Consider the following 72089-nt stretch of genomic DNA (forward strand, 5'->3'; position numbering starts at 1 on the left):
TCATCGTTTAATGGGCAAAGGGGATCGTAAGTCACCCTATGACCCCCTTTGACCCATATGAATGATTCAAATATGTCCTTAGGGGTCCTAGCACCCCTAGGGACATATGTCGTCATTTAATGGGTCAAAGGGGGTCATAGGGTGACCTATAACCCCCTTTGACACATATTACCCATTCAAATATGTCTCTAGGGGTCCTAGGACCCCTAGAGACATATGTCGTCGTTTAATGGGTCAAAGGGTGTCATAGGTCACCCTATGACCCCCTTTGACCCATATGATTTGAATATGTCCTTAGGGGTCCTAGGAGCCCTAGGGACATATGTCATCATTTAATGGGTCAAAGGGGGTCATAGGGTGACCTATGACCACCTTTGACCCATATTACCCATTCAAATATGTCCCTAGGGGTCCTAAGACCCTTAGAGACATATGTCGTCGTTTAATGTGTCAAAGGGGGTCATAGGTCACTCTATGACCCCGTTTGACCCATATGAATGATTCGAATATGTCCCTAGGGGTACATATTCGAATCGTTCATATGGGTCAAAGGGGGTCATAAGGTGACCTATGACCCCCTTTGACCCATATGAACAATTTGAATATTTCCCTAGGGGTCCTAAGACCCCTAGGGACATATGTCGTCGTTTAATGGGTCAAAGGGGGTCATAGGTGACCTATGACCCCCTTTGACATATATGAATGATTCGAATATGTCCCTAGGGGTCCTAAGGACATATGTCATCATTTAATAGGTCAAAGGGGGTCATAGGTCACCCTGTGACCCCCTTTGACCTATATTACCCATTCAAATATGTCCCGGGGTCCCCTAGGGACATATGTCATCATTTAATGGGTCTAAGGGGGTCATAGGTCACCCTATGACCCCCTTTGACCCATATTACCTATTCAAATATGTCCCTAGGGGTCCTAGGACCCCTAGAGGCATATGTCATCGTTTAATGGGTCAAAGGGTGTCATTGGTCACCCTATGACCCCCTTTGACCCATATGAATGATTCGAATATGTCCCTAGGGGTCCTAGGACCCCTAGGGTCATATGTCATCGTTTAATGGGTCAAAGGGTTTCATAGGGTCACCTATGACCGCCTTTGACCCATATTACCCATTCAAATAGATCCCTAGAGATTTTAGGACCCCTAGAGACATATGTCGTTGTTTAATGGGTCAAAGGGGGTCATAGGTCACTTATGACCCCCTTTGACCCATATGAACGATTCGAATATGTCCCTAGGGGTCTAGGACCCCTAGAGACATATGTCATCATTTAATGGGTCAAAGTGGGTCATAGGTCACCCTATGACCCCCTTGGACCCATATAACCCATTCGAATTATGTCCCTAGGGGTCCTAGGATCCCTAGGGACATATATCATCATTTAATAGGTGAAATAGGGTCATAGATCACCCTATGACTCTATTTGACCCATATTACCCATTTGAATATGTCCCTAGGGGTCCTAAGATCCCTAGGGACATATGTTTGAATACATCCCAAGGGGTCCTAGGACCCTTAGGGACATATGTCATCATTTAATGGGTCAAAGACCCTTTGACCCATATTAACGATTTGAATATGTCCCTAGAGGTCAAAGGGGGTCATGGGTCAAAGGGGGTCATAGGTCACCCTATGGCCCCCTTTGACCCATATGAACGATTCGAATATGTCCTTAGGGGTCCTAGGGCCCCTAGGAACATATGTCATTGTTTAATGGGTCAAAGGGGGTCATAGGGTGACCCATATTACCCATTCGAATATGTCCCTAGGGGTTCTAGGACCCCTAGAGATATATGTCATCGTTTAATGGGTCAAAGAGGGTCATAGGTCACCCTATGACCCGCTTTGACCCATATTACCCAATCGAATATGTCCCTAGGGGTCTTAGAACCCTTAGGGACACATGTCGTCATTTAATGGGTCAAAGGGACCTATGACCCTTTTTGACCCATATTACCCACTCGAATATGTCCCGAGGGGTCTTAGAACCCCTAGAGACATATGTCGTCGTTTAATGGGTCAAAGGGGGTCATAGGTCACCTTACGACCCCCTTTGACCCATATGAACGATTCAAATATGTCCCTTTGGGTCCTAGGACCCGTAGGGACATATGTTGTCATTTAATGGGTCAAATTTGACCCATATTAATCATTGTAATATGTCCCTATGGGTCGTAGGACCCCTAGGGACATATGTCATCATTTAATGGGTCAAAGGGGGTGTCAATGGTTGACCTATGACCCCCTTTGACTCATGTATATTAATAACATACATATTAATATAATAATATATATATATAGATATATTACGTTATTATATATATTAATAACATATATATATATATATATATATATAACCTACATATTAATATAATAATATATAATACATATTATATTTAATGAAAATATTACGTTATTATATATATATATTAATAACATACATATTAATATAATAATATATATAATACATGTTATATATTTATATTTAATATTATTACATTATTATATATATATATATATATATATTATATTATTATACATATTAATATAATAATATATAATACATATTATATTTAATGAAAATATTACATTATTATATATATATATATAAATTACGTTATTATATTTAGTAAAAATAATAATAATATAAATTATATTTATAGATTATACTAATATTAACATAATATATTATTATGTATTACTAGATTATATCTTATATCTTTACATTACATTATTTTATATATATAAATATATTAAAATACATCTTTACATAGTAATATAAGTGAAATAATTTATAAATCATAAGCTATAACGTTTAAACCCAATTTTTTCTCCAAAGTGGGTTGGGATTTGAAATTTTCCACCCGAAGCATATCAGATATCTGATTTTAAATACCAAGCCTACCCGGTCAACCCAAAAGATGTGTTTGAAGAGGGTTTTAGTGATACTTAGACTTCGGGTAGTCGTCTGACAATGTTATTTTGATCGAAATTGAATGAAACGAAATTTTTTTTTTAATATTGCTCTCTAGATTCCATCAATATAATTTCTGTCAAATTCTTAGTTCGATAAGTATTTATTAGTTAATTATTAATGAAGATTATTGTAAAGTGTTGATTGACATATTGATTGAAAAATAGCTATAACTTTCAAACGGTATAACATTTTTTAAATCTAAAAGTTGCGTCACGTTCTATACTTTGCCTAGTATAAGAAAAAAAATAAAAAATTTAAATTTGGTAAAATTTTCTATTAGTTAGGGTGGTCAGACACGGGACTTTTTTTTCTAAAAAAGTTGGTAGAAAATTCATATTTAATTATTTATTTGGAATAAAAATACCGAAAAATATGCATCACATCCAGGTATGAGTCTAATTTTCATATCTAAAATTATATTAAAAAAATATTATGATTTGATTTTGATTAAGGTGGTCAGACATACACCTACTTTTTATTTTCGCCCTGAAATTTTCTTAGTACTGCATTAAAATTCAAACTTTGGACCAATTAATTATTTTTTTCTCCTGATAAGGCCTAGTAGTTTAGAAACTAAATTCAATTTCCTACAGATTATTTTCTTACAACTTTTTGATATAAAGTCCATAACCATTTCAAAATTATGTGTCAAGTTGACATAAACCTGATTTGCTGATTTTTCACTGCTACTTAAGGCCATAGTTTGGTACACCATGATCCTGCACATACACAAAAGTTTCCTTGCATCATATTTGAAATCTTTGAATATGTTCTTTCTTACTAAATTATGTCATCAATTTACTTATTTTTTAAATTGCTTGGCGTTACACTACAATATATTTTGGTATGCTTGCAGATAAGTTGCAATTTCAAAATTCTTTACAAATTAGTAGATTTCTTTTATAGTAGAATGACTTTTACATGAAATGATATTTACCTACAGGGATGATGTGTACCCCAAGTTTAGGACAAAAAAGTCCAAATTGATGCGACGGAGGGAATGAAATGTCGCCAACAGAGAGTAGATTATTTCTACTGCAACTACTAAAATTATAATTCTAAATCATATTAAGCAAAGGATGCCACATAAAAATAGCATGCACACAAACATGTGAATCATTCTAGTGATCCCATCTATTCAGATATGTAGATACATGGACTTTTACTTAATTTTCCTAATTTGTTAACTTAATAACCAAAAGGACTTCTGTCAAAATTGGCGAGAGCCAATCATAAAATAGAAATAAAAATATAAAATTATTTTTTAATAGGATTATTTGCAAGGAACATAGCTTATAAATTTTTGGCACATTTTTCGAGCATAGATTAATTAGAGATAAGCAGGCAAAAACTATAGTCTCGCCTAGTTATAGATGAGACTAATAATAACGAAGGAGTAACTAATAGGGACTTTAACTCTTGGAAAGCAAGGACATCCACATGGGACAAACGTGAATATTATACCATTAATGAAATTCACATTTTATAATAAATAGAAGTTGAGAAGAGATTATAAGGCTCAAAAAGAGGAGTAAAGTGATTAAAGGGATCAGAGTAATTAGGTAATATTGAAAAAGGACTAAGGATAGGAGATAAGTAATACATACTAATTTTAAGTATCATATCATGATAAGAGGCTTATATTATTGATACTTGTCATCTAATATATGAGATAATTTTTCTATTCAATTATATGAATATAAAGTTCAAGAGCTTATGCACTTTGGAATGAATACAATGTCTCTATATTATCATTTGTAAGTTATCTCTAAAGTATTAAGAGTATAAATAAGACCTGTTCAATCTTCGAATAGATATTTTGAAGCAATGAAAGAAAAACACAGAAAGGGGTCATCCATCTAATATAGCTATTTTTTTAAAAATAAGAATAAGAAAGAAACATTCTAAAAGCTTCAAAATAGATATAATTTTCTCATCAAAATTTATACCTTACATTTGTGAACATCATTTGAAACCCATTCTACCTTTTTATTATAACCACTTAACCATTTTCATTTAATATGGCTTGTGCATCATTACTTTCTATCTCTATATATTTGAAGGAAGTTCTACCTAAAGAATATATTTGGCAATGGTCTAATTAGAACATTTTCCCCATATTTATGTTACATTATTTCTCAATTTTTAAAAGGAAATCCAAGCCACACCCCATTTCATTTAAATTCCAAAAAAAATCAATCTTGAAATTGATCTTTCTACTTAAATTTTATATCAAGATAAATTAAAGGGAATTTTTAGGAGCTTCATACATACCTTTATGTCTAACCATAGTTTCTTGTCATTTTAGGCTTTAGCCAGATCCATTAGACACTCCCTTGGTTTGATTACCACTTTAAATCTCAAGGATATTGATTGTTCACCTCTATAATCCTTTGTGAATACATAGATCCCTCTACACCATATATTAGTGGTATCCAAAGATCCTCAAATATTGTTCTTTTCTGATTTTTCTTATATTCCATGAAATCTACTCTTCTAGTTGACTTGAGGTAGCTCTTTCATTTTTTCTATTGTTCCATAATTTTCCTTCTTTTATTTTCATTTCACTAAAGATATGTTCTCTCTTATTAGAACATTTGATTCTTAATTTCTTGGGTGAGAAAACTTTTATTAATAAAAGTGTTTCATGTATTTTCTTGCCCTAGCTTGCAAATCCTTCAACAAAAACTCCTTATCAACTTCACATACCTATCTTCTAGGATAGGGTTGGCTTCGTCTCTAGTTCTATTAGTAAAGCTCTCCTAATATGTCTCGAGTTCCTACTAACATAACCTCCTATCATATATCTCGCTCACTTCCTCATTTTTTGAAATTCTAAAAAAATGCATTATAGTTCTTTATCAAAGAATGGTTGAACAAAATGACTTGGATAGAATATTTTTTTCATAATAATAATTTTATCAAAATTTTAATATTTGATTTCTTGTGCTATGCATTCCGTATAAAATTCCATAGCCCACAATAGTTAAAAGATATATTAATATTCTAAAATGTAAAAATAATGTACTTTTCTCTCTTTATCACCAAATTTTCTTAAAGATAAATATATGTAGTGCACAAATTCACCATGAATTATATGTGTTTCTTCTTGGTTTGATTCTCTATTGCTATGCATAATGTTTATTGATTGTGGTCATGTTATTCACATTATACAACTATTCCTCTTGAAGTACATGATATGAGCATAAGGCATATATAAAATTTTGAAATAAAATAAAACATTTGAAGGACACAAAACATTGTAAAATATAGAAGATACTAGATTGTGTTCTTATAATTCAATTTGATAATTGACACCATACTAAGTTATATTGTGATATTACTATAAGGATTCAACTGTGTAGTTTTTTCAATTGAATTGATTGGTTCGGGTTTCATAAGATGTGTTTCACATAACTCCATCTCTTGAGAATGATTTGAACACTTAGCACTCATTTCATCTAAGTGATGCTCATAGAGGTGAAGCACTAAGACTTCTTGGGAGGTCATCCATGCTAGCACTAGTCCAACTTGAACGAGTTTAATTACATAGTTTCCTCCTAGTTAAACCCACTCTTCTTGCAAAACACTCGCCAATTGTTGCGAAACATTTATTGAAAAGTCCCGTAGGCTCATCAATTGATAATTCAATTGTGTAGATTTTTGAGTCAAAGTTACTAAACTCTATTTTTTTTAGTTGGACTAATCAAACCACACAATTGAATCCTAATAGCAATATCACAATCTAACTTATTGTAGAAAATATTTCTTACTTATTAATAAAAAATTATATCTACATTGAAAGTTTCCAACTCATTCCTATTATAAATGTCTACATAGACGTATAAGAGTAATGCATAATCATTTTTTCTTTCATTTTAAAATGACATGGCATTGAATTATTAAACAAGATAACAAAAGATAACATTGTTAATAAAAGTTTAAATAAAATAACATTGTGAATAGCTAAAAATCTTAAAGAACAATCGATTTTAATTGTCTTAATTTTTTAATATGGCCAAACATTGAGAAGGGATGAAATTAAGTTTACTTTAGACTTATAACTTACTAATTCAAACCAATTCATTACAAAAAAAACATATTATAATGTACATAATAGAAGCATGGCATTTACATCCTCATTTCCTATGCGTGGCAACTATCCTAAACCTCTACTGGCTTCTTCCTTCTTGTTTTCTCCTAAGTGGGAATAACAAATTGAGACATATCTTTCTTTCTTTTTTATAAAAAGTGGCTAGCAAGAAAACTGAGTCATCGCCAAGAAACGAGAAAATGAGAGGAAAGACAAGAATATAGGAAAGCACAGAGACAAGTAAACCCTAATCAGCCAGCCACACTAAGAAAACAGTTAACTATTTTGTTTTGAGAATTGCAACTAAACTATTTTGTTTTGAGAATTGCAACTATTTTGTTTTGAGAATTACAACTATTTTGAGAATTACAAAACGGTCAAAAATTCTTTTCATATTGACTTTCTAGAAGAACTTAGTAAAAAAGGGTCATGAATGGGGAGAAAAAATAGAACTATTATAAGTCTAAAATGTATTCCCCGGTGAATCAATTCCAATATTTCGTATCAATTCCAATATTTCTTTGACAGATTGATCATGACACAGAAAAGGCAGGTAGAAGTAAACTGACAAGAGAGAGAAATGTTAAGTCATCTAATGTCCCACACTGAAGGTAATCCTATCGGAGAATCATGATCAATCAATTTGCCAAGTTCTGAATGATTAAGGGGATAATGTATCGGTAGAAACTCCATCACAGCCCCAATTAGCAAGAAAGTCTGCCACACAAAATGTGAGATATGTGGACATCCGAGAAAGAATCCAATTATTTCCAAATCGGATCCAAAATATATTTAAAGCTCTAATTACGTATACTTCTGTTAATACATGCATTGATAATAACCCAAAAAAAATCGCCTACAATGTGAATCTTACGGTATCCCCTTATCTGACCAAGACTAAACCATGTCATAGGACAGTAGCTTCAGCAATCTTATTTTATCTTCCCCATCTGGTGCCAATTCCAAGTCCTTCAATGCTAAATGACGAACTACACTGCTCTGTTATTGAATAGGCGGCCCTATTTCTTCCTCGCCGACTATAAGCCCCTCTGTTTCTTCTGGATCATTATTTCCACACCCATTTGCTCTTTTGTCCCCTTTACTCCAAAGCAGTTCCTGAATCACCTCTTTCATCGAAGGTCTCTTCCCCCCTTCAACACTAAGGCATTCCTTCGCCAGCGCCGCCACTCTACTCATCGACTCCATGTTTTTACCTTCCTTCACATCAAGACAAGGATCTATGATTTCCCCCACACCCATCGTATCTACAGTGGAGATGAAATATATGGCCAGGTTACCGTTGTTATCCATCCTTTCATACGACACTGGTCTGAGCCCTGTCAAAAGCTCTGCAAGTACACATCACTTTTCTCTGTAAGTTGAACTGTCTGAAAGTATTCGGGATCCAAATAACCCAGAGCTCTCTGCACAACTATAGTAATGTGAGTTTGCCCCATCGGCACCAGTCGAGACACCCCAAAGTCTGCAACTTTTGGATTGTAATCACTACCCAGCAGAATGTTGGAAGATTTCACATCTCTGTGAACAATGGGTGTCGAGGCAGCAGAATGCAGATATGACAAAGCTTCTGCGGTTTCAGTAGCTATGTGCAGGCACTGCTCCCATGGAATTTGCTGCTGGTTCTTCTTGTTGCCGTGCAGATGATCGAACGGTGATCCATTCAAGATGTACTCATAAACCAACAGAGGGACCGAGGTTTCCAAACAGCACCCCAGTAACTTCACCACGTTTCTGTGATTGATTTGGCTCAAAATGCAAACCTCGTTGATAAACTGATTGATTTGTTTAGAATCAACTTGCTTTGACCTCTTGATAGCCACAACAAGTCCATTGGTGAGCGTGCCTTTGTAAACAGTGCCGTACCCACCAGCTCCTAGGATCAAATTCTGCGAGAAGTTATTTGTGGCTTTCTCCATCTCCTTCAAAGAGAAGAGCTTCACCCTTTCTACCCCTCCTTATGAAGAAATTAGTTTTTCCAATTGATCCCCTCCATTCCTTTTGAATTTCTCTTCCTTGACGCGCTTGGATTTTCTTAGCTTTAAAATCCACAAGAGACTGCCGCCGCCAAGTAACAGAATTGTAGAAACGGAAACCCCTGCATTCCTCAAACGAAAAACTCAGAAATTGCAAACCAGACAAGGCAATATCATATACCTATTGAATGCCCAGAAATAGATACCTGCAATTATTGACCAAGTTTTGGAGCAAGTGAAACCTGTGCATTTTTTGGTTTCTGGAGCAGGGGATTGAAAAAAATTAGAGTAGAATCTCAAATAAAAGAACATGCTGAAAACATAAAAGAACAATTTTTACCTGTACATCCAGAGCCGTTGGTGTAACCATCTCCGTCATAGCCAGGCGTGCAGCTGCAAATATAATCCGAACGTCTATTTTCACAATCCGCGTTTGGAGAACACTGGTATGAACTCTTGCTTTGAGCCGAGAAGCAGGTGTCATTTGGAATAGCCCAGCCTACACTCAAAGAAAAATCCACAGCTGTGAACGATGTTGAATTGGAAGTCGAGTCCCAGCTATGTTTATAGACTATAGCAGAAGCCGAATCGCTACAATTGTCCGATCCATAGTACGAATAGAATTGTGCAGTGAGGCTAATTCTTGTGCAACCTCCTGGAACCCGTTTTTGGCAATACACATTCACTTTGAAGGGCATTTATTTCCCATGGCGACTTGGAGTAGTATAACCACAGATAGATGTGCTGGAATTTTCCAAATAAGGTGTTTACTAGGATGTATTGCCCCTATGAATCTAAAATTGGCCATTTGTGTTACAGCCAACAGTGAAGAACCTATTAAGCTGAGAAATCCTGAAAGGCCCATCGTCATGAAGCTTGAAAGTTGTGGCTTTTGTAACATTAGCCTTAGTGATGCAGGGGCACCTCCCGAAATTCGGAAAGGAACAAAAACGGACTCGAGTAGTTGAAGAACAGTTGTAACCATTTCAGGTTGTCTTTAAAAGAAAGACATTATTGTAATAGCAGGGAGAGATCGACAGAGTGGAATAAGGAACAGGTTGTGAGAGGAAATTGGGCTCTCTGGTTTTAACCAGAAAGCCATTGATGTTTTGTTGACTTTGACATTAAATGAAATGTATTTTTATTAAGTTTTTATGTTTCCTTCTGTCTACTTTTGATCTCTGTTAGGAAGGTTATAACAGTGAACATGAATTGGTTTCTCTCTATTGTTATTTGCACGAAATGTAAATGATTTGTTTTATGTGATGACAGTCCGAAAGAATGGTAATGAAAATGATTTTATATAAAAAGATAATTAGATAAACAGATTTGAAGATTACTCGATGCCCTCTCCTCATCAGCTTGTTCTTGCATGGAGAAAGATACGTGCTAGCGGCGTCAACTAGTATGTGGTTGGAAGAGACATGTTTGATTCTAACTTCCCCAGAAAGGGTTTGAAAGTATGGGATTCAAGGGTCAGAACTTGATTTTCATTTGCAAACAATTTCGAAACCAGACAAACCACAAATTTTTTTGTGCAATCAGAAAGGGTAAGGAAATGCCAGATCTCCTCATGTTTGTGGCCATGTGCATTTTTCCGCTTTGATTGATAAAAGATGAGATGAAGCATAGACCAAAATCAGCCATGAACATATGATTGCAGGGGTCGAAATGAACATCTACGTTAGGGAATCAGCCACGCCTAAATATTGTAATAAGCTATATTGATCTCCGCGTTCTGCATATATTTCTTTTGTGGATTCGAAGAATTGTTGGCACTATGAATACACAAAATTTAAATTGAAAAGTCGCCTTATTAATTATTACAGAAGAGCTAGTGTCATTCAATAAGTTTCAGTCAACACCATCGCTAGAATCCACAATTTCTTCAAACCTGATTAAGGCAATGCTGTCCACATAAATTTGAGCATGTTCGGCAATCAAAAAACCAAAGAATGCATGTAAAAGTAAAAGTGGGAGGAGTCGGCGATGAAGAGAGCAAGACTCGATAAATAAGTGACTTTTACAGAGGAAGGTAGTCTAAAATATTTGCGTAGGAAGAAAGCCAGAATGATGCGAGTGTTTACATCTAGTCTTCTCCCCTTCCCTTTCTTTTTGCATGAAACATTCAGCCAATGTCAATATCAGCACTTTCATGTATTGTGTAAAGGTGAACATGTTTAACAAGGCAAACGTATTATAGTAGACATTAAAACCAGACTGAGTGGGTTTCAAGAGTCTCGGTCAATGTCTCCTTGACTCACTATCTTCCTCTCTATCTTTCTCTGTCTTCCTCACGTCTATATTTCTAGATGTCTTCCTTTCTTTCCCACTCTTTGTGGATATCTTGGTAGGCATTGTATAACTAGAAATTGTACCTTAGTGTGCAATTGGTATGTTGTAAAGGTTGATTTGATATCTTGGTAGGCATTGTATAACTAGAAATTGTACCTTAGTGTGCAATTGGTATGTCGTAAAGGTTGATTAAATATTTGCCTTATTGTCTATCTTTTGATAGTATCATTTTAAAAATTCTAATATTTTAGTCTCTCAATTGGTACTACGAAATCCACTTGACTTCCTAAACCGAGACAACCTTACAGATATAAACTTCTTTGTATCCTATAACTATATAAATCTTAATTGTAGAGATTCAGAAGTTGTGTTGCTTGAATACTTCTGGATAAAATCAATAACTTTCCCCATTCTAATGACTTTTCATTAAGATCAACATCTTCTTCCTATGGTTCTCCCTTCACAATCTTAGAATTTATAGAGATGGAATTGGGATCTCTATAAAATTGTTAGTGTGACAATACTATGTTATTGGATTTATTTGTGAGAAGTCCTCAACAACTTTTAATAATGGTCACCGTCCTTGGGGGTAGACAAAGAACTGGGAAGCACACTTTGTAGGCTATGAGTCTCTGGATGGAAAGAGGGATTCATGTTATTGATTTCCCTTGTTTGACATCATATCTTTCATGAAAATTGTACAACAAATAGTAAAACAAGGAGATGGAAGAGAATACTACAAAGCATGAGGGGATTTGTACACAAGTCCCACTATTTAGGAAATTGCATAACCATGAATTGGAGGAAGGTCAAATCATTATTGAATACAATAGAAAGAAACCAATCATTGAAAAAAGGTGCATAACAAGAACACTCAATTCAGTTATAGAGGAATTTGGGGGAATTGGAAAGAGTATTAGGGACACTCCTATAGCACTAAATGTATGTAAACCCAAGGCTCTAGATCTCACCATGGTAGATTTACTAAGAATCCCAGAGGTGTCTATGTATAGCTAGCCCCGAGAAATCTATGAGAAGATTTCACATGATGCTAAGGAGAGCATAATATTGAATATATTATCTGCTATTGTATATTTATCATGAAGATGAACTAGAGAAAGTTGCATATATAAGTCTATAAAAATAGTTCTTCGGTATGTCTATGTGAGAAAAAGGTCAGAACTGAAACTATGTCACAAGCACCAAGCATGGAATCCAACACATCAAGATTCTAACGACATCTTACAAATGTAATCATATCCTTAATTCAAGTTCCTTTCTCAACCAAGAAGATCTACCATGCATGGATAGTGCTCTAACACAGGTATAATGCAATAATCTCGTTTCATCCTATTAGTGTAACACCTTCCTTTCACTGCCATGTCTGCACAACTACAACCAAATAGAACATTGTCAAATGTGGTAATGTTTGCCTTATATACTAATTCAACCATGATCAAAAGTCCTGATTGCCTCATCAGCTCACCCTCTTATACTATAGCTAGAAATAGTTACAATGTACACTACCAAACCTTTATAAGCCAATGTACTAAATAAGTGAAGTACAATCTTTAAGCTCCCAAATTTGGCATACATGTCTAGGGTATGTGCAGGATTATGGTGTGCCAAAAAGTGGCGATGTGAAAAAAATAGAGTTTGAACACGTCTAAAAGCGCTTCAAAATCTGCTCTGACTTTTTTCCACCTATCCAGGTACCAAACCTGGAAGGAAAGGCCGAGCTTTATCGGATATCCGATCTAATATCGAATATCCAATAATCATATAACATTATTATTATATTGTAATAATATAAAAATATTATATTATAATAGTATAATATATTATTTAATATTATATAATATAATATTATTATAATTATTATTATTATACTATAATATTATTATTATTATATTATAATCGTATAATATTATACTATAATAATATTATTATATTATAATAATATTATATTATAATGTATTATATTATAATAATATAATATAATATTTAATATTATAATATATAGTAATGTAATAAAATATATATAATATAATATAATAATAAAAAAGTATAATATATTATAAACTATAATAATAAATTATAATATAATACATTATAATAATATAATATAATAATAATATTATAATATTATAATATAATATAATAATAATATTATAATATTATAATATAATATAATATTTTATATTATAATATATATTAATGAAATATAATATAAATAAAATATAATATAAAAATATATAAAATATAATATAATATAATATAATATAATATAAAATATAATGTAATATCTTATATATAAAATATAAGATATATGTTATTTCAAAGCTATATGTTATATGTTATATATGTTATATCTTATATATAAAATATAAGATATATGAGGGATTGGATATCCGATATCTGTAACATTGCATATTAAAAAAAGACCAGACCCGCAGGCCCATATTTCTCACATTTTGGGGGCCAATATTAGCGCGCGACTGGATATCAAATATAAGATCAGATATCAGATATTAAGGTTTTTTTTTTCTTTTTTTAACTAATTTTAAATCTAAATTCGTAGATTTTAGCATAATTTTGTTTGTTTTATTTGAATCTAGGATTTTTTTGAAAAGAAAAAGGTTAAAATTAAGGTTTTTTTTAAATATATATTACGTTTTGCAATTCAATAGGAATGGCTGATCAGAATGATGACACTGAGGCAGGGAATAATATTCCTTGTAACCCCCCTCCAAATGATCCAGTACCCCCACAAAACCCTCCTCGAATCAAGGATTTGATAAATGAAAATCCTACCGAGTTGAGAGGTTTGCATAGAACATGTAATAATGTACTTGCATTGGTTCCTATGTTATCCACGTTAAACACCATAGTGGATAACATTGAAACCCTTACAAACCAACAAAATGCCACTCTTCATTGGCGTGATCAAATGCATGAGATGTTTGATGATGGTTTGAATTATGATGAGGTTGTGGGCCTCAACATAAGCAAAGACAATTTGGCCATCCTTTTTGTGAACTCGAAAATGGGTTTACCAGTTGACCCAAAAAAATCTAAACTATCGATTAAATGGTGCACAAATGACGCCATATGTGCAAACTTTTGGGATCATTGGTGGATGGTCTTTGATATCCCTCCACATGGCAATTTAGACATACTATTTTATTTCCTTGGAAAATTATATGCAGAATTTGTGTTAAAACTTAAAGTGAACTATTGGAGCATGAAGCCCAACATGGGCTTAGGACTAGGAGCTCCTTAGGATAGACCCTCTTCCCAGTGAAAGAAAGTTGGAACTTTTGTCCCCCCCACTGATATCTCCCCTCCTCCTTGAGTGCAGCATCCAGATATTATGATAGAGGCTAGCTCTCAGACCATCAGAGCCATTCATAAGTTGAGTAGCCTAATGATATCTCAAGCTAGGTCAATCTTGCCTCCTCGTTTTGATGATGTTGGGGCTAGTTCATCATCGGCTAGCTCATCACACGTTTGTGTGCCTCACACTTGCATTACATGCAAGAATATTTGCCTAGGTCCCATAGGTGATCTTCCTGAGTATCATTTTGTATTAGATGAGGATACACCAGACACACACACAGAGCCTACAGACCCTGATGCGAGAGAGGAGCAGAATGCAGATGCATGGACTCCTTCGGTGTTGGTACATGTATATATATTTTTTTTTATGACATATGTGATTTAAAGTTAATTTTTATAATAGATTAATTTTAATTTTTAAGCCATATTGACTTTTATATGTATGTGATCTTCATTCACGTTTAGTTGATGACCGAGGAGGAGCTCAGACAGATTGATGATGCCATGCTCTCGGCCATTGCATTTGGCCTTGAGACATCTACAGTACATTATGTTGTGTTTGCATTTTTTTTTCTATTTGATATTGTAGCATATATGGTTGCTAATCTTTCTTTTATCTTGCAAGTAGCACCTGTCCCGGAGGGACAAAGTGCAGGGGGTGAGCCAGCACGCATTGACAAAGGAAAGGTAATTAGGCGCTTTCTATTTGATTAAATATCAATGCATTCTTGTAAAAATTTTGTGGTAATCCTATTTAATTACATTCTTTATTGTATATAGGGCGTCGCTACTAGTGATGAGCCTGTACAGATTACGCGTCGCAGACCATCAAGGATTTCCACTCGCACTTAGAGCCCCATTGTATGTATAAGTATCATTTATTTTTTATTATCCTTATCTTCATAAATAAATTCAAAACTGATTTTCGTGATATTAACAACTAATATTTTGTATCTCATAGGAGACTCCTAGTGCACATGAGGTCCGACGGGAGAGTTATGTAGATTTGATGACGCGGCCACTCACTCCTGAGGAGGAGCCTACAATAGTAAGTTGTAGTTTGAATTCATGATTAAATATGTTATAATTTTAGCATGCTATGAATTATAATGTTATAGTTTAAATTGTAGATTCATCTGACAAAGGTATTTGAACATATACAGCCCACAATCAGAGAGGTACCAGCATTGTCGAGGGCATACGAGAGGACTCCTAACCGGCGCAGGAGGTCAACGAGAGAGGTATTTATTATGAAATTTTGATAGTATTAATCTCCATTACAAAAAAGATCATTATGCATTTGAGTAATTCAATGTTAGATACATAGAATCATATAAATTTAGTAGTCTAACTTTGGGTTTTCCTTTCTTGTTTATGTAGGAGGCATCCGATCCACCTAGTGCAGTGAAGAGGCTGCATTTTGATCATCCACCAACACCCTAGGATAGTATAGTTTTCGTAGGATGCATCATGAGACATTTTGAGATGGCATATGCCACATTGTATACAGAAACATTGATATTATACACATTCTGATGGCATGATCAACCACATTTTGTATATGGATCTATGTATTTTGATATATATTTTAGTACTTTGTCTATGGATACATGATCTTTGATATATATTTGTGTAAAATTTTGTCTATGGATACATGTATTTTGATATATATTTTTTTCATTTATGTGCACAATGATATACATATTAATTTAGTATCTAGTATTGTTCAATTTATTATGGATCATGTGTATTGTTCATGTTTATGGAATATCATTAATTTTGATTATGTTTGTTAAATAATTTTTGAATAACATTTTAACAACCTTTATTATCAAATTTGGATGAAATGTATAATTTGAAGTGTTATCATGACATAAACACACTTGTTAATCTCCTACACAAGGTTCAGATAACCCCAAATCTGATTTTAAACTCCACCTTCAACCTTGAAACTAAATCTTGGCTTCAAATCTAATCTCAACACAGTTAAGGACTCCACTCCTCAACCATGGATTCTATCCCCAACCACCAAGTCATTCATAGATTCATAATCTTTGATAACTAGCACTTCACTTTGTTACTATCCTCATACTACAACTTTTCAATTTCAACAGAACTTCAAAGTATCTCAACTTAAGAGACTTGATTGGACAGTTCATCGATAGCCCTCATGAGCTCTGAGTTATTTTAGGCCTCAACATCATCGTCCTATAGCATTCAATGGTTCATTGATAGCCCTCATGAGCTCTGAGTTATGACCCTCGAAATATTGTCCTCAAAATGCACTTAGAGCACCTTGGAGACTCCTCAGTATGGGGTGGTCGTGGACGATGGATGGTCTTTGTTGCTAGAACAAGGGTGTCACTAAGGCTCACCTGCCCACATGGAGCTAATTGCACTAACAATTCGATGCCAAGATCAGTAGTTTCAAAGTTACGCTGTGGTGCACCTATGAACTGAGGCACACTATGAGTTTTGGCATCGAGTGAGATCGTTGTGCTGAATCCAAATGGAATGTGATCTCTCAAAAATCAAATAGGTTATTTTAGGCCTCAGTATCACTATCCTGTAGCATATGACAGTTCGATAGACCTCACAAGCTTCAAGTTATGACCCTCAAAAGATCGACCTCAAAATCCACTTAGAGCACCTTGGAGACTCCTCGGTACGGGGTGGCCACAAATGATGGATGGTCTCCATGGCTAGAACAAGGGTGTGACTACAGTTCACCCGCCCATCCAGAGTTAATGGCGCTAACAATTCAATGCCAAGATCATCGGTTTCAAAGTTACGTTGTGGTGCACCTATGAACTGAGGCACACTGCGAGTTTTGGCATCGAGCGAGATCATTGTGTCGAATCCAAACGAAATGTGATCTCTCAAAAATCAGATAGGTTATTTTAAGCCTAAGTATCACTGTCCTGTAGCATTTGACAGTTCATCGATAGCCCTCACGAGCTTCGAGTTATGACCCTCAAAAGATCGACCTCAAAATGCACTTAGAGCACCTTGGAGACTCCTCAGTATGGAGTGGCCACAAATGATGGATGGTCTCCATGGCCAAAAAAAGGGTGTGACTATGGTTCATCCGCCCATCTGGAGCTAATGGTGCTGACGATTTGATGCCAAGATCAGTGGTTTCAAAGTTATGCTATGGTGCACCTATTAACTGAGGCACACTGTGAGTTTTGGCATCGAGCGATATCGCTGTGCCAAATCCAAATGAAATGTGATCTCTCAAAAATGAGATAGGTTATTTTAGGCCTTAGTATCACCATCTTGTAGCATTTGACAGTTCATCGATAGCCCTCACGAGCTTCGAGTTATGACCCTCGAAAGATTGACCTTGAAATGCACTTAGAGCACCTTGGAGACTCCTTGGTATGGGGTGGCTGCGAATGATGGATGTTCTTTGTGGCCGGAACAAGGGTGTGACTAGGGTTTGCCTGCCCATCTGGAGCTAATGGTATTAATGATTTGATGCCAAGATCACCAGTTTCAAAGTTACGCTGTGGTGCACCTATGGACCAAGGCACACTGCAAGTTTTGGCATCGAGCAAGATCGCTATGCCGAATCCAAACAGAATGTGATCTCTCGAAAATGAGATATGTTATTTTAGGCCTCAATATCACTATCCTATAGCATTTGACAGTTCATTGATAGCCATCACGAGCTTCGAGTTATGACCCTCAAAAGATCAACCTCGAAATGCACTTAGAGCACCTTGGAGACTCCTTAGTACGAGGTGGCCATAAATGATGGATGCTCTCCGTAGCCAGAACAAGGGTGTGACTACAGTTCACTTTCCCATCTGGAGCTAATGGTACTGACGATTCGATGCCAAGATTAGCGATTTCAAAGTTATGTTGTGGTGCACCTATGAACTGAGCCACACTGCGAGTTTTGGCATCGAGCGAGATCGCTGTACCGAATCCAAACAAAATGTGATCTCTCAAAAATGAGATAGGTTATTTTAGGCCTTAGTATCATTGTCCTATAGAATTTTATAGTTCATCGATAGCCCTCATGAGCTTCAAGTTATGACCCTCGAAAGATCGACCTCGAAATGCACTTAGAGCACCTTGGAGACTCCTCGGTATGGGGTGGCCACAAATGATGGATGGTCTCCATGGCTGAAACAAGGGTGTGACTACGATTTACCCGCCCATCTAGAGCTAATGGCGCTGACGATTCGATGCCAAGATCAACGGTTTCAAAGTTACGTTGTGGTGCACCTATGAACTGAGGCACACTGCAAGTTTTGGCATCGAGCGAGATCGTTGTGCCGAATCCAAACAGAATGTGATCTCTTGAAAATGAGATAGGTTATTTTAGGCCTTAGTATCACTGTTCTGTAGCATTTGACAGTTCATCGATAGCCCTCATGAGCTTCAAGTTATGACCCTTGAAAGATCGACCTTGAAATGCACTTAGAGCACCTTGGAGACTCCTCGTTACGGGGTGGCCGCAAATGATGGATGGTCTCTTTGGTCAAAACAAGGGTGTGACTATAGTTCACCCGCCCATCCAGAGCTAACAATTCGATGCCAAGATCAGTGGTTTCAAAGTTACGCTGTGGTGCACCTATGAACTGAGACACACTGTGAGTTTTGGCTTCAAGCGAGATCGTTGTGCCAAATCCAAACGGAATGTGATATCTCAAAAATGAGATAGGTTATTTTAGGCCTCGGTATCACTGTCCTGTAGTATTTTACAGTCATCAATAGCTCTCACGAGCTTCAAGTTATGACCCTCGAAAGATCGACCTCAAAATGCACTTAGAGAACCTTGGAGACTCCTCGATACGGGGTGGCCACAAATGATGGATGGTCTCTGTGCCTAGAACAAGGGTGTGACTATGGTTCACCCACCCATCTAGAGCTAATGGTGCTAATGATTCAATGCCAAGATTAGCGGTTTTAAAGTTACGATGTGGTGCACCTATGAACTTAGGTACACTACGAGTTTTGGCATCGAGCGAGATTGCAGTGCCAAATCCAAATGGAATGTGATCTCTCAAAAATGAGATAGGTTATTTTAGGCCTCAGTATCACTGTCCTATAGCATTTGACAGTTAATCGATAGCCCTCACGAGCTTTGAGTTATGACCCTTGAAAGATCAACCTCGAAATGCACTTAGAGCACCTTGGAGACTCCTCGGTATGGGATGGCCGCAAATGATGGATGGTCTTCATGGCTAAAACAAGGGTGTGACTACAGTTCGCCCGCCCATCTGGAGCTAATGGCACTGACGATTCGATGCCAAGATCAGCGGTTTCAAAGTTACGCTGTGGTGCACCTATGAACTGAGGCACACTGCGAGTTTTGGCATTGAGTGAGATCGCTGTGTCGAATCCATACAAAATTTGATCTCTCAAAAATGAGATAGGTTATTTTAGGCCTTAGTATCACTATCATATAGCATTTGACAGTTCATCGATAGCCCTCACGAGCTTTGAGTTATGACCCTCGAAAGATCGACCTCGAAATGCACTTAGAGCACCTTGGAGACTCCTCAGTATGGGGTGGCCACAAATGATGGATGGTCTCCGTGGTTGGAACAAGGGTGTGACTATGGTTCACCCGCCCATCCAAAGCTAATGGCGTTGACGATTCGATGCCAAGATCTGCGGTTTCAAAGTTATGTTGTGGTGCACCTATGAACTGAGGCACACTGCGAGTTTTGGCATCGAGCGAGATCATTGTGCCGAATCCAAACAGAATGTGATCTCTCAAAAATGAGACAGGTTATTTTAGGCCTCAGTATCACTATCCTATAGCATTTGATAGTTCATCGATAGCCCTCACAAGCTTCAAGTTATGACCCTCGAAAGAGCGACCTCGAAATGCACTTAGAGCACCTTGGAGACTCCTCGGTATGGGGTGGTCACAAATGATGGATGGTCTCTATGGCTGAAACAAGGGTGTGACTATGGCTCACCCACCCATCCAAAGCTAATGGCGCTGATGATTCGATGCCAAGATTAGTGGTTTCAAAGTTACGATGTGGTGCACCTATGAACTAAGGTACACTGCGAGCTTTGGCATCTAGTGAGATCGCTATGCCAAATCCAAATGGAATGTGATCTCTCAAAAATGAGATAGGTTATTTTAGGCCTCAGTATCACTGTCTTGTAGCATTTTACAGTTCATCAATAGCCCTCACGAGCTTCGAGTTATGATCCTCAAAAGATCGACCTCGAAATGCACTTAGAGCACCTTAGAGACTCCTCGATACAGGGTGGCCACAAATGATGGATGGTCTCCATGGCCAGAACAAGGGTGTGACTATAGTTCAACCACCCATCCGGAGCTAATGGAACTGATGATTCGATGCCAAGATCAACAATTTTAAAGTTACACTATCGTGCACCTATGAACTGAGGCACACTGCAAGTTTTGGCATCGAGCGAGATCGCTATGCCGAATCCAAACAGAATGTGATCTCTCAAAAATGAGATAGGTTATTTTAGGCCTCAGCATCACCGTCCTATAGCATTTGATAGTTTATCGATAGCCCTCACGAGTTCTGAGTTATGACCCTTAGAAGATTGACCTCAAAATGCACTTAGAGAACCTTGGGGACTCCTTGGTACGGGGTGGCCACGGATGATAGAGGGTCTCCGTGGCTAGAACAAGGGTGTCACTAGGGTTCACCCACCCACCCGGAGCTAATGGCACTGATTATTCAAATAGTTCTAGCCGTTAGGAGTTAGATTTTGAAAAGTTGTCAAGAAAATTGCAAAAGTTGCTAAGCAACTTTTTGCAATTTTTGCGCTAAGACAAGTTTTATTGCAAATTTGATTGCAAATAGACTCTACAAACTCCTAGGGACCCTAATAATTTTCTAAACATCTAAACTTACCTAAAAAATATGGAATTTACCAAAAATCCACTTTATTGGACCAATTGATGGCCAAGGCTTATAATTGCACCATGGGATATTGTGTCCATTACAAATGTGGATGGTCACAGGGAGATCATTAGATCTATCCCTATACCTTATTACATCAAGAAAAGAAAAATGATTAGGTTCTTTGCACTAGTGTTCCCTGTATTTGATAAAATTTAAACTATGGAGTTTCCTTCCAAAATGCTCATGTAATCATTACATTCAAGATATGAATTTTCTAAAGCAATAAGCTAAATTTTAAGTGACTTCTTAAATGTTTCAACTTATGAAATGACTTGAGATTATTATGAGACCTTATTAGGACCCATCTAATGACTCACTTACCCTATGGAAACCTAGACATTACTAAAGTTCAAATCTCATGGTTCTTTACAACTTTTCAATATGAAAGTCTTTCAAAATATTATACAATATTATGACTCGTTATGCTTTAAAATGCCATGATTGGTTGCAAAATGGAAGAAATCAAGTATTCTAATTGTTCATCTATACTTTCTAGATTTTTCTTATTTGATTAGTTTGATGAAAATAGTTTTAATAATCATAATGTCAGCTTTATGTCAAATAAGAAAAAAACCAAATTTGTAATAAGATATCCATAAGCAATTATCTTTCATATAGTTATAAATGCTCTTAAAATTGTCCTCATAGCCTTGTATCACATGCAAATATGATTTGCAAGAACTTGTTCAATATCTTCCTCTTATAATTCCTTACAAAGAACCTACCAAAATACAAATTAGAATGTGCAACTAATTTAACCTGTCTTTTTTATTATTACTAAAACCATATACAAAAAAAGTTCACATTTTACATCATAATACATCATAAATCTTAGAAATTCTCCCCAATACCCCCCCTTCCCCCCCCCCCCCCCCCCCCCCTTCAACTCTTCATGATATACCTACATTCTAATATCATAAAAAAATTAGTAACTTATTGTATTAAACAAGATAATCATCAGTTCATTGAATCATTATGAAGAAAACAACATAAGAAGTAAATATACCTAGTCGAGTGTTCCAATAGAGTCCTCTCTTTGTTTTATGGTCTCCAACAGGGCTTCATGATCAACATTAGCAATAGTAAAAAGTTATTTTACTTTTGGTCTTCCTTGATGCTTCAACAACTTTACATTTGTTGCTATAATAAGATGCGAATATATGAGAATTATTTTGTGCTTCTGATAGTCTTCGAATGCAAGAATTTTGTTCCTTCTACGCATGTATGTCCGCAGCCATGTTCCAGCGACAACCACTGAACCAGTAGGATATGTGAATCCATAATCATCTGTGATTGGTTGTGCAAGTTTTTGTTTACCTCTTACACAATGTGCTAACCAATAATCATATTTCTCATCATTCCCTTGTGGTCCAACCAATGCAAAGACATGTCCTGGCTGAAGTAGATCTGATAGATGGTTATGCTCAAGTGAACTTTCCATATTATCATTTCTGATAGAGGGTATGATAGACAATGGAGTAAGATAATGTGGAGCCTATGTGTCCACCCACTCACTTGACTCACAGTGATCCCAATCACACTGAAAACAACTAGGACAAAAGCAAGCTAGCTGTCGTGTCCAAATGGTCCATGTACTAGAATCAGAGCTCTGGAATGAATGCATTTTTTATGAGTCTCTCACTGTAGCACAATCTAATCTATCAGCTATGGACCCTTCCTCAACCAACCAAAAGAACCTGCATACCACTGAATCAAGAGTACCCCCCCATGATAATGCTAAACTACACCAATCAACAATGCTATGAGCATCAAGAAGCTCTACTGTTGAAATCTTCAGTTGCTCCTTGACTAGAGCTCTCTTCACACATGCCCCCACTCCATCATGTTCCCCTTTTCTATGGCTGGACTAAAAAAAACTCCAACTCTACATGCATCCTACACAACCAATAAAACATGCGAGCATTGTTGAATTGACCTTTACAGTTATTTGACCAAATGATATGTCTATCCATAGCTATTGCATGCTCATGTAAGAAATCAAAATAATTCTCGAAACAATGTTGCACAAACTCATGAGAGTGAGATCTATCATCACTCATATAAAAATGATACTCTCTAATAATCTTTTGATTATCTTCCGCACTATCAAGGGCATGTCTATATGTTATGTGAACAAAAATAGCAATCTGAATAGAGTTGTAATACTGAGATTGTGTCTCATTTTGAGGTTGCAATGTGTAGTCCTCAGAAAAATCAACAATTGATATAATAGTGCCAATGGGAAAAGTCTCCTTGCACATTCTAAATTGTTCATCCAACCACTGAGACCTGTGACTATGTCTTGCATACTTGTAAAAAAGATTTTCCTTGAAATTTGAAATAAAACTAGCCACACTGATATCTTTTCCAACCAATTCACATCTAGAGCTCTCACCTCCACTCTTCAATGTGTATTTCACCATTTCATATACCTTTTTTTTCACTATTGTCTTTCCAAGATCTTGTTCGCACCCCTCATGGAAACATGTGTCAAACTTGGATAAGCAACCACATTCTGAACACTTTAGAATTGTTCATATGGGTCAAAGGAGGTCATAGGTTGACCTATCACCCCCTTTGACCCATTACATGATTACATATGTCCCTATGACCCCTAGGGACATATGAGAATCACTCTTATATATATATATATATATATATATATATATATATATATATATATATGTTATTAATATATATTATTATATTAATATGTATGTTATTAAGATATATGTATATTATTAATATATATGAGTCAAAAGGTGTTATAAGATAACCTATGACCCTTTTCAACACATTTCACTACAACATATTTCTCTAGGGGTCCCAAGACTCCTAGGGACATATTATAATCATTTATATGGGTTGAAAGGGATCATAGTATAACCTATGACCCCTTTCGACACATTTTATTACAACATGTCTCTAGGAGTTGTAGGACCCCTAGGTACATACTATAATTATTTATATGGATCGAGATGGGCCAACAAAATATGTCTCTAGGGGTCGTAGGATCCCTAGGGACATATTATAATTGTTTATATGGGTCTAAAGGTACCATAGGATAACTTATGACCCCTTTCAACATGTTTCATTACAATATGTCTCTAGGGGTCGTAGGACCCATAGGGACATATTATAATCATTTATATGGGTCGAAAGGAGTCATAAGATAACCTTATGAACCCTTTCAACATTTTTCATTACAACGTATGTCCCTAGGGGCCCTAGGAATCTAAGGAAGATATTATAATCATTTATATGAGTCGAAAGGGGTCATAGATTCTTGACACATTTCATTACAAGATATGTCGCTAGGGGTTCCAAGACCCCTAGGGACATATTATAATAATTTATATGGGTCAAAAGAGGTCATACAATAACCTATGACCCATTTTGACATATTTTATGACAACATATGTCTCTAGGGGTCCCAAAACCTTAAGAACATATTATAATCATTTATATGAGTTGAAAGGGGTCATAGGATAATCTATGACCCCTTTCAACACATCTCATGACAACATATGTCTATAGGGGTCCTAAGACCCCTAGGGACATATTAGATCATTTATATGGGCCGAAAGGGGCCATAGATGACCTATGACCCCCTTTGATACATTTCATTACAACATATGTCTCTAGGGGTCCTAGGACCCCTAAGGACATATTATAATCATTTATATGGGTCAAAAGGGGTCATGGAATAACCTATGACCCCTTTCGACACATTTAATGGCAACATATGTCTCTATGGGTCCTAGGAACATATTATAATCATTTATATAGTTGGAAAGGGGTCATAGGATAACCTATGACCCCTTTTGACACATCTCATGACAACATATGTCGCTAGGGGTCCCAAGACCCCTAGGGACATATTAGAATTGTTTATATAGTTTGAAAGGGATCATAGTATAACCTATGACTTGTATCGACACATTTCATTACAACGTTTGTCTCTAGGGGTCTTAGGACCCCTAAGGACATATTATAATCATTTATATGGGTTGAAAGGAGTCATAGGATAAATTTATGACCCCTTTCGACATATTTCATGACAACATATGTCCCTTGGGGTCCCAGGTCCCCTAGGGACATATTATAATCATTTATATGGGTTCAAAGGGGTCATAGGTTATCCTATGACCCCTTTCAACACAATTCATGACAAAATATGTCTCTAGGGGTCCCAGGACTCCTAGGGACATATTAGAATCATTTATATGGGTTAAAAGGGGTCATAGGTTATCCTATGACCCCTTTCAACATATTTCATTACAATATATGTCTCTAGGGATCATAGGACCCCTAGGGACATATTATAATCATTTATATGGGTTGAAAGGGGTCATAGGAAAACCTATGACCCCTTTCAACACATTTCATTACAACATATGTCTCTAAGGGTCCCAGGACCCCTAGGGACATATTATAATTATTTATATGGCTCAAAAGGGGTCATAGAATGACCCCTTTCAACATATTTAATGACAACATATGTTTGTAGGGGTCCCAGGACCCTAAGAACATATTATAACCATTATATGGGTCAAAAGGGGTCATATGATAACATATGACCCCTTTCAACACATCTGATGACAACATATGTCTCTAGGTATTAGAATCATTTATATGGGTCAAATGGGCTCATAGAATGACCTATGACACCTTTTGACACATTTAATTACAACATATGTCTCTAGGGATCCTAGGAACCCTAGGGACATATTATAATCATTTATATGGTTCTAAAGGGGTAGGACCACATATGTTCCTAGGGGTCTTAGGACCCTTAGGGACATACATTATGTGTTTGAATGAGTCAAATGAGATTATAAAGTTCCCTATGACCCCTTCTGACTCATTAAATAAGAAAGTGCATTCCTAGGGGCCCTAGGAACATATATTATGTGTACAAATGAGTTGAAAGGGGTAATAGAGTATCTTATGACCCCTAAGCACACTTAATGTCATCGGATGGGTCAAAAGGGGTTATAGGATATTCTAAGGCCATCTTGAGACATTAGATCACATCATTTATGTGGTTAGGGGTCCTAGTAACCATAAGCACACATATTGTGATTGAATGGGTTAAAGAGTGTCAAAAGGTACCCTACAACCCCTTTTGATCCTTTGGAACCATTATATGTATGGTTGAGGGACCTAAAGCCTTTAAAAAACATATTAAGTATCCTAAAAAGGGGTCATACTATTATAAAAAGCATTTTTAAAAAAAAAAATTAAAAAAAAATTAAATTAAAAATTTAAAAAGGTATTAGATTTGAGAATGGGTATTTGATTTGGGAACAGATACCTAATTTGGGAATGGGTACTCGATTAGGCTTGGTTTTGCTTTGGATGCCAACCCTCCATGGTCAGTGCCAAAAACATCCCAAAAACATGTTTTTGGTGTGTTGTTGTGTATTTCTAACTTCAACGATGTAGCTGACAACTTTTTTTCATCCAAATTTGATGAAACGAAAAGGGTTTCTTGAGAATTTTCTCAGCTTTCCATCGATATAATGTCTATCAAATTATGAGTTAAGTAAGTAATTATTACTTATTTTCTAATGGAGTTAGCTACAAAGTGCTAATTGACATACTGATTGAAAAATAGCTATAACTTTCAAACTGTATAAGATTTGTGAAATCCAAAAGATACGTTACATTCTATGCTTCAACTAGTATAAGAAAAATAAATGAATTATTAAATTTTGAATTTTTTTGAACTAGTTAGGTGGTCAGACATAGGATTTTTTTAATTCTGAGAACAGTATAGTAGAAAATTCATAATTTATTATTTATTTGGAATATAAATTCCCAAAAATATGTGTCACATCTAGCATGAGTCTAGTTTTTATATCTATAATTATATTAAAAAATATTATCATTTGATATTGATTAAGCTGGTTAAACATACACCTAATTTTTATTTTCACCCTGAATTTTTGTAGTACTGCATTAAAATCCAAACTTTTGACCAATCAAATAATTTTTTTCTCTAGATAAGGCCTAGTAGTTTAAAAACTAGATTCAATTTCTTACAAATTATTTTCTTACAACTTTTTGATAGAAATTATAGAACTATTTTAAAATTATGTGTCAAGTTGACATAACCCTGATTTGTTTGTTTTTCACTGCCAGTTAAGGCCACAGTTTGGTTGACCATGATCCTGCACATACCCTATTGATATCCTTATGAAAAGGGGTTTTCAATTATCTAATAGATGTTATTTGTGTAAGAAAGCTAAGGAGAATATTACCCATTTGTTCTTTCATTGTAATTATGCTTCTAATGTTTGGGGGATTATATTACAGAAGTTGGAGGTGACTTGGGTGTTTAATAAGGGATTCAAGCAATTTGTGAAGAATTGGCAAGGTCCTTTTTCCCACCCCCTCCTTGTTAGTATGTGGAAGGTTCCACCCCCCCCCATGTCTACTGGGGTATTTGGAAGGAGAAAAATAATAGGGCATTCATGAATGAAGAAAGAAGTGAGGAGGTTGTTGTGGACAAGATTTGCAAACTTTTGGTCAAGAATATGAAGTGCAACAGGTGGAGAAAGCTAACGTTCTCCCCTAATCAGATGGATATCAAAATCGCAAAGTGTTGGAGTTTGGAGGAGGGGATAATGGAGATTGATAATTCCAATCTATTAGCAAGGAAAAGTACATGATGGAAACCCCTGCCAGAGAATTGGGTTAAGCTCAACTTTAATGATGCTGCTAGAAAGGAGGGTTCAATGAGAGGAGGCATAGTTAGAGACAGCGAGGGCAGGATGCTATTGGCTTATAATGGATAGCTAGGGAAAGTGTCCAACAATATAGCGGAAGTAATGGCTCTTTATTGGGGTCCAAAATTGGTGATTAGTGTGGGATGGGAAAATGTGGTGATTGAAGATGACTCAAAAATCATTATAGAGATTTTTAAAGGCATCATGAAGGAAGGGTGGGCTATTAAATATGTTGTAGAAGACATTAGACACTTATTAGTTATTTTAAACATATTTGAATTAAATCATATTTTTCAAGAGGGAAATGGGGTAGCTGATGGAATGGCAGCTTTAGGTCTAAATGTGAAGGGACTAAGATGTTGGAGCAAATTTAATGCCTTGCCAAATTTGGTAAGATATTTAGTGAATAAAGAGATCAAGCATGATGAAATCTAGCTAGAGGATCATTTTAAATTTTAGTGACTTGTTGCTAAGTAGGTAGATTGGACAGAGTCATGATGGATAGATGGCAAGGAGTGGCAAAAAAGGTACTTGTGATAATAAATTTGCATGGCCCAAAAAAGAAAGAATTTTGAAGTTTGAGATGAAAGGTTTCTTAATGATTTTTCTATGTGTGTCCTTGTGTGCTAGAATAAGTAAAAGTTCAAACTTTAAATGGTTTGAGAGTATTGGGAATGATGGAAAAGATTAGAGAAGAGATAGAGATGGTCAACACGTGACATTTATGTCTAGATGGGACGCTACTATTATTCACAATAAAGGCATTTATGTCCACTTAAGGGCTATTATTTTTATGCCTAAGTGTGACTTCATTCTTAGTAATTGCCTCTTGGTTTGGGAGAAGAAGAGAGTTTTAGGGAAAATTGTAGAGATGGGAGGAGATATTTTGCAAATTGAGCCTTCCATGATAGAGGAGAATGCTAGGAAGTTGTTGGTATGGTACATGCTAAAGGAAGGTGGTTTCATCCCATATATGGAGGCATTGAATGGGTATGATGAAAATTATTCCCTGTAGTTTGTCAATTCCTAGGAGGACCAAAGAGTCATGATTAATGGTATCTAATTTCATATCTCTGAGGAAATCATCTCTCTGGCAACAAGTCTTTCTATGAGGGGAAGGAAATGGAAAAAAGTGACCAAGGTGGCTGACGAAGCAAGTCTGCAGTGCTTCTTCTTGGAAGAGGAGGAACCTATTTGACACAAAGGAGGATTTATGGGGGAGAAGCTCCCCAAGCCATGGAATGATGTTTGTCTGATGTTGATGAAGTACCTAACTCTGGAAGGGAGGTATGGTGTCTATTATTACTATCATTTACCTCTCCTAAACCATTTTCACCACCATGACTTTATTTCCATTCCATTCTTTCTGTTACATGATTTAGTGGATACAATTACTGATGTTAAAGAAAAAATGACGAAGGGTGTTAATTATACCATTCTGGATCAAGGGTTGATGTTCTAGCTATATCAATTTCACCTTGCTTTGGTCCCCCTAGGATCGTTGAGATTGATATTCCTACTTATCCCAAACACCGGCCCCAACAAGTCCCCCTTACGATCATGGGTCCCAGAGCCCCTACCCCAAAACCTTTGCCTAGTGGGTCCCCTATTGAGTTGAAACCCACCCCCTTGGGTAAAAAAGGGAAGTTGGATAAAGGGAAAGAGAAGGAACTGGAGGATTTAGAGGACGAGGGGAGAAGTGGTAGGAGGAGGTCAAGGAGGATAGCGAAATCCAATGCTAAAAGGAAGTTGAGATCAGGGGCCTCATAGGAGGAGGAGTCAAATTCAGAGGACATGGGTCATCCTAAATGAAGGATGAAAGAGAAGGCTTCAAATTTTGGTGACAGGAACATGGAGGAGGAGGAAGTGGAGGTTTATGATTCCTCATGGTCTGGCTTGAGAGGTAGGATTAAGGAGAAGAAGGAGATGGCACATGTTTCAGCCACCATTGGGTTGAGATGTGTGGACTTATCTAGGGACCAGTTCCTTGAAACTGTGGATAGAGTGCCCTCCCCTATTACAATATCCTCTCCTATTAGGGTTTCTTCCAAAGATAATGCTAACCCCTAGATTGTGCAAGATGTCACTAAGGAGCAGGTGGATGGTTACCATTGTGACAAGTAGGAGGTCACCATGGAGGTCTCAAAGATGGCTAGCAATGAAATGTGGGGAAGAATACATGCTCTAGAGGAAATAATACATCTCTTGACTAAATTTACTATCAAGGTGACACATGCAACTTCTACCATGCTTCACTTGCTTAAATAGCAAGACGGTGATTTTCCAAAGGAGGACTCCAAGATGTTGTTTGACTTCCCTATGGAAGATTATGCTAATATCTTCCTAGGGAGGAATGATGCCAAGAAGCCTTAGGGCTCTCTCCTTTTGGTTTTTTATGTTGTTTTTCTACTGGTTGTTGAACTTGGCTAGGTTTTAAGGTAGTAGTGCCTTTGTTTTTATGTTTTCTTAGCTTATTTAGTTCTAGTATAGGTAGTAGTTATGTTATGCATGTTGAAACTCTTTTAGTAATGTTTCCAAACAATGTTTTTGTGTTACAAGTGGTAGGGGTACTATTGGATGGTGGTAATCTACTAGTGGTTCACCTGTTTGACTATTTAATGGGCCAAACCCTTAGTTTTTGGCTGCTTTTAATTCAAAAAAAATATCACAATTTAATTTGTTATGGAAAAATATCTCCTACTTATTAATTTAAAGTCTATTAGCTTAAATTTATGAATAAAATCATTTAAAAAAATTTAAAACTAAACTAATTTAAAATCTACCAACTTAAATATATATAAAAAAATCATTAAAAAAAATCTCCTAAAAAAACTTATTATGAAAAATTAATATGATAAATATAAACATATATATCACTAGTACATTTGACCTTATTTTTTGACCAAAATTTTTGGACATCGATTAAAATGTTTTAGATTGGTTGGAATATGGAAGGAAAAATATCTTTTTAAAAAAAATCCATAGCCATGTTGGTCAAAATTTTGACCAACACGAGCTTAACATGTTAAAATGAAAAAGGGTTTCCTATTTCATTTTTATGTTTCACAGAGCACGCATGGGAGTTGCACAAGCATTCAATTTGGTTTTAATCCAGAGTCTGAGAGGTTTTTCATTATTATTCAAAGTCTTTGTTAAGCTTCTTCTTAGTAGAAATGAGATTCCATTCTCAAATAGTTTCATTTAATCAAAAAGTCCTAAGGGTTGTGGCTTAACCTGATTCTGTTGGGTAAGGTATAATATTGTACTCTTGCATCTTCTTTAGATGCAAGTGCTAGTGATTAATATTTTTAAATTGGTGAATGTGATCGACTGTTACTTGCAACATGATCAACTAAACACTTTAACAACATCAAGGTAGGAGAAGAGGTGGCAATCAAGGAAGAGGCCTCGATCTTGGGATTATTTCAGACTTTTTTTGCATACAGACATCTTGGGCCCTCTATTCCTATAGGATGATCAAAATCACCAGCTATTTTGCAGAGGGCATCTAGGTTCTCGTCAGCACAAATGGCATTAACAATTGGCTTCTTTACATGTTCTCTCCACATGCAAGGGAGCTATGTGCTAAGTTTCCCTTAAATCATTGCCTTTTTAAAATTTTGGTAGCTGCTTGACATATTACGAAGGTCACAGGTTGAGTGTTTTCAAAAAAACTATACTTGTGGAAGCTAAGGATACTATAGAGTGAGTAGCCTAGAAGATTAAGGGCATCCTTAGCATCTTGTATGCATTCTCTAGGTGTTTTAATATTATGGTTTGCAATCTGACTACCTCTCTCTATCTCTAGGGTTTATGGATTCCCCAACTTATCCAGCTTCTTTTGTACTTATCATATTTTTCTACCATTGTTGTTGTTAATTTAATGCAAGATTCACATAAAAGATAGCCCACATTGCCCTAGAAAAAAAAATTCTCCAAATTTAATCCTCTTCAGCAACTATGTACAAGGAACTTCAGGTTTCCCAATCTCACAATGTTTCAAAAGAATTTGTATCAATGATCATAAACATCAATATGAATATCTTAGACTTTCAGTAAGTTACCTGAGACATACCTCACTCAAACATGATGCAGTAGGAAACAACAACGAACTTTAAATCCCATCAAATAGAATATTAAGTTCAAAGAAAATTATTACTTTTTGAAATCATTAAGTAAGAATTTCTACAAAAAAAATTATTGTCTGAATTTTATGCATAAGGAGTTTGATAAAGAGAGTTAATTTTTTTCTACCAATATCTTTAGACACTACTACTATTCAAACTTGTAGAATCCAACCAACAATTAAAAATAAATAAAAATTGAATAAATAATACTTCGTTTTTAATAGCAAAGCAATACTTTTTTATTAATCAGCAGAGCTAAAATAATTTTTTATTGCTATGTGGAATTTTATGAGGTTACATGTATTTTAGGAATAGGTCGCGAACACTCATTTACTTATGGCTTCACTCATGACTATTATAAGAAATTTGATTTTGCTATTCACTAGTCTTGAATTTCCTTTCTGGTCATTGTCTTCCAAGTTTTCCAATCTCCCTTTTTGCATACTGTGCATTACCCATTGTTCACTCTTCCATTATGATTTCACATTATTTGGTGTTTGGTTGTCTTTAGTATCAACTTTACCATCTCTAAACTCTTTTTTAGTTGTGACTTATATTATTTTTCCTGTCCATGTTCCACATGTCTGTCATTGTGTGTTTTGAGCCAAGAATCTAGGGATTAGAACAAGCAACTGCTTGCAAACATTCCTTTCTATCCACAATTAACATTTGGATATGATTTTTTGGATTGTGAACAACTTTGCCAATAAAAATATCCTTTAAGGTGGATGTGTCAGCTTTTTGAATCAATTTACTTGTCTCTTCATTTTTTGGAGATTTGTTAAACTGTAGGATAGGTGAGGGTTTGGACTTGTATACATAGTCATGTTGATCCAATTACAAGTTCAATGTTTTCTATTTGCCAAACTTGTATCTACGCACTAGCTTCTACTTGTTTAGTTTTGTAGTCTCTTTCTTAACACATTTCTTATATAGTCTTTGTTCAAATCATATATGAAACCAACATTTGTGGTCTAGAAGAGCTTATCTTTTACTTTGCATGCAAAGCAATATTTTAGAACTTCTATAGCATGGCCATTGAGAATAAGGACATCAAAGTAGATTTTGACATTTTCCTATCAGTTTTGGAATTCTGGGAATGTGAGAATGTTTACTACAACAATATTAGGGATCGCAAATTCTAGGTCTGGGAATTCCTTTGTCACCTCCTCTCTACATTTACTATGATAGAAAATTGCATATACATAGCATCTTCTACCTTTGTTTCTCAAAATAGCATGGTATTGATACAAATTTTAAATTTATGCTAGCTTTCTAATCCTCTACAAGATATATATTGTGTTCTTTATCATCATGCAAACCATTAAGAGCTCATATGCTCTTCCATCTTGTTCTCACGTGGAAAAAATCCTTTGACTTGCAAGTCTGATAGCCTTATATCTGTCACAAATGTGTTGTACCATTATTTCTTGCACTTCTAGGTGTCAAAAGGGAATTTTGCTATATATATGTACGTCTGCAACCTTCAGAAGTAATTTGAAATGGTTCTCATCTCTAGGCTACTATTTACTTGAAATCTTCACTTTGGTGTAATCTACATATTTTTTAATGTTTCTAGATGATGCATCTTGAAATGCTAGGGTTGTTAAGTTCTATTTGTAGTATTCATGTTTAGATTCTTAGGTTGCTTTACATGGTGTTCTCTATCATCAATGAACCATCAAGAATTCATATGGTCTACCATCATACTTTCACATAGAAAAATTCTTTGATTTGTGAGGTCTACAGCCTTATATCTATCACAAATTTGTTGTACCATTATTTCTCACACTTCTGGGTGTCAAAAGGGAATTTTGCTAGATACTTGTACATGTGCAACATCCATAAGTAGTTTGAAATGTTTCTCATCTCTAGGCTTTTATATACTTCAAATCTTCACTTGGTGTGATATGTATATTTTTCTTATTGGCTTCAAATGATCGTTGTCTTGTAATTCTAGAGCTACAATCTTTTATTTGTAGTATAATTGTTTAAATTTCTCAGGTTATTTTACTAGACAACCACACAATCTTGAGTGATTAGTGGTTTCCAATTTGTCAGAAATTGATGATCATAATATTCTTCTTTACATCCTCAGTTTGCTACAGTCGCATGATCTTGAGTGATCATTGGCTTCTATTTCATCAGATTCCATGGAGCACAGGAGCTGTAGAAGCGAAGGAGCTGGAACACCTTATACCCTTCAAGCAGCTTATATCTGTTGATAAAATCTTTTAGTATCTTGTTCAAGGCATGCCCAATATACAAATCTTCATTGGCATAAGGGGGACCATCGTGAAGAATAAAAATATCCCCTATGTTCTTTTTTTCAACTTTATTTAGTATATGTTTCTCATCCCACAACTTCTCTATTTTGGTTCACGTGCTATTGAATTGGCTCTCAGGGTGAAGCTTGTCTGAGGTAAGTCAACCGTATGCTTCCATGAATACTTTTCAACTTATTCTAGTTAGGAAGAACTGGGTAGAAGTAATTTTAGAATCAATGCATCTCCAACATCATTTGCAGTATTTATAGAGGGCTTTTTGAATATATTGAGTGTTTTTTCCCTATAAAATTCCTTAACCTCCTCCAAGGAGAGCTTTGTCTCTCTTTTTTCTAGCTTAATTGCAATGACACTTCGATCTGTTGTAGATAGATTCTGGAATCCTTGGGAATAGTATTGATCTGATTCATCACATCTCTTCAAAGAATCTTGCAAAGTAATGAAATGATGCTCAAAATTTCAAACTATTTCTTTCTCCAAGTTAGCACCATGAGTAAATGGATCAGGTGAAGCAACAAAGCTAGGAACTTGTCCCAATTTGACTCTGATGGTGACATTCTTTAAGATGTTCTTACAAATGACATTTGTCCAAAGCCTATGTAGGGTTACTGAGTCCTAATCTAAAATCAAATGACATTTTTTTTGTAATATTTCCATTCAACTCCAAATAAATTTCCTTGGGTAAAAATCCTATTGATTGTACCATTTCTTTACCCTCTGGAATCTTCATATTTTGTGACCTATTTCAACTTTTTCAGCAATGACATTATGCATTTTGAAGTAGTATTTTTAGGTGAAATCAAGTTGTTGATAATATGATACTAAATATACTATTTGTTGTCTCTAGAATGGATTCCATTTTCTTTTCTTCCTATGATGAAAATGATGGCTTGGACTTAAGTACAGGTTATTGTTTTCCACTTCCTAAGAACAAACAATCTTATCCATATAATTATATACTTATAGTATAGGAATATGTTTGAGACCCTTCATTTAGAACTTATTAATGGAAGTAGGCAAGTTATTGATGGAATCGAAAATAGTAGAATATCTAAAACTTACAACAAAACTATAAACAAAAGACCAAGTTGGCACATAACACCCCCTCCACTAAAAGCAAATCAATTTCATATAGTTTTGTTGATTTTTAAAGCTTTTCACTCTTCAGCTAACATTGTTCACCATCATTCATGGCAACAAACACTTGCATGACAACAAAGTCAAGTCATCCTAGTTTTATCATGACAATGTTTGGCATTGTGTAAATCTAAAGTTATTCTCTTTTTAATGATTTGGGAATGGGAAAGGGTGGCTAGGTTGGGAGTGGTTGTCAGCCTTGGTACCTTCAAAGGCTTGCCTTGACATAATTATATGTATACCCTCTTCTTGATAAATTATTATGCTCATGTGCACCAACTATTTTAGTTTTTATAGGGTATTTCTTTTGATTTGGCTGGCATTGTGTTTTAGAATTTTGTAGATGTCAAGGGTAGTAGCAATCATATGGATTCATATGATACTAATACATAGATTTTTGGGCTATGACTATATAGGTTTCTCCATAACATAACTTCATAAATGTGTAAGTTTGGCAAGATTGGCAGGAAAGCTATTTGAACTTTGTTAACAGGTATAATTTAGGACTAATGTAGTAAATTTATGTGTATGTAAGCCTATTCTATTAAGACTTGGATTAATGAGGTTTCACTAAAAGGATATATAGTTCATGCCTTAATTATTGTGTCTAATACTATGTTATCCTTTTCATATTGCATTTTTTCCAGAAATTGAATTGATTGCTATACTCTTTTTGATGGCTAGTTAAAGGAAACACCTTTCTTTTTGTATGAGCCTAATCATAGGAATAGTTAAAGTTCTAGACATTCCATCAACAAGTTTGAAAGACCCGGTTGCTTATAGGTTGAGAATCTATAGACTTAAATCAACATTTTTTGTTTGAAACCCAACACAATTTTTTATTTGGTGTCTTTACTATTGTATCATATTTTGTATTTAAATTTGATGATTGTATAAGCTATATGTTTCTGATGGCACTGGAAGTTTGAGCTATTCTTTCACAGTTGTGTACTTTTATTTAATTTTGAGTAAATTTCATTGATTGATTATTGATTATATAGCTAACTCTTTTAATTTGTTTCAAATAGACAGTTGGGAGAGCCATTGGGTGCAGTATGATTGGAAAAAGGATGAAGGCATAGCTGGAGAGTGGGTTCACATAGTAGGGAAATGGCATGGGGATCTAGAGGACAAGGGTGTGTAGTTATATCTTGCTATTTTCTTTTTAAATAACTTTTGAATACTTAAATGATTTGGCTAAAATCTTAATATGTTCAAAAAGATTTAGTACTTGGTTATTAAAGTGCTCTTGTGAACATGAAAATTGATTTTTTTCTATTCTTCTTATTCTTTGTGGAATGAACTGGTTTGTGGGAATCAAACATCCAAACTAGTCCAGACTATAGGTTTTTTGCCACCTCAACCAAATTCCCTGAATTCAACAACAAGGATAAGACCCTTGTTCTTCAATTTTTTGTCAAACATGAATAGAAACTTGATTGTGGTGGTGGCTATCTAAAGTTGATAAGTGATGAATTAGACCAGAAGATGTTCAATGGAGAGACACCTTACAGGTATTTAGTGTGCACTATAAATCATCTTTAGAAATATTGTTCTACTAGGATTTCTAGTTATATCTTTTTTGGAGTTTGGAGTCTCTATTGATGCATTTTCTTGTTATTGTTTTTTATTGCAATGTCATGTTTGGACCTGACATTTGTGGTTACAGTACTAAGAAAGTTCATGTTGTACTAGCCTATAAAGGAAAGAACAATCCTATTAAAAAGGAGGTCGCATGTGAAACTAATCAACTAACACATGTATATACTTTTATTCTTAAACTTGATGCAACATATAGCATTCTTATTGACAACACTAAAAAATAATCTAGGAGTCTTTATAAGAATTGGGACTTACTACAACCAAAGAAGATCAAGGATCCTGATGCGAAAAAGGTATGGGTATTTTTCCATTGGATCTTATGACCCAGATGTTTTGTGCACTACTGCACTGCTTTTCTCATGATGAATCCAAATGCTTGTGGTTGTAGCCTGAGGATTGGGATGAGAAGGAATTCATTCCTAATCTAGAAGATAAGAAACTTGAGGTATAATGGAGTTGCTTACAATCACAAAGTGTTCTACTAGTTCTAACTAATTACTATGGTCTGCAGTGAATAATTGCTAATTGATGCATTCAGTTGGGAGGAAAGTTTTCTCTAAAGATTGATGCCCTCCTTTGTGCAGGGTTATGGGGACATGACATAGGAAATAACTGATCAAGATGCTACTAAGGTAGGCATTTGAATCTTTGATGATTACATAAAGTCTTGAACTTTTTTGTTATATCCATCTATTTCAAGCAAATTTATTCTCACTTTTCAATGGCCAAATCAAGTTCTAGTAAAGTTTTATATGTATTGATTATGACTGTTATCTATAATTATCCATTCTTAAATTTTGCAACCAGAGGATAGGGATGATGATGAAGATGGTGAATGGAGATCTCCAACTATTCCAAACCCAGAATACAAGGGTCCTTGGAAGGCCACGGTATAGATGAAGGGAAATGGTGTTAAGTGTTGATATTTGAACATTGTTGGTATCTTGCATCTCTCTTGCTTTTCTTAGTACTTGTATAAGTGGGTTTCTTATGATAGCACATAAAAAAATTGACAAAAAATCAAGAATCCAAACTTCAAGGGCAAATGGAAGGCTCCATTGATAGACAATCCTAGTATGCATTTTAATCTTTGATTGCTTATGGTGTCCAACACTCTAGTATTTTTTTTTCAAATGATGTATCATTGGGGATTTAGATCTTTGATTGCTTATGGTGCCCGATACTCTAGTATCTGACACTTAATTGCAATCTTATTGTAAATAGAATTCAAGGATGATCCCGAGCTGTATGTATTCCCTAATTTAAAATATATTAGAATCAAGTTATGGTAGGCTAGTATATGTATTTAATCTTCAAAGCTATTAACTCAGTCTACTTGCAAAGTCTTGTTGACATTGAGTAATTGATTCCATTGGACAATCTGTGTTCTTCTATTTTCTTGTACAATAGGTTAAATTAGGAACTTTATTTGATACATTTCTGGCAATCATGGCATGCCATGACCACACTTTGTTCATGAATTATGTCAAAAAATTCACATGCTTTGTCTATGCTTCCATTTTTCAAACATGTCTACCATGGCAATTATGACTACAACATTTGACAAAAATTATTTATGCTTTAATGCATGTCCATAGCTTATTCCAAAGTTCTTGTTTTGGCATAGGCATCAATAATGCTGGCAAAGGTTGTGTGATTTAGCTTTATACCTGCTAATTGCATTTTCTTGAATATAAAAACACATGTTATATATGTGTTTAAACATATATACATATATTTATATATCTACATATGTATGTATGTGTGTGTGTGTATGTTTTCCACACATAATGAAGTCCACATTTAATTGGAGCCTGACAATAGTAGTTAATTTGATGATAGTGTCTGGTTTCTTGATTGGATTAATGTTGAGCCTTGAGCCTTTGGCTCTATTTGTTATGGCTTATGTTGCAAGTAATGAAATCTTCCTCTTTTTATATATCAGAGGGGTCCTTTATCTTCATTTTTTCTTATGGCGACCTAATCATGAATTGAGAATTTATTTGAAAAATGCATTTTTGCTTCTTGGATTAAACATTGCATTAATTATGTTAATAACCTTTCAGTGTTCCTTATGTGTGGGTATTGTATACTATTCAACTTTGAATTTAATGGCAACAGAGGACCAAATTATTTTTTATATTAGAATAATTGCATTTCAATATTTTACCAATAGGTTTTATGATTTTCTAATTGGTCTTATAATGCATTAGATGTTGCTTGGTGTCTCTACAAATTGATATTAGCTTCATATTTCTATCTATATGGCACACTTTTTTTTATAACAAATGATACATTTAAAGCATTGTGCCCACTATCTGACTTATGGGAATGGGACCTTGTTAGTTGAGATGTATTGTATTATGCTATCAAAGTTCCAAAACTAATACTTAAGTTTGCACTGTGTTAGCATTTGAAAATGTTAAATCTCTTTGAAAACACGTGTATGGCCTGTCCAATGGACTATAAAAGAATCACAAAGAAAATGTCACCTTAATCTCTCAAAAAATGTGTATGATATGTCTGATGAACAGTGACTTTCAGTTCAATCCCTAATAATATTTGTATAGCTCCTACCATGGGAAGGGACAAGTAGTGAGTGATGAAAAAATGGCTGGACTTTTATCTGTGATGGGAGAGGGGGTGCTCTTGTGTATAGATAGGAACAAACTCTGTTGATAGTAAAAATCACAAACTATGAAGACTTTTATGTAGATGGGGGTGTCTTTACAGAAAGGAAACAACTTTTTCTTTTCTTTTAAGATCTTGTTAAAAATCCATTTTCTCTATGGTTTAATGATGCTGATTGGATAGGGAAGGTCGAATACCATTTTTGTTTCCCACGGGTTTTCATCTTTTGCTGCAATTGGCCAAGTTGGAGTGATAAGATCAACATAGAAGCTATCTTGCAAAATATCATGACTCGCTAGCTTGAAAAGAACACATACCTTTTAGATTCAGAAATATGCATGCACAATATGAAAGCTTAGGTGAAGCATGCAAACTGTTTTATAGTATGTCTAAGAACATAAATATTAAAATGATAGTTGATGTTCATAAAGCCATTTTGGCGAGGTTTTTTTCATTTTTAAAAAAAATGCTCTCATATAGATGTGCATGGAAAATATCAATTGATGTAATGGTCTAGAAAGACTATCGTGCAAAGGAATTTGATGAAAAAATATTTGAAGTTCTTAGACAAATGCAAATCTACCACCCTCTCACATAATAAGACCCCCCTGTTATTGCATCTTAAATGCTATCTTTTAAGATATCAGGCTAGAAAAAAGGTAGAGTAGGAGAAGAATGATGCTTTAATGGATTTGGGTTGTGATAAGAAAGTACAAGGAAAGAAAGATGGGTGCTTCACCGAATAAAATGTTTGAAGAGCTAGAGACTCGAATGTGCCTTCTATGTTTATTTATCCTATATCTATGGAGCATCTATAGGATCCTATTACCTTATGTACTGATGAGACCTATGAGAGATCCAATAGCTTGAGATGGTTTTCAATAGGGAAATACATTTGTCCCACAACAATGCAAGAGCTCTAGGATGTCTTTTGGAAATTTGCAATAAGAGATTGTGATATCATTCTTATCTCTTGTGGGTTTCTTAAAGAAACTCTTTCCCACCATCTCTCTTATTTCAATAATTAGCTCCCAATAATATTTAGTCATGTCCATATGATAATATATTGCTTTTAGAAGTTTCTGGCTATTTTCTCACCATATATAACAGTTAGATATCATTTCCTAGATAGATCAAGGTTTCAAATTTGGACAACATATACACACATACATATATACATAAGACAAAAACCAGTATTTTCTAATGTAAAATCATGCATAGTCTACTGTAACAGCACTATGTCGTACAAGGAAATGATTTCCAACCCTTGGTTAATGTTCCACGACCCTTAAATAGGCTCCTCCTTGGTGTATGGGTTGAGTTAGGGCATTTTTAGCCACTTAAACAAGTTAACTTGCTTTCTAACAAAAGTTGCTCAGCAATTTTACACAAGCTACAAGTTAATCTCTTTTATATGTGTGTGTGTGTGTGTGTGTGTGTGTGTGTGTGTGTGTGTGTGTGTGTGTGTGTGTGTGTGTGTGTGTGTGTGTGTGTGTGTGTGTGTGTGTGTGTGTGTGTGTGTGTGGATGTATGTATGCATGTATGCATGTATGTATGTATGTAGATTTATATATATATATATATATATATATATATACAAACTATCTCCCATAAGTATATATACATGTATATGTATACATATGCAAATCTAAATCATTCATATGCTCTCCTCTGTATATGTATATTTATATATGTGACCAAAGCTAGAAGTGTAAGGTGCTAAATAGTTTTGCAGATTCCTATTTTGAGAGCAGGTGACTTGTCGAATATATATTTTTTTAAGTTGTGATTGTCTTGGTAGACATGCATGCAAAATTAACAATATCAAATTTCCACAATCCATTTATAATGCAAGTTCATTTTGGATTTCACTGTGTCTGTTTTTTAGCATCATCATTTCATATCACTCTTTGTAATCCATCACCAGGATGAGAGAGTGCTGGATGCATGTAAAATGTCAAATCATAGGTAAAGCATGTGAATTATTTTATAGAATGTCTCAAAGAAATGTGGTCTCTTTGCAAGCCATGATTGCAGGATACACAAAAAATGGATTAAGAACTCCTCCTCCTCATTAATTAACTTGCACCATAGACCGATAGTCTTCATCTTTGTTGTGGCTCATATCCCTATGTGAGTGTTGATGTAGAAGCCGAAGCAAAAAAATAAGTGAAAGCATGTTGAATAAGGTTTTTAATCTCAACTTGGTCAACATAATAGTTATATCCATCCCTTAGAAAATAGGGAATGTCCTGTTGTTGTGGGTGGAGATTAAATAATGATGGAATCTAGAACACGGTTGGTTCATACTGCCCCAGGCCATGGCCAAGCAGATTTTTTGACTGGCATGAAATGTAAGCTTCCAGTATCATCTCCTGTAGATGATAATGGCAAGTTTACTGAAGAAAGTGGGGATTTTTTTGGTTTGGATGTCTTGGGTGATAAAAATGTGGCAATTGTTAAGAGCTTAGATAAACACTCATGTCTTATCATGGGAAAAGCATGCAAACATAAATATCCTTATGATTGGAGGACAAAAAAGATTAGCAAATTAAATTAGGAACTATTGAGATTAAAAACAATAGAAAAATATTAGAGAACCTATTAATGACAAAGAAACCTAAATTATGCTCAAGAATAGGAATCTTCTTTGTTATGTATTTGCATACAACATCAATGTTCTACTTCAGTTGTGCAGATATTGGTACAACTAGAGCTCCATCAGCAATGATACCCTAATAGAACCAAAACATTTACAACACCTTAGAGTCATAAGGAAAAACAAATGTCGATATCAGAATTGGTTTCAATCATCAATACATTTAGCATTGAGATTAAATATATTTAAAATGCACAGAATGAATTTCAACTTACCTGAATAAATTTTTGAATTGCCTCGTGCTAGTTGTTTGCTACACTCTCCTAGATTAGGTCAATTTTATTCTATAGAATAATAATATGTTGAAGATTTGCATAAACAAATTACAAATCACTAAACTAAGTTATTATTATACATACCGGGCAATCAAAAAATGGAACATATCATAAAAGCTTCATGCATGCATTTTCAAATCTAGGGACATCACACAAAGGACTATCTTCCTTTCCACTACCATATGCCCTACAATGTGAATTGAATGATGTTAGTTATTTACCATGCTCCAAACCAAAGAGAAAAGCATCATTCCACTTTCATAAACTTTTCAATCGTCCATTATGAATAAGAAATAGTACTTATCCAAACCATCCTTGTTCACAATGTCCTCTATACATATGCATGAGAGCCTAAAAATTTAGCAAATTTTAGATAGAACCCAAGTAGGAAACAATAACTTATTGGAACAAAATGATGTGTCAAGTTTAGCATACGGTTGACTTACTGCAAACAAGCTTCACCTTAGAGCCAATTGAAGATGAAGATGATAATTTCTATTTCATACAAAATTAAGAGAACAACTAGAAAAACATTAAGAATAAAGGAAATAAGGTATGTTAGTTTGAGCTTCACTTCGTTTCAAGAATAATTTAATATTCTCTACTTAACAAGGCCAACCACGTGAAGGTGGAAGCTTATCTGGCCTCACCCCCCTCCCCCTAACATCAATCTAAATTCTCCATTAACATCTAATTACATACTTCATTCATCCATTTATGAACTATAACATTCAATCACATAACATTCATCAATATGATATAAAATTCATTAATACGTAATAGTAGTCAAGACTTTACATTATATTATCATAAGATTTTACAAAAAATTTGCCCTGTTCAATTGCAGGCATTAGGGGAAAAAGAACAGTGCAAAGAAAAGCTCCGGTAAAGCCCAGGATCGAAGTCCTGTATACATTACAAATGCCCTTTATAAGGGTCTTTAAGGCATACCTCCTTTTATATAAGGGGACAATTTCTAATAAAAGAACCTCCAAAAAAAAATACAAGGTTGGATCAAAATTTGTCTCAGCCAGATTCCCTTCCCGACATATTGGAGACTACAAATAATAGCGGCTAAGAGGATTAAAAATATTTAGGTTGTGATTGTATATAATCTATTATATATATGTTTAGGTTGTGATTGTCCTGGTAGACATACATGCAAAATTAACAATATCAGATTTCCACAATCCATTTGTAATTCAAGTTCATTTTGGATTTGATTGTGTGTGTTTTTTAGCATCATCATTTCAGATCACTCTCTATAATCCATCACCAGGATGAGAGAGTGCATGATGCATGCAAAATGTCAAATCATAGGCAAGGCATGTGAACTATTTTATAGAATGCCTCAAAAAAAATTGTGATCAGTGCTTGGCAGTTTTCTACCAAGCATTGGTCAAAATTTTGACCAATGCCTGGTAGAAATTGTCTCAGGGCTTTTGAAGGATTTTGACCAACGGATTGGTCGAAATTTTGACCAACCACTGAGTTGGTCAAAATTTTGATGAGAAATTTTTTGATGAACTGGTTGGTTGACATTTTGACCAACTTGGGTCAAAATTTTGACCAATATTCGTCGAAAAATGAGGTCAAATGTACTAGTGTATTAAACAATAGAAACTCTCACAAATATCATATTGGCTAAATTAAAAATCAACATTTAAATGAAAAACTATACTAATTTAAAAAATTTAAAAACTAAAACTTCAATAATACAAATATTCTAATCGCTAATCCTATTTGTTAAACTCAAAATCAATATTTAAAGTGAAAAACTAAACTAATTTAAAAAATAAATTAAAAACTAAAACTTTAAAAATTGATTATAAAAACTAAAAACTTAACTAATTTTAAATCTATTGGCTTCAATATATTAATAAAATAATTATTTTTAAAAATCCTCAAAAATGAGAAAAAAAAAAAGGAACTCCCACAAATATCTTATTGACTAAACTAAAAACTAATGTTTAAAGTAAAAGAACTAAACTAATTAAAATAATTTAAATACTAAAACTTCAATCAATTTTAAAAATCAAAATTTTAAAAAAGAAAAAGAAAAATATGAGTTAAAAATGGAGATAACAACTAATTAATTTTCTAAATAAATAGAAAAAAATAAGAGTGAAAAGTATAGATAAATTAATTTATAAATTAAATACAAAATTTTAAAATGGAGATAAATAAATAAGAAAAAATAAGAGTTAACAGTGTAGATAATAGCTAATTAAATTAAATAAATAGGAAAATAAAATAAGAGTTAAAGTTGGAGTGAGATAAAACTGGTAAGAAAATAATTTACGACAAGGGCTCATAGTTTTCTAATCAAAGGCTAATAATTTCTCAGCCAAAAAAATGTCTATCGACTAAATAATGTGAAAGATTAACTCCCATCAATTAACACAATATTTAAATACACTAGCAGTCACATGCTTTTGTACATACAATGAGTGCGTCGATAGGAAATGATATTTAAGAGAAAAATGTAGAATGAACATTAAATAATGTAGATATAAGGTTTTTAAAAATGAAAATTAAAAAATAAGAAAGTTGAAGATTAAAACATAGATATAAAATTTACAATATTTAGGAAATTTGAATATTACTTAAGAAACATGTTCGATAATTTCATGATTTTACAATTAAATTCAATTTATCAAATATGAAAAAATAATCATTGAAAAAATCCATCAAAAAAATTATTATGAAAAATTAATAAGAGAAATACAAAAAAATTATGAAAAATAGTGACATCTCTAACAAATATTCTATTGACTAAATAAATTATAGAAACTGAAGAAACAAAATTTAAAGAAAAAACTAAACTAATATAAAATTAATTTAAAGTAATTTAAAAACTAAAACCTAAATCAATTTAAAAAATCAAAAGTTTAATAAATAGAGATCACAGCATAATCTAATGTGGAGATCACAAATAATTAATTTTTAAATAAATAATAAAATTTAAAAAATAGTTAAAAGTGAATATTTAAAATATAATCTTATGTGAAAAAATTAGATTATTAATAATTTTTAATTTAAATAACATAATATTTACTAAAATCTTTTAAATAGATTAATAAATATTATTTATTTAAATTAAATTTATCAAGTATGAAAAAAAAAATCATTTAAAAAACTCATAAAAAAAATCTATTATGAAAAATTAATAAGAGAAATGCAAAAAAGTAAATATGTCTAACAAATATTCTATTGACTAAATAAATTATAGAAACTAAAAAATGATATTTAAAGAAAAAATTAAACTAATATAAAAAATAATTTAAAAACTAACATCTAAATCAATTTTAAAAATTAAAAGTTAAATGAATAGATCATAACATGAGCTAATGTGGAGATCACAATGAATAAATAGAAAAAGAAAAACAATAGTTAAAAGTGGAGATAACAACTAAATATCAAAACAAAAGTTAAAAGTGGAGGGAGATAAAAATTGGCTGGTAAATAATTAACAGGGAGGATTTTCAATTTTCCAACCAAACTAACAACTTTCCCGGCCAACTTGCAAATTTTCCATCAAAAATTTAATTTGTGGAAACAAAGTTCCCACAAATAGCCTATCGACTAAATAATGATGATGATTTCAATGTAAGTTATTTGTGTCAAACTAAACTATAAAATCAAATTAAAAACTAAGATGCTACATTACAAGTGAGATTAAGAAGCAAAAAATTAAACTAAAGAATTGGATTGATCTAATGTGAAAAATAATTAAGTCCTCAAATTTTTTTAAGAAATATAAACTAAAGAATTGGATTGATCTAATGTTCAAAAAAATTAACTCCTCAAAAAAATTAAACTAACTCTTATATACTAAGAAAGAAAAGATTTTGGATCTATGCATTGACCAAGTTAGAAATATTTTAAGATAGCAATTATAGATCATTTTTATTGGATCTCAAGGACAAAATGATGAATCACATTTATTGAATAAAATTATTAGATATAGGTGAGATAAAAAACATAGTCAAGGCACTAAGATTTTTTTGAATGAATAACTAGATAGGGTTGCTTAATAAATATTTTAGAATGAATAAATTTTTTTAAAATGAATTTATGATATTAATTGAGGTTATTTTTAAAATAGAAAATTGATTCTATAGCACTTTGATGAAATATTTTATTTTTCATTAAAAGTATTTATTTTACTTATAAAAAGTAAAGATTACAATAAAATAATAATAATAATGTGCTTCCCTCCCAAGAAAGAGCTCTTATTAGATAAAATGTTTTAACCAATCAAATCTCACAAAATTAATTATTAAAATATATTTTGATTAAAAATTAGCAACTCTACTCTTACTAAGAAAAAATCTATTAAGAATATTTTAAAAAATCTTATTTAATTAGTTTAAATATTAGTTATTAATAATTGAATTATTTTTCCTTTCATTTTAAAATGACATGACATTGGATAATTAAACAAAATAATAAAAGTTGAAATAAAATAACATTGTGAATAGCAAAAAAATCTTAAAGAAAATTTTAATTGTCTTAACTTTTAATATGGTCAAAAATTGAGAAGGGGGGATGAAATTGAGTTTACTTTAGACTTATAAATACTAATTCAAACCACTTCGTTAAAAAAAAACATATTGTAACTTACATAATAGAAGCATGGCGTTTACATCCTTAATTCCTATGCGTGGCAACTATCCTAAACCTCTACTCGCTTCTTCCTTCTTGTTTTCACCTAATGGAAATAACAAACTGAGACATATCTTATCTTCCCCATCTGGTGCCAATTCCAAGCCTTTCAATGCTAAACGACGAACTACACTGCTCTGGTATTGAATAGGCGGCCCTATTTCCATGGCTTCTTTCTTCCTCACCAACTATAAGCTCCTCTATTTCTTCTGGATCATTATTTACACACCCATTTGCTCTTTCGCCTCCTTTACTCCAAAGCAGTTCCTGAACCACCTCTTTCATCGAAGGTCTCTTCCCCCCTTCAACGCTAAGGCATTCCTTCGCCAGCGCCGCCACTCTTCTCATCGACTCCATGTTTCTACCTTCCCTCACATCAAGACAGGGATCTATGATTTCCCCCACACCCATCGTATTCACGGTGGAGATGAAATATATGGCCAGGTTGCCGTTGTTATCCATCCTTTCATACGACACAGGTCTCAGCCCCGTCAAAAGCTCTGCCAAAACAACTCCAAAGCTGTACACATCACTTTTCTCTGTAAGCTGAACTGTCTGAAAGTATTCAGGATCCAAATAACCCAGAGTTCCCTGCACAACTGTAGTAATGTGAGTTTGCCCCATCGGCACCAGTCGAGACACCCCAAAGTCTGCAACTTTTGGATTGTAATCACTACCCAGCAGAATGTTGGAAGATTTCACATCTCTGTGAACAATGGGTGTCGAGGCAGCAGAATGCAGATATGACAAAGCTTCTGCGGTTTCAGTAGCTATGCGCAGGCGCTGCTCCCATGGAATTTGCTGCTGTTTCTTCTTGTTGCCGTGCAGATGATCGAACAGTGATCCATTCGAGATGTACTCATAAACCAACAGAGGAACCGAGGTTTCCAGGCAACACCCCAGTAACTTCACCACGTTTCTGTGATTGATTTGGCTCAAAATGCAAACCTCGTTGATAAACTGATTGATTTGTTTGGAAACCACTTCCTTTGACCTCTTGATAGCCACAACAAGTCCGTTGGCGAAAGTGCCTTTATAAACGGTGCCGTACCCACCAGCTCCTAGGATCAAATTCTGAGAGAAGTTATTTGTGGCTTTCTCCATTTCCTTCAAAGAGAAGAGCTTCACCCTTTCTACTCCTCCTTGTGAAGAAATTAGTTTTTCTAATTGATCCCCTCCGTTCCTTTTGAAGTTCTCTTCCTTGTCGCGCTTGGATTTTCTTAGCTTCAAAATCCACAAGAGAATGCCGCCGCCGAGTAACAGAATTGGAGAAACAGAAACCCCTGCATTCCTCCAACGGAAAACTTTTACTGCAGGAAATGCAAACCAGACAAGGCAATATCATATACCGAATAATGAATGCCCAGAAATAGATACCTGCAATTATTGCCCAAGTTTTGGAGCAAGTGAAACCTGTGCATTTTTTGGTTTCTGGAGCAGGGGATTGAAAAGAATTAGAATAGTCTCAAATAAAAGAACGTGCGGAAAACATAAAATAACAATTTTTACCTGTACATCCAGTGCCGTTGGTGTAACCATCTCCGTCATAGCCAGGCGTGCAGCTGCAAATATAACCCCAAACCCTATTTTCACAATCCGCGTTTGGAGAACACTGGTACGAACTCTTGCTTTGAGCCGAGAAGCAGGTGTCATTTGGAATAGCCCAGCCTACCCTCAAACAAAAATCCGCAGCTGTCAACGATGTTGAATTGGAAATCGAGTCCCAGCTATCATTATAGACTATAGCAGAAGCCGAATCGCTGCAATTGTCCGATCCATAGTAAGAATAGAATCGTGCGGTGAGGCTAATTGTTGTGTAACCTCCTGGAACCCATTTTTGGCAATACCCATTCACTTTGAAGGGCATTTGTTTCCCATAGCGACTTGGAGTAGTATAATCACAGATAGATGTGCAGGAATCCAAATAAGACGTTTTCAGGGATGTATTGCCCCTATGCATCTGAAATTGACCATTTGTGTTACAGCCAACAGTAAAGAACATATTAAACGCAGAAATCCTGAAAGGCCCATCGTCATGAAGCTTGAAAGCTGTGGCTTTTGTAACGTTAGCCTCGTTCTTGCATGGAGAAAGATACGTGCTAGCGGCGTCAACTAGCATGTGGTTGGAAGAGACATGTTTGATTCTAACTTCCCCAGAAAGGGTTTGAATGTAGGGGATTTCAGGGTCAGAACTTGATTTTCGTTTGCAAACAATTTCGAAACCAGGCAAACCACAAGTGTTTTTGTGCAGTCGGAAGGGGTAAGGAAATGCCAGATCTCCGCATGTTTGAGGCCATGTGCATTTTTCTGCTTTGAGTGATAAAAGATGAGATGAAGCATAGACCAAAATCAGCCATGAACATATGATTGCAGGGGTCGAAATGAACATCTCCGTTAGGGAATCAGCCACGCCTAGAATGTTGTAATAAGCTATATTGATCTCCGCGGCTCTACATATATTTCTTTTGTGGATTCGAAGAATTGTTGGCACTTTGAAGACACAAAATTTTAATTGAAAAGTCGTCTTATTAACTATTACAGAAGAGCTAGTGTGTCATTCAATAAGTTTCAGTCAACACCATCGTTAGAATGCTGTCCACCTAAATTTGAGCGTCTCCGGCAATCCAAAAATTAATGAATGCATGTGAAAGTAAAAGTCGGAGGAGTCGGTATAGCAAGACTCGGCAAAGAAGCGACAATTACAGAGGAAGGTAGTCTTAAATATTTGCGTAGAAAGAAAGGCAGAATGATGCGAGTGTTTACGCTGAGTCTACAATCTGAGTTGGCCTAGTGGTGGAAAACTTGTACTCTTGAAAGAGAGGTCACAAGTTCAAATCTCACCGGGGGGTTAGGGTATGTGCGCCTCATTTGTAGCATCAAGCGCCTCTCGAAAAAGAGTACGAGGTAGTCCCATATCACTGTCACCATGCGTAAACCCAAAAACTATGGCATAGTGTCGTGGACTATAAAACCTCCTTTCCTTTCCTTTTTCCTTTTCCCCCCTTCCCTTTCTACAAGGCAAACATGTTACATGGACATTAAAAGTAGACTGAGTAGGTTTCAAGAGTCTAAGTCAATGTCTCCTTGACTCACTATCTTCCTCTTTTATCTTTTTCTATCTAATTCTTTGTGGACATCTTGGTAGATATGGTATACTAGCAATGGCATCTAGTGTGCAAATGGTATTAGGTATCATAGAGGTATGGGCGGTTGACTAAATATTTGTCCTTTTTTCTATCTTTCCATGGTATTATTTTAAAAATTATAATAGTGTAGTCTCTTAATTGGTACTACGAAATCTGCTTGACTTCTTAAACCAAGACAACCTTATAGATATAAAATTCTTTGTATCCGATAAACTATATAAGTATAGAATTTTGTTCTTGATCGTAGAAATTTAGAAGTTGTATTGCTTGAATACTTCCAGATAAAATCAAGAATTTTTCCCATTATAATAAAAATTTCATTAAGATCAACGTCTTCTTCCTATGGTTCTCCCTCCACATTCTGACAATTTATAGAGATGGAATTGGGATGTCTCTGTACAATTATTTAAACACCTATGGCTTAAAACATTTTATCTAATTACATTAAACATTTGATCTGCTAACTACCATTTCCACATCATCACCATTAAACACCCACATTTATGGAGATTTTCCACCAATGCATATGTTCGTATACTTTTTAAACAAATGGTAAAATTGACCACTTAGATCTAAAGAATTCATTCATTACCTATACATCTATACATACATTCGTCATCACCCATACACATCACAATAATTAAAGACATCTATCATACTTTATCATATTAAAACATGATTCTATGTATTTATATAAAGAAAATAAAGTTTAAAAAAAAGAGGATATAGAGAGAGAGACTCTAACTAGTATGATTTATTCTCAATACAAACCAATATCTAATAAATTGGGTGGTAATTAAATTCTAAGAATGTAAATGAAAAATCTACACACCATGGATCAGAGATAACAAAAATGGTAATAGAAGGGATAGTATAACAAAAGAGAGAAGAACAATGCAACTTGACCAATAATTGGAGATAGATATTTAATGTGCAAGAAAAATGGGAATCAAGAATGGGATGAATCTTTGGTGACAGGTAGCAAGCATGGTGCTGTGATCTATAAAATTGTTGAGTGTGACATTAATATGTTATTGGATTTATTTGTGAGGAGTTCTCAGCAACTTGTAATAATGGTCACTGTCCTTGGGGGTAGACAAAGAACTCAAAAGCACACTTTGCAGGCTATGAGTCTTTGGATGGAAAGAGGGATTAATATTATTGATTTCCCTTATTTGGCATCATGTCTTTCATGAAAATTGTACAACAAATAGTAAAACAAGATGATGGAAGAGAATGCTACAAAGCATGAGGGGATTTGTACGCAAGTCCCACTCATTATGAAATTACATAACCACAAATTGGAGGAAGGTCAAATCATTATTGAATACAACATAAAGAAACAAATCATTGAAAATTTGTGCATAACAAATATACTCAATTTAGTTACAAAGGAATTTGGAGGAATCTGAAAGAATAATGACACTCCTCTAACACTAAATGTATGTAAGCCCAAGGCTCTAGATCTCACCATGGTAGATTTACTAGGAACCACAAGGGTGTCTCTTTCTAGCTGGCCCCAAGATATCTATGAGCAATTTTTACATTATGCCAAGAAGAGCATAATATTGAATGTACTATCTGCTATTGTATATTTATTATGAAGATGAACTAGAGAACTTTACTGATAATGCCAAATTTGGCTTCACACCTGCCAATTGTATTTTGTGAAACAATTTCAGGACTCCCTACTATGTTTATTTTGAACATATGTTGTGATCAATGTAGTCCATGAGACATCTTTTTCAAACATTTTCTAAAATTCTCTGAGCACGCTCTTAGTAATGATGCATTTGGCATACATTGGTACAATTGCATTCCCTACCTACAAATCAAAATGAACTTCGTTATTACTAATGTTATAATGAATCTCATTGCCTTGATTGACCTCTAATAAGACTGGAAGAAGACTTATGAATGTCGTTGCAACGAGTTAGATCCTCGTCTTCATTGGAATGCATAACTATTGTCCTCCTCCCCTTCTATACATAACCTTCAATCATAGAGTTCTAGGACATCATATCTCTTTGAGAAGGAGACAGTGTGTGATCTCTATAAAATTGTAAGCCCATTCTTCAAATGATGGAAGTCAATTGTATCTTTTGTACAATTCTTTCTCAACGAATTTAAAAATGGATTTGTTTAGAAAATCACTAGTCTTTTGGTTTTGATCTCGTTCAAGTGAACATTGCAATGTTACAATAAAAAATTGGCTATTCTCTTCTTAAAATAATGGAAGCCAATAAAACCTTTCAAAATGAATTTATACTCAAAGATTTAGAGTTGAAAGTGGTGACATTGTGGAAATCGCCATACAATGTTGCCTAACATTCCTCCCAATTGTTAACCCCCTTCAATTAATGCCACCATTAATTTCAATTAATGGTTTTTCCCTGTCATATTTTGGTTATTGTAAGTTTACAATTTTTTTATTGACATTCCACATTTCTTCGGCATACCCATTGCACACTAGGTGAGATTGCTGAATTTTTTATGTCATAAGACAAATGCTCTTCTTCTTATCAAAGAATGCAATTTCTACAAATTACCCAATGGCCTCCACAATAGTTGAAGATATTGTTTTAGACTATCTATATCTCCAATCTTGCGTGTCAACTTAGGAGAGGTAGTTATGAGTCAGAATCCTTGAAGATGAGGAAGATGAGGAAGTGGGTAGTGATAAGATAATAGTCATCAATATAATTAAATTTAATAATAATCACTAATAATAGATAGATATGAAGAGTGTCTAGAAAGTTTGTGACTTGATAGTTGATGCAAAGGCATCCAAGGGTCAAGGCTATTGACTCATATGTGAGTTTTGGTCGAGATTTACTTCTTGGGGTCATAACTTTTAACTCGGATGTGGGTTTTGGCTGAAATTTTACAAACAATTGTGTGAGGAGGAGTTATTTGGATTGTTGATCGAGCTTAGCTCAATAGGTGGCCATTTTGACATTTTTTGGGGAGCCTAAAATCTCATCTTGACCTCTAAATTTGGCTTTTCATGATTTTTCTAGTTTTTTTAGAAAGCTATTTTTGTAATAAATCCAAAATCGTATTTTTTATTTCATTGACTAGTTGGAAATTCATCTTTCCTAAGTTGAGGGCATTTCTTGGGAAAAATATGGATTCGTAGGATGGGTTTTGGAAATTACCAAAAATGGAAAAATTTATTTTTCCCAAAAATCTACCAAATATGGTAATTTCAAAATTGTAATAAATAGTTGTTTTCTTTCATTATAGAGGCAAAGTAGAGTAGAGAAATTTTAATGAAGAATTATGGCATTCTGAAACTTCTGTGTTGTGTTATTTTCTAATTGATTCTTTGAAGAGTTGGGGGTTACACCAATAGTCCATGATTGTGTTTATGTTTCTCCTTTGTGATAAGGAAAGTGTTCTAAACGGTAATGATTGTTTGTTCAATTTTTCATTATGAAATAGTATGAACAATTAACCTTATATGAATCTAAGTGCCCATGTACATGTTATGAAGATAAGTGTTTCCTTTAATGTGACATGTATTTAATTTCCTTATAATGTGATATGTGTTTTGCTATAAGTTTTTGGCTATCTATACCAAATTAAAAAAATTGAAGTCCTATGAAAATGTTGTGCTTGAAGGAGTGATTATCTAGTATTGCCAATGACTTAAAGTGCAAGCATATTTCACCTTGATGTTGCTCAACTTAGTTACATAGAATTATGTTGTAAAATCATGATAGAAATGACCTCATACTTAATAGAATGAAAAGAAAGGAATGCATTAAGTTTATTTAATAGGTGTTTATGCTTTAGTGAAAACATGATAAATTATATTTCTATGTGTAGATAGTGCATATTGAGAATTTTTGAATTTTTTCATTTGATTTTTTGTCGAATGAGTGTGTTATGTTTCCTTATGGGATGGATGGTAACTTTCTGATTATATAATAGATAATGTGTTACGAAATTTCATTACTTATTTTGGTTTTTCTTGCTTAGTCTTCCTCAATGTTGGGTTGGGTATCTTTCATTGTCAAGAAATATTCCAAGGAAGGTCAACAACTTCATGGTAGGGTGGTAAAGCACTCCTACAATATTCTTGCACGCTTATGTTCTTGGATAGGTTTTGGAGCCTTTGATAGCTTGTTTGACATGTTTGGTACATCTTGATATTCCAATAGCTAATTTTTGGTTGTTTAGAACATTTCATTTTATTTCCTATATTTATATTTATTTATTTTAAGTTAAATGGTAATTAGAAATTATTGTTGATTGGTCAATATTCAAGACCTTCACTCTTGTAGACTTTCTTCATTTTATGGAGATTGCTAATTTGGCATTTCTTTTGTAGGGGTAGTCTTTGATTTTTGGTTGTTTATAACATTTCATTTTATTGGCCTAGGAAGAAAATGGAAGAAGGTGAAGATGCAACAAAATGATTTGATAGGAAGGGACTTGACCGATGAGTTGAATTCTTTGCTGGAAGAGTATAGGATCTCAGGAAGGGATAATAATGATGAGTTCATTTGGAAGGCCACCTCGGCTAGGGAATTCTTGGTTAAATCTGCCTACAAGCTAATGTTCGATAAATCTCTTGAACCTAATGACTAGGGAAATGTTTAGTTTAACCACTTAATCCCAAAGATCAACATTTTCTAGTGGACCACCATTCATGGGAAAATTCTCACTATTGAAAACTTGATGAAGAGGGGGTTCCAAATACCTAATAGATGCTATATGTGTAAGAGGGAGGAGGAGAGCATCAACCACCTATTCCTACATTAAAGTTTTGCTTCTAAGGTGTGGGGGAGAATTTTTCAGAACTTGGAGGTGAATTGGGTGTTTAATGAGGATATGGGGCATTTGGTGAACTGGCAGGACCCCTTCACCCACCCCCTGCTTATCAATTTGTGGAAGGTGATTCCCCCCTCAAGTTTGTTGGTCTATTTGGAAGGAGCGAAATAACAAGGTGTTAAGAAATGAGGAGAGGGAGGTGAAGGTCATGGTGGAAATGGTCTTCAAATTAATAGTTGAAAATATTAGCTATATAAATTGGAGGAAACCAGTGTTCCCCCCTTCTACCTTGGAGTTTAGAGTGGTGAAGTATTGGTCATTGGTGGAAGGGATTATGGAGATTGATAACTCTAATCTTATGGCTAGAAAGAGAACTCGATGGAAACCCCTGCCTGCTAACTGAGTCAAACTTAATTTTGATGGAGCTACCAAAAAGGAGAGATCAATGGGTGGAGGGATAGTCAAGGACTGTAAGGGAAGGATGTTCTTGGCTTATACTGGTCTATTAGGGAAATTTTCAAATAATATAACAAAAGTGATGGCTCTATACTAGGGTATAAAGTTAGTCATTAGTGTGGGATGGAGGGATGTGCAAGTTGAAGGTGATTCTAAAGTTATTATTGAGACTGTTAAAGGCAATATGTAGGAGGGGTGGGCTATCAAATAGGAAATTGATGATATCAAGTATCTATTAGCCACCCTCAATAAGTTTGATTTGAATCACATTTTTTGGGAGGGAAATAGCGCGACTGATGGTATGGTGGCGATTGGCTTAAAGTTGGAAGGGCTAAGAGGTTGGAGGAATTTGAATGCTCTCTCAAATTTGGTGAGGGAGTTAGTGAATAAAGAAATGAAAAATGATGAATCCTAGCTGGTTACTTTGTATAGTGATGTTGAGCTGGTAGGGTCGAAATGTACCTGATGCTTATGTAGTAGGGAGTAAAGGCTTGGGTATGAGTAATAATTATTACTCATGGCCCAAAAATTGGAAGTTTGAAATGGGGCATTTTTAAATTTATTTCCCTTTATGGATCATCATATGTCGTGAAAAAAAAAAAATTATTTTTAAAGATTTGAGGCATGTTGGGAATGATGGAAATGATTGGGGGATAGATCATGGCGGCTGACACGTGATCTTTCTCACTAATTTGGCAGGGTTCATTATTACTATTAATTGTGATTATCATCTTTGCTTATGGGTTTAACTTACTGAGTGTGAAGTATTTTTTAGAAACTATGTCTGGGCTTTAAAAAGAGAGGAGAGAGAAAAATTACAAAGATGGGAGGTGACCTGATGTGCGTAGAACCGACTATGATCGATGATAATGTGAGGAAGCCCTTGGTATGGTACTTACTAAAGGAGGGAAGTTTTGTCTCCTTCATGGAGGCTCTCAATGGTCACGACGAGAATTGATCTATGCAGTTTGTTAACTCATGGGAGAGTTGAAGAGTGACAATAAATGGTATCTCATTTCATGTTTTGAAGGAGGTGATTTCTATGGCGACGGGCTTGGCAATGAAGGGTAGAAAATGGCAGAAGGTGACAAGGGTGACTAATGAAATGAGCCTGCAATGTTTCTTTATGGAGGGTGAGGAACCGATTCAGCATAGAGGTGGTTTCATGAGGGGGAAACTGCCTAACCCATGGAATGAGATTTGTCTAACTCTAATGAAACATCTTACCCTGGAAGGAAGGTATAGAGTTTTCTACTACTACCACTTTCCTCTTCTTAATCATTTCTGACATCTTGATTTTATTTCGCTTCCCTTCTTCTTGCTGCATGATCTTGAGGATAGTATTGTTGATGTGAAAGATAAAATGAGAAGGGGGGTTAATTTTACTATTTTACACCAGGGTTTAATTTTTAGGCTATATCAATTTCACCTTGCCCTGGTCCCCCTAGGATTGTGGAAATTGAACTTCCTATCCACCTGAACCCCCGGCTCCAAATGGTCCCCCTTAGGATCACGGGTCCTAGAGCCCCTACCCCTCAGCCCTCTCCCAATGGGTCCCTAGTGAATCCCTCCCCCAGGGGGGAAAAAGGAAGACAAGATAAAGGTAAGGAGAAAATGTAGACGAAGTCGAAGGATGAGAGGAGAGGGGGAAGGAGGAGGTCAAGGAGGTTGGCTAAGAGTAGGGCTAAGAAGAAGTTGAGGGAGGGAGCCTCGCAGGAGGAGGAATCAGATTCTAAGGATTCAGTTTGCCCCAAAAGAAGAATGAAGGAAAAAATTGTTAACTTTGGAGTGGGAGGTACAGAGGAGGTTGAAGAGGATATTTCTGACTCCTCCAAGTCAAACTCAGGAAATGGGAAGGAGAATAAGGATGTGTCGCATGTCTTGGCAATGGTTGTGCCTGGGTGTGTGGACCTAACAAAAGATCAATTCCCCAAAATGATGGGTAGGATGCCTTCTCCCACTACGATCTCCTCCCCTATTAAGGCAGGTTCCATAAAGGCTACTAACCTCCGAGTTGTGCAGGATATTCAAGCTAGTATGGATGGCCATCTGGGTGAGTTGCATAAGGCTGGTAATGAGGTGCAAGAGAGAATACAAGCATTGGAGGAGAGAATGGGATTATTAACCAAGTTCATAGTTAAAGTCACTCATGCAACGGCTACCACTCTGTGCCTATTGAAGGATGCCAAAGGGGACCTATCCAAGGAGGACTCCAAGTTTCTTTTTGACTTCTTGGTAGAAGACTACAAAAATGTCCTTCTGGGGAAGAAGGAGGCCAAGAAATCATAAGGGCTCCCCCCTTCTTTTATTTTTTGCATGCTGTTAATCTGCTAGTTTACAGACTTTTTCGGTTTTAAGGTTGTCACACCTTTGTTTTTGTTAAGTGACTTCAATTTGTTAACAGGCATTTTGTTTAAAGCCTATAGTTACTTTTTTAATTACATTATAAACTTCTATTTTTTTTAAAAAAAAGCATTAGGTGTTAGTTATGTTCTAATGGTTCTCCATTGGTAGTTGACCAACTTGTTTGTAACAGGTCAGCCCCCTTGTTTTGGCTGCTTTTATTTCAAAAACATTTCATTTTATTTCCTATACTTATTTTAAGTTAAATGGTAATTATAAATTATTGTTGATTGGTCAATATTCAAATGATCTTGACTCTTCTAGACTTTCTTCATTTTAAGGAGATTGCTAATGTGGCATTGATTTTGTAGGGGTAGTCTTTACAATTTTGGGTTAAAACATGTTTATAGTTATTGCCAATAAAACATTGGTCATAGTTATTCCATACAAGATAACCAAATAAGTGCATCAGCTATTTATCATCTTAAGCCATATGACCCAAAACATAAATATTAATATTGATAATCAATAATTTACACATTGTGTTACTTTAGATAACATTTAATCAATTCATATATATCATATATAGAGAGAAAACCTTGAAACAAATAGTTCTCACAAATAGTCAAAACATGTATGTATGTGTTAGAAAATAGATACCAAAGATAGTGTACCTAATAGAATACATGTGGAAAATAGAAAACAACAGAAATAGGTTTATTATCTAGGTAAGGTACATATGCAAATAGTCATACAAGATATAGTTTTCTACCTCTTTGATTATAGATAGCTTTTTGGTAGTGGCGTCCAAGAGCAATCGTTGTTAAGATCCATTGACTCAAGATGTCTATTAAACTATTAAAATCATTTTTAAATGCACTCGTGGTATATGATGTTATGCTTAAACTTTGGTTAGTGGCATACAAGATGCATATTTCTCTAGAATTATAGATAAACTTTTGCTAGTGGCTTAAAGGAAATAGTTGCTAAGATACAATGACTCAAATGGTTAACAAAATATTAAAATTCTACTAATAAACTTATATGTTGTATGTTGTTACATTTAAAACTTAGTTAAGGATAATTACTACTTCTAGTATGAGGTAGTTTTCTATACAATTATAATTGTGTTGAACTAATAAAATGGTGGAACCCATACTGTAGTATATGCATGTATTGACATTCCTCTTTCCAAATTGAATGTACATAATTTATGTTTTCATATTATAAAGGATTTCCTAGTGTTAGTGAATAAGATTGTAAGGGGTTGTTGATTCACAAGATGAAACTCAAAGGTGGTGGGCCTGTGCGGTAAAGCTAGGTGCACATAGGTGTGGCGTAGGCAAGGCATGGGCTGAACCGAGGAGCAAGATAGGGCTATGTCATGTGTAGGGAAGGCATAGTTGTGGCATAGGATCTTGTCATGGACTTGATCTAAGGTGTATCCTTGCGGTTGTATTGCGAGATGTTCCCTCCAACATAGTTGTGGTGTAGGCATGGTGTGGAATCGGGCTAAGGTGTATCATGGGGTTGTGCTACAAGATGTTCCCTCTAGCATAATTGTGGTGTAGGCGAGGCATGGAGCCAAGCTAAGGTGTAACTGCAAAGGGTAAGAGCCAGTGTGCATAATGGGTGGCTTGGATAGTCGACCTCCCTCAAGAGGGATGAAGAAGAGTAGTCCTTCCCTCTAGTCTCCGGATGAGATATAGGTGACGCATAGTCATTAGGAGTGGAGAAGAGTAGCTCCACCATATCATGATGCCATGAGGTTTAGCAACAAGAAAAGGGTCCCTAACTTATTGAAGCAGAGTAGCTAGAGCCAATGTAGGATGACTCCTTCACAGTTGTCCGAGATCTAAAAGCTAGGGAAAGGAGTACCTAGTCCTGTGGGAGGAGGCAAAGACATTTGACCGAGTAAGAGCATTGGGGGCTTATGGTTAGCTTTGTGGGGGAATGTGTCATGGAGCCAAATATCTAAGCAGCATGGTATCAAAGTGGTGTCGTAGTAGGTGCACATCCTAGGTGCTTGGTTGTGTGGGTTTGCATTGAGGTGGGATCTCAAAGGCTATGGTAGTCTAGTATGGCGAACAGGAAGTGGTGTTCTAGGTAGGGTTCAAGATGAGTTGAGTCATGAGGCAAATCCATATCAAGTATTTGAAGAGGTAGTTGTTGGGCATGGCTCAAGGAGGTGAGTCATGATGGATGGCTAGGAGCAATGGCTTGTGGTGCATGATTGAAATGGGTGAAGCAGATGAGTGAAGTGGTTCAAAGGTGAAGCTATGGTGGCATAGTCGAGTTGGAAATGAAGTACGACATCTAATGGGATTGGGTGGGTCATGGAGCTAGGGTGTGGAACTCAAGTAGGTATTGTGTTGCAAAGGGATCCATGGATTGGGTTAGGATTGTGTGGATGCATGGAGGGTTGGTTTGAGTGCATCAGATGCATGAGAACAAGATGTTCACCAATGAGGGCATGTAGACATAGACTTGGTGTCGAGGCAGTCAGGGCTCGGTATGGGGGATCCAAGGTTTGACTAAGGTAGTCAAAAATTCTATGGAGAACAAGGTGTTGGGCTTTAGGGTTTATGGAAGCTAGGGAGACCAACGAGAGAAGGAATGTCATGGAGACATGGGTCATGTTAAGGTAACATTAAGAATTGGACTAGAGGACTCAAGAATGTTCTGAGGTGTCATGGATGTGTTGAGTATGCTTTGGAAGTATGCGAAGTGGACAAGGGAGGACTCAGTGGTCTAAGTCATCCAATGTGGATACAGTGTTCAACAAGGGAGTCTAAGTGGTTCTTAATGCAGTAGTGTAGCAATGTAATGTTGGGCTTAGGGAGTCAGTGGAGCTGAACAAGGGGAGCTGTGATAGTTCTGTGCATTCCGAGAGTGGCATTATGAAGATCAAGGATGATCAAGGGTGGTTGAGAGACTCAGGGGAGTTGAGATTGCATATGGTTGGTATTGGAGTAAGGTGGTCTTATGGGGGATATCGAGGTAAAGATGTCACAAGGGCTAAGTAGGGGTTCAACTTGGGGTTGAATAGGGGTAGAGCCGATGGCTCGAGGATGTGTGTGTGGGCAAAAAAGGAAGAGAACCAAAGTAAGGGATGGTTTGGTAGGCGCTTCTATTCCATAAGAGTGTTTGTTTATGTACAGTCAGGTATGTGGGCACTTGATGAAGTTTTGAGAGAGGTGTAATCTGGGTGAACAAAAATGGCTTGACCATAAGGTTAGTTAGAAGTAGGGATCACCAATGTCATGCATGGTTGGAGATTCTAAGGGAGAAGGCTTAACCTGGGCATAAGCTAAAATCCAACCCCGTGACAGTTGGCATCAAAGCTGATTGATCCAAACATGTGTAGAGAGTTGTGTGTGAATCTTAGAGAGATTGGGCTTTGGTTTAGCCCAACTTTGGTGAGGAGATGACAGAGTGTGATCTAGTCAAAGTGTAGCTTGGGTTTGTTCTATCTCGTGGAGGAGTAGGTAGCAGAGTGTGATCTTTGGTAGATTGGCTTGTGTTTTCATCAACTCCTAGAGTTGGCATCAAGTTTTAAAGATGGTCAAACTAATATGTAGCTCATGGAGAGTTGATATCGACATTGTTGGAAGTGGTTTTATTAGTGGAACTTGGCATTGGAGGTCAAGATGTGGCATGGTGTCACAAGGCCATAATGCAGGAAGATGGACATAGTGCAACATGGTGTTGTGAGTTTCTCAGAATGTAACTTGAGTGAAGATGGTAGTGTTAGGTACATTCAAGACCAGTGAGCAATAGGTTAGGGCTACAAGGCATAGTGGGGTATAGGAGTTGTTCAAGGAAATTTTGAGGAGCAAAGAAATTGGACTGTAGGGTGGCTTTCTTGGTCAGTCTAAGTGTGGAGTAGGATGGTGTGCATACATTATCCGAGGTGAAATCAAGATGCTAGATGAAGTAGATTTGAGTGTGGGTTGCATGGAGCAGTGTGGAGTATGGTCTCTTTGGTGTAGATTCGAGGTGCAACAATTGGGCTATGTGGAGCAGAGTGGTGTAGAACTTACCAAAGGTGGAATCGAGGAGGATGAAGTAGCTGCTTTGAGCAGTGAAGTGTGGGCTTACACAAGGTAAGTCCAGTTGTGTTAAATATTTGGGGCCATTCGAGATGGTGTGGTGTAGGGTTTTCATGGTGGAAATCTAAGGAGTAGATGTGTCTAGATGGTGTGATAGGCTAGCTTGGAGGCTATGGTAGTGGTCTAAGTAGCAGTGTTATGAATCAACGAAGTTGGGTGATGTGGAATCGTGAGGTGTAGGTTGATGTGAAGTGTATCATTCGAGGTGAAAAAGGATTGGGCTGTCGATTTAGTGTAGAGAGGTGTAATGTTGTGGCTTGAAGTGGTTTGAGTCAAGATTTGAGGATTAGGAAGCAAGTACTGAGGAGTCACAAAGGTTCTAGAGGTGTATTGGTAGACGAAAGTTGGGTGTGTTTTGGGTTGATGTGTTGAGGACGAGTGGATGCAAGGCATGCCGAGGGTTGGTCAACAGTCGAACAGAATGGCATAGCAGAAGGCCTGGTTAATGCCAAACTTGAAGGTGATGACTTGGGAAAGTGGATTTGGGAGCTATTAATTGCAGTTTGGTGTAGGATGGGTTCTTTGACATGATCTGAGGAAGGTTATCGAAAGTAATATGTGTAGCACAATGTTTTGGAGGTAAATCGGTAGATGAATGTTGGTGGTCAGTTTAGGTTGTAGTGTTGTAGATGATTTGGGTGTAGTTCATGCCAAAAGGTTCTTCAGTAGGCAATTAGAGTGGCACAACAAGAAGTCAATGAGGCTGAATGTTGAACATGTGAACTTGGGAAACCAGTTGGGCTTGTGCATCAAGGTGGTGTTGAGCTTGTCTTTTAGTAGATGTCAGGAATGGAGTCTTGGGTAGTTGAAGGTGGAAGACAGAACTGAGTTGTCAGTGGATGGAAACAAGGTAGTTGAGTGGAGACAAAGTAGTAGTGTGGAGTTCTCTAGCTATCATTGGGGATGGTCAGCTCAGTTCACTAGTAAATTTAGGCCTAAATTTTGATGCAAAAAGGTCAAAATTTTGACAAGAGTAGGTCGACAAGGCGACCAAGCTTACTGTTGATCTTTTTTGGTCAGTTTTTCACCACATACATTTTACATCAAAATTTTGACTTCACAAAGGTGGACTTACCAATGTGAATTTCATCGATTTCCCTAGTCCAAGCTGAACTGTTATTTCCTTATTTGCGAGTGCCACTAGCCAAAATTTTGACGTAAACTTACACCAATTTGGCGTCGAAATTGTGATGAAAACACCTCACTTTTCTATGCCGATGCCATACACATGATGTCAAAGGCGACTAGTTTTGTGTCAAAATTGCGACCAAAATACCAATTCTTATTTGCATTTGTGTCAAAATTGAGACCAAGATATGTAGAAATTTTGACAGGCTATCCCAATTATTGTAAAAGCTTTGCTCTCATAGGAGCCTTCTAAACTATACAAAACTTGATTCTAAAGCGTAATTGCTCGGTGCATGAGAGTCAGGGTATCGTGCAAATTTTTACCTCCACACCATTGTTTTGTTCATCACATGATTTATTTCATACAAAACAATGGGAAGGAGGAAGAAATGTGCATGATATCTTGAGTCTCCACTGAGAAATTATGCTTTACAACTCAAATTTTGTGTAGTTTAAAAGGCTCCTATGAGAGAAAAGCCTTTGCAATAATTGGCACATCGCGTCTAAATTTTGGTTCCTGTAGGGAAGAATAAAATTAGGAAAGAATTATTTATTAGGAATGAAAGCCAATAATTTCATCTATTTTTCAAACAGATAAACATGACAAAAAAACATACAATCCCAATCACATCATCATAAGAGCACATATATAACTATAACTATAACTATGTCTAAAACCAACATAATTTACAAATATCCACAATTCAAATATTATCCCTTGATGTTTTCTTTAATGCAAAGTTTTAAGTCAACTATGTTATTGCCCTGGATGTAATACCAAACTATCATTAGGCTAAAGACTGCAACAAGATTTACGATTTATAAATGCAAGGAGAACTACCCAACCAAAGTAGAAAATGACATGAAAAGTTAACAATATATCAATTAACAATCTAGATGAAATATTTATAACAATTGAACTGTACAATTATAGAAACAAAAAATTGCCTTAAAATTGACACCTCACCAGTTGTTCATTTGCATCTGTAATGGCTTCACAAAAGTTGAAAGCTTATGATTTGTCAAGAACACAAAAGGCACTCGTAGTTCAGCTGCATCAATAAAACTAAAGTAGTTCAGTTGCATAGTGAGGGCAAGATACTGTCAATATCAATTGTGGAGTTGCAGATAGGTAAGCGATGAACATAAAAAGGTAGTACAAGATTTTAATAGCAATTTTGACCTTCATAGTTTTTCTCAGTAGTTTTGGATCATTAAATTGGATATAAAATTGATAGTAAAATGTGAAAGAGAACACACATAATGTCACATCAAAATAAGTTTGCATACTACATATGAGTATGCATCAAAACTGAATTTTTACCTCCTCAATCTATCTGTATCAATAAAGAAATAAGACATTTTTGTAATACAAAATTCTTGAACCCTATTCCACTGTAATCTTTCAAACTTGCAAAATAAAACAAAAGCCATAAGAACTAAAATAAAAGGATTTATTTCTAACAAACTATCACAGATGCTTTGTATATACCTTAGGACATTATACAAGTTGTTTCACAAGCAACACTTAACATTCCAATTTTTTTCTCATTTACTAGAGTGATGATAAACTATATGCAAAGTAGAAATAGTGCAGCATAATAGATGATTAGTATCTACAATTTTTAATACTAAAAATTATAAATAATGTAATACTCACAAGTGTCGCTGCCTAAGAGAATGCAACCCAAGTTTATCATGATCTCTGCAGCATTCATTGCATTGGGATTATCCTACTTATTTGCAAACACTAGTAACATTGCATCTCGTAGTTCATCTTGCAAGAACAAGAAACTTAAATGATTTAAAAAATTGTACAGATAACATGAAAATAATTGTTAAAAGAATGAGGCCAATTTTACACATAATAACCAAAGTTGCCATGAGAAAGACATGAAATCTTCTTGATCCATTTTCCAATTGTGTTTATACAATCCTAAAAATTCACTTTGATAGTTCTGACTAATTATTGTGGAAGGATTTTATTTGCTTCATCAAACGAGTGTATATTGTAGTCTTGGCTTCTTGTATTTTTCAAGATAGTATCATTACTCATCTAGTATTGTTCAATCTAAAAGGATGATATTGATATGTTGTTTTTCTATAATAGCCAAAACAAAGGGTTGTTAACCTTTACACAAACAAGGGATGAAAGCATAAACATAGGGCATCAACAACACAACAAAAAAAGCCTCTTCCTATGCACTTGGATAAAAGTCTAAGCAATGTTATTGTTAGGATTGCAACAAAGGAAACCCCACTACAACCTATCAACAAGGCCCAAGAGTGATTATTTAAGAGTCAGCATTAACAACACAACAAAAAAAACCTCTTCCTATGCACTTGGACAAAAGTCTAAGAAACACTATTGTTAGGATTGCAACAAAGGAAACTACACTACAACCTGTCAACAAGGCCCAAGAGTGATTATTTAAGCGTCAGCATTATTAACAGAATTTTGTTCAAAATAGAAGTGGGAGCAGTAACTTCAACAACATAGGCCACCAGGCTAGCGGGCATCGCACCTGAAATATAGTCTAACATCCAAAATTGTGACAAGAATGGAAGCGATAGAAGTCTAGCTCAGACCAACAACATGAGAAGCATCAATATAATCAAAAAAAGTTTCTTCTTCATTAGAAAAAAAGTCCTCAAAAGGAAAATCTAAAATAGAATCAAAAGCTCTAATTGTCAAATGGTCATTTTTCACGGCCCTCCATCAAGTGACAGCACCTATCCAACACAAAATGGAAATCATTAGGCATGTATCCTATAGAGATGCAATCTCTACAACAAAATGGAAAACCCTCATATTCAATGCTTCACCCATGGCCTCTCATCAACCATGATTGAAGTAGAGAGATCTCTATTTCAACTAGAATACAAACATAGAATAGCCCAAAATTGTACTAGATCCATCCAATTTTAGGAACTAGAAAAGGGAATTTCCAATGGCCTCGAGGAAAACAACTCACAAAAGTGAAATGAAGATGAGGAAGGAAAACCCAAACATAACTCACATAGGTATAGCTCAATGTCACCAAACATTAGGGACTTCAAAGAATTAGTCACCCAACGGTGTAAATCTTAGAGGCACTAGAGACTCTAAGAATTTATAGACCATACTTCTACACTGATAAAAGTCCATGTTATCACCACAAAATAGGACAAACTTTGAATAAGACTTGACAGCCCAAGCATAGCTCCTTCAACCAAAATTTGAAAGACAATTATCTAGAGCATTCAGTGGGTCTAGAACCACCAACAAGAGAAAATATCCTAGCACCTAGAAGCCTAGCTTAGTGCTACACCAAGAGAGTCAAACCTCAACAAAAACCATCCAATGGATCTCTTCTGATGGGGTGTGTTATGAGTATATTAAGTTCCCCTCTTTCTCCAGAGTGGAAAACATCATGAATTTTGAGTTTAGATCTATGTTATGTAATACTTCTTTACTCATGTTTAGAGATCCTTACAGTATATTCAAAGATACTTATTATATCTACTCTGTAATAAATGGTAGTGTAATAGCATACTAGCATCAGAGTTCATAACCCACATCAAAAGTGGTTAGGTACACAAGAAGAAGCATCCAACATGGGACATGAGAAACAAATTCAGATTGATTTCTCCTCTATTATCAAAGGATCATAGTAAGGCACAACACAAATTCTCAAATATAAATAATAGTCAACTGCCATTTTACTTAGGTCCCTATGAAAATGTAGCACTGAAATACAATATACATTGGAGTTAGGAATTTGGTTGACAACCAAAATCAATTGAATTGAAATAAGAAACTTCACCAAAGAATCAACTAAATATGTAATTTTAAGCATATTTTGCTACTTAAAATGTTATTACTTCTTCCTTCTTGACCTTAAACTCATGACATTTTCTAGTTTTATGGGGGGAAACAGGATCTCTCCAACTATTAGTTCTAAATGGCTTCCACCTTAGGTGCATAGAGTCTTTGAACTAGATAGATAAAATACACAACCATGCTGAAGACCATGGAAATAGAGGATAACATGGAAAATACCAAACAAGTTGGATGATGATGAAGACTACAGTGAAGGTAGAAGATCCCAGACATCATCAATTAATACCAAACTACCAAATGGAGTATACAAACTTGAAAAGATAAGACACACCTTACAACTAAATGAAACTCTAGAAGCTACCATCAAATGGCATGACATTGAATCATTACCAATAAATGAATACAACATAGAGAAGCTACTAGATATGGTATTTCTATCCATTTTTCAAACGAAAGAGTGCAGTAGGTATGCAACCACAACTAAGGAAAGTGCAATTTCACACCATTTGCCATGTTGATGTTGAGATAAAGACTTATGCAATCCAATCTCCCAAGGAATAGACAGCACCACATATTGCCATCTTTTCCAAAACAAGATTTGTCATAAAGCGATGTTAGAATAGTTACTAAAATGGTCATAAATTATGTTGTTATAGTAAAAGAATACTTTAACTTAAGAAAAAAAAACTATACAATATTAAAACATGATATCGTGCTTTAAAAACTAAAAAGATACCTGTAACAAAGAACTTCATTTCGACTTGCTAATTGGTTGTCACTATTAACTATAAGCTTATCTTTAAAGTTTGAGCTTCACTTGGTTTCAAGAATAGTTAAATATTCTCTACTTAACAGGGCCAACCACGTGAAGGTGGAAGCTCATTTGGTCCCCCCCCCCCCCCCCTAACATCACTCTAAATTCCCCATTAACATTTAACAACATTCAATTCATCCATTTTTGAAATATAACATTCAATCATTATAACCACATGATAACATTCATTAACACATAAAATTCATAAACACACAACATTCATGAATAATTCAAGAGTAAGTCATTCATGAATAATTCATTAACACCCAACATTAATGAATAATATTCATTAACACAATATTCATTAACAATATTCAAGAGTAAGTCATTCATGAATAATCATATCTTTTTTTCTTTCTTGTCATTTCTTTTTTCATAAAATTTCTAAGAGGAATATCAATGTCCTCGTCATCCCTATTAACATTTAATAACATTCAATTCATCCATTTTTGAAATATAACATTCATTAACACATAAAATTCATAAACACACAACATTCATGAATAATTCATTAACACAAAATTCATTAACACGCAACATTCAAGAGTAAGTCATTCATGAATAATTCATTAACACAATATTCATTAACACCCAACATTAATGAATAATATTCATTAACAATATTCATTAACACAATATTCATTAACAATATTCAAGAGTAAGTCATTCATGAATAATCATATCTTTTTTTCTTTCTTGCCATTTATTTTTTTCATAAAATTTCTAAGAGGAATATCAATGTCCTCGTCATCCCCCTCCTCTACTGGTTCTAACACATGTCTCCTCCTCATCCGTTCAGGAACATCATGAGGCTGTTGCACCAAAGGGGGGTCCACTGCAATAACAAGTACTTCATGAGTTAAATTCGCACCATTTTATATTAGTGAATTACGAGTATTTATTTAAGTAAAAGAATTATAAATCAAAAAATTAATTTAAAAGAACAAAACATAGATTTTCTTTACCTGAATGTGTGACATGATCTACCTGCTGATCAGTCTGAACATCCTTTGGCACTTGTTCAGCACGACATGATTCTATATCCTCAACACAAAAAGGTTACACCAAGTTCAATTAAAGATGTTAAATTGTATTAATAATTATATAATTAGTTTTAAATAACAACACCTCCATCGATAGTACAATGCACATCAAGGGTTTCATGATGCTACGTATGTCTGTGTCACGATTAACGGGCTGCATTGCAATGTCATGCACATTATTATCAAATAAATTGTTTCTCAAGTATTCAACTTCCAATATATATTTTGGCGTATTTACCTGTGCACATGATGCAGGAGACTGTTCATTTGGGGCAATGGAAGTTTTCTGTAGGCATTCAGCCACCACTAAATAGCCTTGCTTGAAGGCAATTTTTTTGTGTTCTTCTGTGGCCTCTAGATTAAACTCAGTGCCCTGCATTTTTTGATTAATTAACAAAATTATTTGCATTTTATAAATAATTTTTTTTTTAAATTCATTTATTGCTACTTACAATGCATGCTTTGATTTTCGAATATCTGCCAGAGCCAAGTCTATGCTGCCCAACCTTTTCTAGCCTCACCTTTGTTGCCTTTGATGTGTCCTGCAACCTATGAAAAGTTTGAAATATGTTAGATGATATAGATATAAAGATTAGTACTAAATAGTGGATTATTATATATTGGTATGAAGGTTTTAGCATAAATTAGCATGTTCCACCAAAAAAATGAAAAAAGGGAAGAAATTATAGCATCATACCTTTAATTGACATGTGTAATCATGATATTTATCCATGGAGTTCATGCTATTTATCCATATTCTGACATGCCTCTATATAAAATTACACATCAATTTCGGCAATCTATATTATCCATTGTCACACAAAGTAATTGATAAGCTAAGGCATGAGTCTAGTAGCATTACCTTGGTATCATTACCTGTTGGTTCTTGATGTCCTGCAGAGTATCCATAGGTTCCACACTCAAAGTGTTTTTATCCCCAAGGTTGCAACAGGTATAAAGTTGAGGGCGAATGTCAAATTTTAGATTGTTTTAGTAGCATTCCTTTTTACCCGTAGCTGAAAAGAAAGTATTTTTTTGTTTTCAATTTAAAAGACATCACCTTTGTGCATCAAGTGTTTCTTTAGCCTCCACACTGCATGGAATTGATTTTATAAATGGTGGTTGTAACTGAAACAAAATCCCCACTGATTTGCTAAGATAACTAGCAACTAACAGGAACTACCTAGCATTGTTCCAATAGAAGACTCACGACTTAAGACTTGTCTTAATCTATGTTTATTTTGATTGATTTTAGCAGTAGAGCACCATTCAGAATGTTTGGGAAGATCAAAAATGTTAAATCATAGTTTGGAGGATGTTTCGTATAGTCTACATCCACAACAGACGATTTCAAAGCTGACAGTTGGATAGAAAATTGTTTAGATAAGCTTCAACTATTCTTAAAAGTCACACAGTAAAAGAAGAATTAAGGATAGAAAAAAATAAAAAGTCAACTTTAACACTTTTACTGTAGAAATTACGAAGATTAGTATGTGATCATGTTTAAACCATTCGCTTTAATCATGCCAAATAATTTTGATCCTATAAATAAGGCATAAGAGTTTAAGAAATAGTAAATTTTATAGAGTGGAAAGAAATAGCAAAAATTATCAGCATTATTTATAAGAATGAAATTTGGGTTAGAGTTTTCCAAAAAAAAAAAATCATAACTTTAAATGCTTGCAAACAAATGCTTTCATGCAGATTAAAATAACATAAATGCTTACACTTGTAGGGGACACAACCAATAATGGAGAATGCACGCACAACTCCTCCAAATAAGGAAAGCATTGTAGAACTTTGAAATTCGCAAAATCTTCATCATTAGAACAAGCGATTTTCCTGGTCGATTTCATTTTTGCAAAATGTTCCAAAAGTTGAGTGTTAGTTTCCATATAGAGACATTTAGGTAAACAGAAGCTCACCATTATCTTACTGGGCAAACTGCAAACAATAATTCTAATGCTTTCTAAGAGTGGACAATTTGCATCCAATGTCATATATATATATATATATATATATATATATCATTGACATGTTAGAGGGATGATACAATCAAAAGATCAAAACTAAGTGCTAATTAGAGCACTATCAATATCTCAAGTCTCAAAATGATACATCAAATATAAAATGAATCTAATGATCAATATAAAGATACAAAAAGGAACAAAAGATAGCATGGACCTAACTACAGCTTTCCCCCTCATCACCAGGAGAAGGAGGAGGAGTAACATCTGCACATGTAGGAGGCACTACATCATCAGAAGCTCAAGCATAATCAAAGAACCTTGAGACATGTTGAGCTAGAGGTACTGCATTTTCATATACTACATAATAATGAGCAGCCCAAGTGGTATGATGACAAGTCTCATCTCACTCTAACTCTATCTATCTCTTTAGCTCTATGATCTTAAACCATAGATCTACTATCTCACAGTCCCCCTCTTCTAGCTAGTCATGCATCTCTAACTTTAACTTGCACCTGTAACTTGCCCACCTACCTTTGAGAAGTCCTCAATCTCTCCCTTACATGTCATAGAGAATCTTGAGTCTGTGCAAATACATCTCCTATGGGTGAAACCTGTGGAGGCTAATTTGGCATGTCATCATCCCCTCCTCCACCCACATCCTATTGTGGTGGCTCCTCTACCCTATGTCTCCTGGCATCACCTCCTACTACACCCATGGTGCTCAT

General features: G+C 35.1%; 1 protein-coding gene and 2 pseudogenes across 2 annotated transcripts; 1 reads left to right on the forward strand and 2 right to left on the reverse strand.

Moving 5' to 3' along the window:
- Nucleotides 1-7947: 7947 nt before the first annotated feature.
- On the reverse strand, nt 7948-9808 carry LOC149556508 (wall-associated receptor kinase-like 1; annotated as a pseudogene). Its single transcript, XR_016352354.1, has 2 exons — nt 9288-9808; nt 7948-9203 (listed from the first exon to the last, which is right to left on the reverse strand). The product of XR_016352354.1 is annotated as a wall-associated receptor kinase-like 1 (transcript).
- Nucleotides 9642-38809, forward strand: LOC149556509 (calreticulin-like; annotated as a pseudogene).
- Nucleotides 38810-47656: 8847 nt separating this feature from the next.
- On the reverse strand, nt 47657-50262 carry LOC149556510 (putative wall-associated receptor kinase-like 16). Its single transcript, XM_089785880.1, has 3 exons — nt 49260-50262; nt 49128-49181; nt 47657-49033 (listed from the first exon to the last, which is right to left on the reverse strand). The coding sequence occupies exons 1-3, from the start codon at nt 50137-50139 to the stop codon at nt 47826-47828; spliced, it is 2142 nt and encodes a 713-aa protein (XP_089642006.1). The 5' UTR covers nt 50140-50262; the 3' UTR covers nt 47657-47825.
- Between the last annotated feature and the right edge of the window lie 21827 nt (nt 50263-72089).

This window comes from Cupressus sempervirens, chromosome 5 (assembly GCF_028749045.1).
Source record: "Cupressus sempervirens isolate cs-2001-9-10 chromosome 5, ASM2874904v1, whole genome shotgun sequence".
Taxonomy (NCBI): domain Eukaryota; kingdom Viridiplantae; phylum Streptophyta; class Pinopsida; order Cupressales; family Cupressaceae; genus Cupressus; species Cupressus sempervirens.

Excerpts from the sequence above, each read along its gene's own strand:
- LOC149556510 (XM_089785880.1), bottom strand. The coding sequence starts at position 50,139 with ATGTTCATTTCGACCCCTGCAATCATATGTTCATGGCTGATTTTGGTC. Across the intron at positions 49,182-49,259 it reads CAACGGCACTGGATGTACAG|AAACCAAAAAATGCACAGGT; the intron begins GTAAAAATTGTT and ends CCCCTGCTCCAG. Across the intron at positions 49,034-49,127 it reads AACTTGGGCAATAATTGCAG|GGGTTTCTGTTTCTCCAATT; the intron begins GTATCTATTTCT and ends GGAGGAATGCAG.